The sequence below is a fragment of the Pongo abelii genome, chromosome 3, assembly GCF_028885655.2.
Source record: "Pongo abelii isolate AG06213 chromosome 3, NHGRI_mPonAbe1-v2.0_pri, whole genome shotgun sequence".
Taxonomy (NCBI): Eukaryota; Metazoa; Chordata; class Mammalia; order Primates; family Hominidae; genus Pongo; species Pongo abelii.
The window spans coordinates 185,367,302-185,439,390 of NC_071988.2; the positions used below are offsets into that span (position 1 = coordinate 185,367,302).

General features: G+C 36.5%; 1 long non-coding RNA gene and 1 pseudogene across 1 annotated transcript; both read left to right on the forward strand.

Moving 5' to 3' along the window:
* The first annotated feature begins 5,630 nt into the window (after positions 1 to 5,630).
* On the forward strand, positions 5,631 to 5,956 carry LOC112133011 (large ribosomal subunit protein eL33-like; annotated as a pseudogene).
* A 1,597-nt stretch (positions 5,957 to 7,553) lies between these two features.
* Positions 7,554 to 59,036, forward strand: LOC129058877 (uncharacterized). Its single transcript, XR_008524293.2, has 5 exons — positions 7,554 to 7,624; positions 13,514 to 13,638; positions 29,707 to 29,877; positions 34,177 to 34,351; positions 58,275 to 59,036. It is a non-coding gene; the product is annotated as an uncharacterized LOC129058877 (long non-coding RNA).
* The last annotated feature ends 13,053 nt before the right edge of the window (positions 59,037 to 72,089 follow it).

Below are 72,089 nucleotides of genomic sequence, written 5' to 3' on the forward strand. Positions count from 1 at the left end.
TGAGGTATTCTATTATAACAGTTTATATGGGGCACACAAAATTCTGTCTCTTAAAATGTGTTATGCTATTAAAACAGTAAAGTAAAAATATTATTATCAATTAGACTGCCATGTTGTAACTGTATAACAGTAAAACTATAGAGTACATGAATGACCTTACATTGAACTGAGAAAGTCCCATTCCAAAAAAATAACAAAGCAGTTGCTTCCAAACAACCCCTCATACATTAGTTTCCTCCCATTTGGGCATGGATGCTTGATAAATGATGCAAGCCTACTGACATTCACATAATATCCAAACTCAGCAAATCCAAAATATCCAAAATACAGCAAAGCGTGATATTAAAGTGTTTGACTGTGTTTATTTTGCTAAAATAATAATTTTGTTCAAATGGTGGAGGAGTAATGATGTGTATTAATTTCACTGAGAGACCACCTCCTCCACCCCATACCTCTAGCTCAGGTCTTTATTAACTCACATGTGTACCCCAATCCCTACCTCAAGTAGTATTATTCATTTACCTACTTTTTGTATGAAGCAGAACCCATAGAATGAAGAGAGCTAAGAGGCTGAGTTTATCTACACAATAAAGGGTTGACATGGAGGGAGAACAAAGACAGAAAACCATATAGGTGGGTTTAAATGAATATTTGGAGAGTTTAGCATCTGAAAGACTATATATATTATATATATGAGATATATATTTACATATGTAATAATATATATAAATATTAAAAAGTACCTGTAAAACATATCTAAACTCAGAGTGGAAACGAATGAGTTTGGGAAGTATTGTTAACTATCAATTTGTTGCCTATTTTTTTTATATCAAGCTTTTATCAAATAAGTGTTAATATTTGTTTCTAATTATTGTTGGCTTTCTGGCCTGTGCCTTTTCGAATACTATTCTATGTAAAGACTGAGTCATATGGACTCCAAACATATCTAGTTTCTAATTCAATATAAACGAAATACTTTTCTGGTATCAGTAATAGATCTGTTTAAAAAGAGAAAGGGGGCTGGGCAAGGTGGCTCGCACCTGTAATCCCAGCACTTTGGGAGGCCGAGGCGGGCAAATCACCTGAGGTCAGGAGTTCGAGACCAGCCCGGCCAACATGGTGAAACCCTGTCTTTACTAAAAATACAAAAATTAGCCGGGCATGGTGGTGCGTGCTTATAATCCCAGCTACTTGGGAGGCTGAGACAGGAGAATGGCTTGAACCCGGGAGGTGGAGGTTGCAGTGAGCAGAGATTGTGCCACTGCACTCTACCCTGGATGACAGAGCAAGACTCCATCTCAAAAAAAAAAAAAAAAGAGAAACGGTAACATGATTAGTAGTGCACAGCGAGGGAATACCTTTATTCTGGTTTCCTTTGGTCCCTCTTCTTCATTCATCTACTTTGCTCATATTCTATGATGACTGCAATACTCCATCAGAACAGTCACCTTGATTTTTGGCTAATTTCAGAGGCTCTAAAATTTCTCTGTTTATCTCTTATCGTAGAAAATATTCACAAGCTGTTCTTCTGTAGTTCAAAATATTGTTCATAATTTTCTGCTACCATGCTCAGTTTAAGACGAAGAAGGCCAAAAACCTTGTGATTGACAATGATAGTCACTACTAGCCTGGACGAAGAAAGCACTGCATTATCAAAGCATGAGGACTAGCCCTTATATCAGGACAGAGGTGCCAGGGCAGGGCTTCCCTAACAGTTTACATTGAAAAGAGAAATAAATTATTTATTTCTTGTTCTTTTTTTAAAAAGTGCTCTTAATGCTGTTTATAGTCATGAACGTTTTTCTCCAGTTAATTTCTGCATGGTACCATGTGGAAATCTGTTGATAGTATTGATAGCTAACAATACTTCCAAAACTCATTCTTTCCACTCTGAGTTTAGATATGTTTTACAGGAACTCTATAGCTGAAAATCTGTGTTTGGGTTTGGACTTTATCAATTTTTGAAAAGAAAAGAGTATACATAGCCATTTTAATAGCTTTTTCTTTCCATAAGAAATATATAATATAAAGATGTATTGAATTCTACTGTTTTCATAAAAGCTTGACTTGGAGAATATGTACTTTTCACACACAAAAAATAAAAATACATTTCTCCCTTCCTTTACTATTGTTTTCAGGTGATTTTCCCCAGCAACAAACTTTAAGCTTTCATAAAATAAATATTAAATCATACTAATTGCATTATAGTCATTATTTTTCTTTTGAGGCAAATGAATTACCAATAGGGTTTTGAAAGTGCATACCACAGATGAGTAATATGTCTAACATTTCAATTAAACATATTATGGCTGAAAATTAACTATCCAGTTCAAAAGTTCAACAGAACATAGATAAATCAGTTGCTTACCATGAGACCTGTTGCTAAGTGAGGATGTTTTTGTCAATTTGGAAAAAGAGAGCATCCACTATTACCCTATTAGAGTTTTCTTGCTTTCCTTGCACCTTTCATCTCAAATTATTCTTGTGCTTTCACTCTTTTAAAAACAGTCCTGCTGGCTTTAGTTCACTTCTTTGGCTTCACAGCTTCAAGGGAGCTTTTAAAGACAGAGGTCACATATCACCCTAGCAACTTGGTTGGAGAGAAGTGATGTTTCCTAAAATATTATAAAGCAAATCAAGCATCTGGCTGATTTATTAGATAGGGCTAGCCACTTGTTCTTAACTGGTCATGTTGTCCTGGTGAAAAGTGAACAGTGCCAGGTCTTAAAGGTGTTAAATGTGTTTCCTGAAAGCATTATGTGCAATGGCAAGATCAGCTCTTTATTCTCAAAAGAGTAAATTAGCAAATAACTACTAATTAATGTGAACTATTATTTTTTGTGTGTGTGTAAGTGGTATTTGGCAAAAATCAAGTAACTGGCAAAATACTCAGGCTGAATATGAATAGGCACTGTTTGAGAATATGTAAAACATGTTATCTGGTAAAAAGTTGCAAATTGAATAATTATGTTGCAGTCTCAATATGGACACATACTTTCTTTTTTATTATTAAAGAAAACAAACAGTCACCTAAGGTGGCTACACACAGGCATACTCACTACTAATAAAGAGATACCATGTTTTCCTCTCTCCTGCCATGTGTGAGGTTTCCTACCAGTGAGGGCTTCCAACTGTGGATTAATACTTTTCTCTTCATCTTTCTTCTGCAATTTCTAGATCAACACTGGAACCAAAAATTTTGCACACTTCTACACCAACATACCAGAAAATTAGAAACTCTAAGCACAGCTATTAAAAAGTAAACACATTTCCCAATATTGTATATTATTCTTACTCCTATCTTTTTTTCTCTTTATTATAAAATTTCAGCTTGGTCCAAGAGAAAGAAGTAAATAAAATTCCAGGGCCTGGCTCGGTGGTTCATGCCTGTAATTCCAGCACTTTGGGAGGCCTAGGTGGGTGGATCACGAGGTCAGGAGTTCGAGACCAGCCTGACCATTATGGTGAAACCCCGTCTCTACTAAAAACACAAAAATTAGCTGGGCGTGGTGGTGCACACCTGTAGTCCCAGCTGCTCGGGAGGCTGAGGCAGGAGAATTGCTTGAACCTGGGAGATGGAGGTTGCAGTGAGCCGAGATCGCACTACTGCACTCCAACCGGGATGACAGAGCAAGAGTCTGTCTCAAAAAAAAAAAAAAAGAAAGAAAAGAAAATTCCAGATAGATGACAGAGGGCTTTGGGACTTGTGACAGCCATATTATTGCAAAGCTATCAGACACCAGCTCTCTGGTAGCTCTCTGTGCAAATCATTCCAAAGTGATAATTGTCAAAATTTTCCCCCACTCTAAGGGAAGCATTATGTTAGAGCATAATCTCCACTGAATTCCAACAGCAACTCACTTTTTCCCAGAAGCTAAAGGGACTCTTACCTACAAATCTTATCTAAATAGCATCATTACTGATAGAATATGTTAGAAAAGAGGACACTGAGAGACCCTCAGAATTTGACTTATTAAGAGTAAAATTTAAGAGCGAGTGCCCATGTCCTTGCTTTGTACCTGAATGCAGGTTCAGCCGCTCACTGCTTGACAAGTCAAATAACAAGGATGAGATTCCATAGAAAGGAAGTGACTTTATTTGCCAAAGCTAGCAATGGGGAAGTGGTTCAGGCTCCTGCCCTAATGGAATTGCTTCAAATTTTGGGCAGAAAGGAAAAGCTTAAAAAGGGAAGTTTGGCATGAGGGAGATGCAGAAGGGAGCGAGGCAATACAGGTCTATGTGACTTGTTCTGATGACGTATCTTGAGTTATTGCCCCATCCGCTGAATGGGCTGGTGCCATGGCGGGCACAGCCAGGTTGTAAATTAACCACAGCCTTTAAGTGATCTCCTGATGGGGGAGAATTTCACAGGCACCTGGGTTGTTTTAAGATCTCCTCTCTGAAACTTTGAAGCAAACATATAGTTACATAAGCTAGCGGTGTAAGGAGTGCCTGGTGCATAAAGAGCAAAGGTTATAATCACATTCCTGAGAGCTAAGGCGTGAGTAGGCATGAAAAACAAGAAAAGGAGAAAAAGGAAAAGACTATTTTTAAGAAAAAAGGGTACTTGGTTACACTTCTAGGTAATTACATTCTGATTGTTATGATGTCACAGGTGAGAATGTTAGAAGAAAGATTTTAACACGAATTCAAGCACATAATAAAATTGTAAACAGCATATAGAGCTTATTTTCTCTATAATCTGAAGACCAATTGCATGGCCTGTTGGAGTAAGGCTCAGTACTCATTTTCTGTCCCTACCCACCTCCCACAACTCAATTATTTTTTCTCCCATATGTTGGTGTCTTTTTCTGTGACTGATTCTACAAACCCATAAAAATATTAAGTGATGGTTTAAATATTGTCTGATAACTCTCATGCACTTCTCAAAGGACTACAATACCATAGCCTTGTAGTAGTATAATTTGGCACTATGTTTCAAAAGACTTTAAAAAGTTCATTCTCTTTGACATAGAAATTTTACTTCAAGGAGTTTTCTAGTAGGGAAATAATCAGGAATGTGCACAAAATCAGCTATAGGATATTAATTGTACATAATTTAAAAAGTGTAAGGGCCAGGCGTGGTGGCTCACGCCTGTGATCCCAGCACTTTGGGAGGCCGAGGCAGGCGGATCACGAGGTCAGGAGATCGAGACCATCCTGGCTAACACGGTGAAATCCCATCTCCACTAAACATACAAAAAATTAGCCGGGCATGGTGGCGGGCGCCTATAGTCCCAGCTACTCGGGAGGCTGACGCAGAAGAATGGCGTCAACCCGGGAGGCGGAGCTTGCAGTGAGCCGAGATCACGGCACTGCACTCCAGCCTGGGCAACAGTGCAAGACTCCGTCTCAAAAAAAAAAAAAAAAAAAAAATGTAAATGATCAAAATGTCCATCAATAAGAGATTGCTAAATTAATTCTGATATATTAATAAAGTGAAATAATATGCAGGCAATAAAAATATATTGTAATAATAATATGAGATTATCTTATGTTATTGCATGAACAAAACAAATCATAGAAAAAATACAAAGTATCATTTTTTTAGAAATAATTTTTAAAAATCTGCTCTTCCTGCCATCTTGGAACCTGTGGCACTCTATTGGAAATAGGACTTTTAAAACATTTCTGGAAAGCTGTAGTCCAATGCTATAGCCAGTTTTCTTGACTATAAGTAGGGTTTCCAAAACCAAACGGAGCACACAGCTCTTCTTAAAACTGAAGGTGTCTATGCCTGAGATGAAACTGAATTCTACTCAGGCAAGAGATGTGCTTATGTATACAGAGCAAATCACAACACAGTGACGTCAGTGGTAAACCAAACAAAACAAAAGTAATCTGGGGAAAGGTAACCTGTGTCCATGGAAACAGTGGCATGATTTGTGCCAAATTCTGGAGCAATCTGCCTATTAAGGGCACTGGACACAGAATCCGTGTGAAGCTGTACCCCTAAGGGTTTTAAACTGATGAAAAGTAAATCAATAAAGGGGGGATTTGTGCTCTGTTATTTTTGTTAGGTGGCTTTTAAAAGTATTGCCGTGAGTTGAGTTGTATGCTTAAAATGGCGAAGGTTATTCAGCATTTTCAGAGTATAAGGAAGTCAGAGCTATATGAACTGTATGAATGATGATTGAAAGGTGATTACAGAGACTTAGACAATAACGAGGGTTTTAACGTATCTTAGTACAAGCCCTTATTGCATGGATTGCGGGGGATAAGTAAGCTTTGGGGAAAGTGCAAAGGGGACTGTCTTCCTCATTATGATGAAAGTTAGTGAAAGAAGCTTAAAATTATCCCTTAAATTACCTTGTAAGAGTATGTACGTGTTCAATATAGTTTGATTGGGAAACTGAAAAGCAAAAATGGAAATTAAAAATAATTTAAATGGAGATTATGTTGATGGTTTTTGGCAGCTCATTCAGATAGGCTAGGGCAAGATATCCTTGGAATTTGTGGCTGGACAAAGCATTCCAGTATATAACACTTGACTTGGAATAAGTAACGTATAAACTGAAAATATCAAAATAAAACCATACAATTTCATCTCAAAAATGCATGCACATATATACAAATCAAAGCAGCAATAGCTAGAAGAATACACATTCAAAGGCCAATAGCAAGCAAAGATTTGGTGAGATTATGGTTGAGATAGATAGCTAGATATGTCATATGCTATTCTTTAATTTTCCTGACTGAATAAGCATTACTTAAGTAATCAAATAGGATACTCAGTTGCTGGGGGTTTTTTGAGATGGGGTCTCACTTTGTCACCCAGGCTGGAGTGCAGTAGTACAATCTTGGCTCACTGCAACCTCCACTTCCTAGGCTCCAGTGATCCTCCAACCTCAGCCTCCAGAGTAGCTGGGACCACAGGCACATGCCACCATGCCTGGCTAATTTTTTGTAGAGATAGAGTTTTGCCATGTTGGCCAGGCTGGTCTCGAACTCCTGAGCTCAAGTGATCCGCCTGCCTCAGCTTCCCAAAGTGCTGAGATTACAGGTGTGAGCCACTGCACCTGACCACTAATGTGCTGTTTTTAAATTAGCTAATAAACATAAGTTATACCTCTCATAGGTATTTACATTTGAAAAGTTTTATCACCAACACATTACTAGTCCTTGGCTAAAAAAGAAAGCAATTATCAAGAGAGATCAAATTTCATCCTATTCACCCTTTGCCTCAGGAAATAAAAAATGAGAAATTTGACCTACCAGACTAGTTCAAAAAAGTTACCAAATCTTGTTATGGGACAGGTAGATGAAATATACTGCATGCTTAGCTAAGGATAAGATTTGTTCCATTCTTATCAATGTACTAGTGTCAGAGAATGTAGGTAGGTACATATCTTTTTATTTATTTATGTTCAGGCTAAGATAGTTCTACTTGAAGAGAGAGAGAAGAAGAAATGCTCAAATAGAGAGAGAAAAAAAAGAAAGCTCAAACCTGGGTAATCAAACTTTTTCTATTTCTAAGAGGCAAATGAAGAATGCCAGGGAAACAAATTATAGAAATATAGGGAGTGATATCACTACACAGTATTAGAATGACCAAATTCTAGAACACCGACAACAGCAAATGTTGGCAAGGATATGGAGCAACAGGAACACTCATTCACTGCTGGTGAGAATGCGAAATGACACAACCACTTTGAAAGACAGCTTGACATTTTCCTCCAAAACTAAACATATTAATATTATATGATTCAGCAATTGTACTCCTTAGAATTTACCGAAATTGGATGAAAACTTATGGCACATAAAAACCTGCATACTGATGTACCTAGATATCCTTCAATAGGTGAATGCACAAATAAATTGTGGTATATTCAGATAATAAATCATTATTTAGCACTAAAGAGGTATGAGTTATCATCATGAAAAACCTGGAGGAACCTTAAATGCATATGACTAAGTAAAAGAAAGCAATCTGAAAGGGCTACAGACTGTATGAATCCAACTATATGACACTGGAAAAGGCGTGGAGACAGTGAAAATATGGTGACAGAAAAAAGATAAGTGGTTGCCAAGGGTTAGAGGGGAGGGAGGGAACAGGTGGAGCACAGAAGATTTTTAGGGAAGTGAAACTATTCTATATGATGTTATAGCAATGAACACATATCATTATACATTTGTCAACACCCATTGAATGTACAACACCAAGAATAAACCTCGATATGAACCACGGACTTTGGGTGATAATGATGTCTTAAATGTAGGCTCGTGATTGTAACAAACGTACCACTGTGGTTTCGGATTTTGATAGTGGAGAAACTGTGCATATGTGAGTAAAAGGAGTATATAAGAAATTTCTGTACCTTCCATTCAATTTCGCTGCGAGTCTAAAAGTGTTGTGATAAAAATTAATTGTATTTTAAAAATATGTATCTATAAGGAATAGTTTACAATGCTGAGAGCACAATTTTAATTCTTCAAGTATAAAATAAACAACATCATAAAAAAGAGAAAAGAGATGAGAAAAAACTGAGTAGGAATGTTTCTCCTAAGGATAGATGGTTTCATAACTGATTGTTATCAAATATTTATTTGTTCTCCGAGTCCATGTGTATGTTTGTCCTCGGTGGATTTTATGTTGCCAGATTGCTTCTTACTCATTGACTCATCTTCTTTCATGTTCTTTTGTAGTTTTCCATGTATTCATGCTGCTTTTAGCTTGGCTTGTCTGATTTCTGTGTACTTTCATTACCCCTATTCTTCAGTATAAAACAAATGGTAAATACAAACTCTGAGACCTGAAGACTTGGGGCATGTGGCTTCCTGGAATAAATGTCTCATTATAAAGCAGTCATAAAAAATCTTCCATCCAAAATCAATTATAGCTTTAGGTTTTCAAGCACACAGAAAAATACAGAAAACCAACATTACACTCAAAGTAAAAATGACAGTAGTAGTAGTTCTGGCATAAAAATATTTGCTGCTGCCTGCTGTATTTGTCTTAATGGAAAGACCAATTCATTTAACAGGCTATTCTTTTTTAGAAAGCACTAACATGTCAGCTAAACAGAGACTATGATAGTGTCAGAGGTGTTTGGCAGAGTGACTCCATCTTGAATATGAGCTGTGTAAAATAAGGCTGAGACCTGCTGGGCTGCATTCCCAGGAGGTTAGGCATTCTTAGTCACAGGGTGAGATAGGAGGTTGGCAAAAGGTACAGGTCACAAAGACCTTGCTGATAAAAGGATGCGCTAAAGAAGCTGGCCAAAACCTACCCAAACCAAGATGTTGGTGGAAGTGACCTCTGGTCATCCTCACTGCTCATTATTTGCTAATTATAATGCATTAGCATGCTAAAAGACATTCCCCCCTCCCCCCCCCCCCGCCCCGTGCCATGACAGTTTATAAATGTCATGGCAACATCAGCAAGTTACCCTATATGGTCAAAAATAGGAGGAACCCTCGGTTCCAGGAATTGCCCACCCCTTTCCCAGAAAACTCATGAATAATTCACCCCTTGTTTGACATATAATCAAGAAGTAACTTTAAGTATACTTTGTTGAGCAGCATGCCACTGCTCTGCCTCTGGAGTTGCCATTCTCATGTTCCTTTACTTTCTTAATAAACTTGCTTTCATTTTATTCTGTGGACTCGCCCCAAATTCTTTCTTGCCCATGATCCAAAAACCCCCTCTTGGGGTCTGGATCAGGACCCCTTTCAGGTAAAAATATGATGCTATTTATTACACATATAGGAATAACTGACTTATTTCCTCCTTGTCTAAAAAAATTTTTAAAAACCCCAAAGATTCGACATTCTAGACTATTTCAAAAAAATTGTCAAATCCTATTATAAGATACATAGATGGGATATAATATCAACTTGGCTAGGGATGATATTTGTTATATCCTTGCCAGTGTGCTCTCATGTGGTTGGTATTTGTAGAATATTCAGTATAATGGTGCACCCTCCATCTTTCTGGCTGCCTCTGCCTGTCTTGGGATAGCATCTGCAGAAAGTAAGTAGGCATGTTAAAACAAAGGAATGATCATCAGCGCTGAGTGGAGTGAGAGTTGCTATGGACCTTCCTAATACTTTAGAGGCTGGCAGAATAATTCAACAAATCCCATGCCAGCCAGTTATCTGTAGACTAAGGGAAAAATTGGAAACAGCCAAAACAGTCAGTATAAATTACTTTATTGAGAAGCTTTAATCTAAAGGATAGTGGAGAGATGAGGCATGCCGAAGGATTATATGGGACCAGAAGATATTTTTTTCAAAGATGAGAAAAGTTATAGCAAATTGGCATGATGATGGGTATAATTCAGTCAGGGGGGGAAATCACATAGAAGAAAGTTGAAAGAATTGTTGAAGCAATGTCTTTGAGCAGATTAGAGTAAATGGAATATAGTGCATAAGTGGTGAGGTTAGCCTTAGATAAAGACTCGTCTGTAGAAACAACAGATAAATGTCAGAGCATATACAGGACAGATTGAGGCTGGCTACCTACTTTGTGACCCAAATGCAAAATGAAAATGTAGGGCCCTGGTTAAGGGAAGTCAATCTATTTTCCTCAGGAGCTGGCTGCCCCAACCACAGTGGATGGGCATATTAAGTTAGGTTCTCCAGAGAAGCAGAACGAGTAGGGGGTGTGTGTGTGTGTGTGTGTATGTGTGTGTGCAATTATGGAGGCTAGAAAGTCCAAAATCTTCCTTCCCAGGCTGGAAACCTGGAAAGAATTGACGCTGCAGTTCAAGTCCAAAGGTAATCTGCTGGCAGAATCCCCTCTCACTTGTGGTGGGTCAGTCTTTTGTTGTATTGAAGTCTTCAACTGATTGGAAGAGGTCCACGCACTCACATTATGGAGGGAAATCTGCTTTAAAAATCTACCAGTTTAAATGCTAATTGCATAAAAAACACTCTTATAGAAACATTCAGAATAATGTTTGACAACATATCTGGGCATTTTGGTCCCACCAAGTTGACACATAAAATTAACCCTCACAGTGGGTAACCCCTGAAGAGACTACGTCTTTTCCCCAAGATGTACTCAGGACTTGGATCAGAAGTGGGCGAGAGGCCCCTGCCTAGATGCCTGTTGCATGAACTGTCCAGCTGCCACACCAGCTTTCTTTGCCTTGCTCCGAGATGCCCACAGGGGTGTGCCTGATCCTGACCCACCCTGCACTAGGGCCCAGGTCTTCTTCCTGGCATGGAGGGTGACAGCAGAATTCAGACCACCAGTCCAACCCAACCTGCAACCCTATGTGGAGGGTGTCAGGGGAGGGGAAGGCTGGGGCAGAGATTGAATGAACAAGAACCCATTGGGCAAGGCAGAGAAGCAGTATGAGGCAGGACCTGTGAGCTGCTTCCAAGTACCTCAAGGGTGCTCTGTTGTTATATTGGACTTCACACAAAACACAAATTCAAAGACAAAAGTGTTAAGAATTGTTATTTTAAGATAGGATCCACAGATGATTAAACCCTAAGTGCAGTGCCTTATGAGTATGGGTCCCTATGTGATTGCACTGCTCCCACAGCCATGAAGTGAGTGCAGTCCCTTTTAAGTATGGGTCCGTAGGTGATTGCGCTGGTCCCACAGCCATAAAGTGTAACCCAGCCCAGATGGAGATACGTAATGTCTTAGTGAAGCTTGTGGAATTTTTGATTACTTTTATTTTCTCAATAAAAAGAGATTATCAACTAAGGAAAGAATTGGTGGTGGTGCTCTTAGGAGACAAAAAGAAATTAAATCATTTAGGAAGAGTAGAAGAGAGAGGAAATGAACTAGAGAAAGAAGCTGAAGGGCCCTATTTGCATTTAAGTAATGAATTTTAAAAAAGACCAAGCCACAAGATGGTGTGATTTTCTCCAGCCACATTCAGATATGTAGGTGCAGCACAGAAGGGTATGTGAAGAGTTGGATTTAACTGGAATTGGAATTTTTTTTTCCAGGAAAACATGATGAAGGAAGAGGACTAAAGAGTTGAGCTTGTATATAAAGAAGTGATTACAATGTCAGAACATGGCCAAAAATAACCCAAAACCAAAACAAAAAACAAAACAAAAATCATGGATTTCTTACTAAATTTCAGACACTTTGTTCCAGATAGATTACCTTCATTATATCATTAATCTTCAAAACATTATTTGATATTGTATTCATTCATTTCACTGATATTTAAACATTTGTTGAGTACCTATTAGGTGGCAAGGACTTTACTTCAGCTGTTGCTCATTCACAGAGGTTTGGACTTTAACGGGGCAGGAAAATCACAATAACCACAAATAAATGAATAGGAAAATTTTAGGTAAGGGGAAGTCTTTCGAGGACAGTGTAATTGAGTAAGAAAGTACAGACTGAATGAGGTTGGATAGGATACTAAATCAAGTGTTTTGAAAAAGTCTTTCTGAGATGACAACTGAACTGAAACAAGGATGAGAAAATACACACTCTCCAACACACACAAAGTTAATTTGAGCAGAGGATGATGAGATAAGGCGGACATTCGTAAGAGCAGCTGAAACACGGTTAAGCAGATGGGGGCCATTCACTATACAGTCTATGCCTAGCACAGTCTATGTGAATGGCGCCCCTCAGAGATTTGCAGTGCACAACTTGCACATAGGATCCTAAATTAAGGGAACTTAATGTTCAAGTGGGTGTTATATAGAAAATCCTCTGCTGAATTATCTCATCTAATTGCAAACACATAATTAATGTACACGTATAAATCACTACTCTCTGTTTATACATTATATATGATATGTTAAATATAAATATATATTGAATATCATATATATTTAAATTACCAACATATGTGGATTTCCATTCTCTAGGAATTGGAGAAACTTCTTAACCATGTGAGGTTAAGCTCTTTGTTTGTTTCTATCTGGTACCTGTTTTTCTCTTCTTTTGTTGCTGCTGCTGCTGATTTGTGTGTGGGTTCTCCACTGTTCTTCTGTCACACATGTCTGTGCTTGAATGTCATTTACTTTTAGCAGAAAGCTTATTTAACACTCTGTAGAAAATACCTGGTTTCCACTTCTACAATTACACAAGGTTCATTTAAAATACAGAGCCATTACCTATTGCATTGTCTGTGGGGCTCTGATTTTCTTCCCTATGCCCTGCAAAATACCTGTCAACAGTTTTATTTACGAACACTCTGATTGGTTGTCTCTGCTCTGAGTGATGTCTGTTCTTTCATCAGATGTCCCAGTGTTCTCTGGTCTTTCAGCACTGCTTCCCTGGGAAGAAATTTTATCCTCTGTTTCATTATGACAAAGTATTTGATTGGGTATCAAAAATTTGCCCAAAGGAATCTCCATTGGGCAAAAGCATGAATATCATAACAGTTATAATGCAATGTAATTATTCATATTCTAAATTATATATTCTCACGGATTTGCCTGTTTAACTCCTTAATGACCATTGTATCACAAAATGAAAAGAACCATAGACTAGGAATCAGAAGATCTGCGTTCTAGAATTGTTGCTGATACTTATTACCAAGCTACTAAACATTGTTGATTGTCATTTTTTCTCTTTAAACAGGTGTGATGAACCAGGTGTAGCCTACCATGTTCTTCTGAAGACCAAAGAGATAATGTGGATATAGATGGTTTGTACTCACACACACACACAAAAACACTTTGTAGACCTAAGGCATCATTATACAGGTAATTTTTCTGATGATGTCTCTGTAATACATTTATTTTAAGATCATAATTAAGAAAGGACACAAAAGGATACAAATGAAATGACATCTGTGGCCAAAGATAACTGTATGGAATATTCAAACATAACACTATCACACAAAAGCAAAAAGATTTTGCCACGGAAAACCTTGCCCTTACTGTCCAGGAGATGGGGTTATAGATATTAACAGTAATTGATCTTTTTGTGAATATGAGTCATGAGAAATTGAACTGTCCTAATGTACTAATGACTTAAAAGCTTATGAACTGACCAAAATACGTTCTTACACATGAAACAGAACATTGTGGCCTTATAAAGTACTGAGGTTATGTAGCTGCCTTAAAAACACCAAAGCAGAAGAAGTCTTACTGTCTTGTTTAACCCCTGTTTATTGAAGAAATGAAGTTTCATTAACAAATTGTTACTAAAATAAAAAGACTTTAATAAAAAGTTGATATGGAGAAAGGGATTTGGGAGGATCATGGAGATGACAGGAATTCAACAGATAAATAAATGAATAAGAATAGTTCATTTTAGAAGTGAAGTGACCCCTTTAAATAAAATGAATCTAAGAACTTCCATCAGTTGGCATTGACTGGAGAATCAGCAGATAGAAAGGGGTTGCTGTATTCATTGTTACTAATTTTGTCTCCTTGGTTTTTACTTCTATCTGGAGTTCTCTATTTTTCCTAGTGCCATTAATATGCTGGTCCCCAGGGCTTCCCCTTAGTATACCAACAACCCTGCCTTGATCTTTTAGCCTAAATCTGAATCTATGAAGCCTTAGTCTAAACTGAAACCAGTGTTAAATTTGGACTCTCAGAAATGTCACTCCCACCAGATTTCATGTTCTTGACATCGCAGGTCACAATCCAAGCACAAGTTCCTAATTTCTTCTCTGACCCATCGGTCATTTCCACTCTGCCTAACAGATCATTCATTTACACGCTAAACCTCTTCACATGATACTACCTTTACTATCTAGATTTAGTAGAAAACATCCCTCTCCAAAAACACCACATTCCCTATAGCCATCTAAGCAGAAAATGTCCATCCTCTCAATCTACCAAATCTACCAAAATATCAAAATGTGGAGAATTTTTAGTCTGAATAAATTAGAAGCCAGAGGGTTTTTAACAGAGAAGTGATATAATCTATTAAACTTTTTGAAAGAGCCACTCTGAGTGACATAAGTGAGTGAACACAAAAAGGAATATATTTCAATAATCCAAGTGATTGATAATGGTCTCTTGGACTAGCATGTTAGTGATTAGAGGTGGTTAAAACATGGTGAGGCCCTGAATATTTTTAAAGGTGGAACTATCAACATTTGATGTTGAATTGGAAGGGGATGTGAGAAAAGAAGAGGCAAATATGTCTTGTGTGTATGCACACGCGAATGTGTGTTTATTTCCTAATCAGGAGGGTGAAAGAGGGTGTCATATTGAGCTGGAGAAGACTAGGGAGGGAAGAGGATTATTTAGTAGGGGTGGTGGTAAAGAAGTTCAAAAATTCTGCTTTGGGCATGTGAGTTTAAAATGCCAATTAGATATTTATGAAGAGATTGTTTAAAAAAGAGAGAGAGAGAGAGACTGAATTGTCAAATCTGGGATTAAGGGAAGAGTTTGGAGCTGGATACATAAATTTAGAAGTTTTCTGAACAGAGGTGGTATTTAAAGGCTTGAGACTGGAGATTATTCAGAGAATAAATACACCTATTGAAGATTAGCAATGCAAATACTGTACACACAAATGTAGAGCATGTGGTAGAATGACAAGGGATACCAAGAAAAAGCAACAAGGGAAGCAGAGAATCAAGAGAGAAAGACCTTTCTGAGAACAAGTGAAAAAAAGCTTCTCAAGCAGGAGGAAACCATCAACTGATGCTGACAAGTCCAAATGATGATAAAAGGACAGATATTTCCAGGAAATAGTTCTTTGGATTTAGGAGTTCTCGGTGTGGACAGCTCATTTCCTGCATTTAATTGAGGATCTTTAGAAAGCCCTGTCACTGGAAAAATCAGTTTTCCAAGTTTCCAAAGAACCCATATTAGATGAAAATCTAAGTATGAACAATAGTCAGCAATAACAACAACAGCAAAGCTAGATAACATAATTAGGAATAAACAAAATAAGAGAAGTACAGGATCTGAATGAAAATAAAAGCTTTACTGAGGGATACTGCAGTGGGAAGAATAAGGGCCCTCCAAAGATGTCTATGTTATAATTCCTGAAACCTGTGAACAAATTACCTTGCTTGGCAAAGGGAACTTTGCAGATCATATTAAGGATCTTGAGATAAAGTGATTATTCTACATTATCTGGGTAGTCCCAAAGTAATCACTATGGTCTTTAAAAGAGGAAGGCAGGAGATCAGAGTCAGAGGACATGTGACGCCTCTGAAAGAGGTCAGAGGGATATAGGGCTACTCACAAAGAATGCAGTCAGCCTCTAGAAGCTGAAAAAGATAAAGAAATTGTTTCTCCCATAAAGCTCTGCCAACTCATTTTAGACCTCTGACTTCAAGAACTTTATAGTAATACATTTGTTTATTCTCTAAGCCACTATATTTGTGGTAATTTCTTACAACCAAAAACAGGAAATTGATACAGATTTTAAAAGACTTGAACCAATAGTAAGAAATCCCTTATCATTCATAGAGAGGTATCTGTATATGCCTGGAAAGGTTTTTGGGAAGACTCCCAATTGGATAGTAAGACTTGGAACAGCCTTAGGGAAGAACATTTTACTTCATCTTTTATCCTCCTGTGCTGTTAGAATCTTTTTTTTAAAAAATTAACCATCTGTATGTATCACTTTTTATACATTTTTTGAACATGCCTCCAATGGGATGAAACTTAAACCAATTCATTTCTAGTCACTGCACTAGGGTAGTTTCATCCACCATTAGTGAGTCAGAATGCTTCTGCCACTGTGAAGGACAAGAAGGTTTTGAGAAAGAAATGTGTGAACAGTTGGTTTGTCCTGCTGCCCTTAAATTTAAGCAGTCATGTTTTATACCTTAGCATAGAAACGTACAAAACCTAGAATCAGAGAGAAAATGTAGCTAAGGTTTTCAAGCTTTGCCAGATACTCTGCAGACCAAATAATAACAAATCATCAAATGATAGTATTTTCTTATATTTATAAATGATAATAGCTTTGAGGCAAATTTTGTATATCTACCCGTTATTGTTCATTTCCTCCTAGAAAAATGATTTAAATCAGGGGGGAAAAAGGAATGATAGAACAGTTCATGAATAATAGCTCAAGGGTTAGATAAATTAGGATTTTGGTAGAGAACTGCGGTTATTCAGTATATGGTATTTTACTTGAATAATAACTGGGTAATGTGTGAAAAGGCATAAATGTGGCTGTTTAAGCAAGCAGCATGTTTTACTTAATGCAAATCGCTAAGATGCAAATCCCTTTTGCAAACCCTCAGCATGTCTGTTTCATTATAAAATGATGCCACTGACGATGATCAAAGCAATAACTGTGTGTATGACTGAGAAGAACAAGATGCAATCAACAGGGCTTTCCTATTTGGGGACATTTACAAAACTAATATTTGCTTATTGTGGTAGACAGTTGTTTCTTGCTTTTTCAACCACAAACTATTCAGATTGCTGCACATTCACTGTTAGGCTACATGTTGCTCTTCTTTCTCAGAAGGCCCTACATGATACCATTTGCTGTAGTATTTTCATGTTTCCTCAGGTTACCACACTTTGGTTCTATATAACAAACTACATAGGTTGGTACAGGACTTCAGTCTTATTCAAGGATATCATAAATTTAACCAATTCACCTACTACTGCCTATATTCCCTAATAACTATTTTTAAAATTCCAAAGCCCAACAATATTTCTAGTAAACACAATTTTGGCATTCTATCCTTACACACTAAAATAAACCTTTTCTTTCTACATAAAGAAGCTTCATAATATTTTATAAAATTGGCCTAAAATAAGACATGCTTATTTTTTAAATATGAGAATTTTACTTGAATAGAAAGTACCATGTGCTTCACTACTCTTTCATAGAATTTAAATACAGATTGTATGCTCCTTGGAAACTTAGCATGTATATTGCAACCAAAGAATCTCTTAATTTTTTCCTGTTAATATTAATCTTTTTCATGTTTCCTAAAATATTCATTTCTAGCTAAGAAATTCAAATGCTGTAAAGTAGGATTTAAATGTTATTAGATAATAATGGAACCTGAATGTGAATTCAGAAGATAACTACTACATAAAGGCAGTGATTTGATCCTTAAGTGATTGTAGTTTCTTCCATTTTTCTTTTTACTGTTTAATTCTGAGAGAAAACAAATAAAGAAACTGGTGCGATGCTCACTCAACAGGGGTTTTCAATGATGTTCATTTGACTTTATGAATTTGGGTTTGCAAAAACCAACTAAAGGCACTTAGTACATTACCTGTAATTAACAGGTGTTGTCATCAGGAAAATCAAGGCTGTGCCACTGATAGCATTTACTATAAAAATTTTGCAACTTTAGGACCATAGTTAATAGTAGTGTACAGCAGCCCTCTCTTATTTGTGGGGAATACATTCTAAGACCCCCAATGGGTGTCTGAAATTGCAAGTACCAAACCCTATATATGCTACGTATTTTTTTCTTATGTATCCACATCTATGATAAGGTTTAATTTATAAATTAGGCACAGTAAGATATTAACAATTATTAATATTAACAAAACAATGATAATACATATGCTGTAATAAAAGTTATATGAATGTAGTCTCTCTCTTTTTCTAAAAATATCTTACTGTGCTGAACGCATGCCTTTTCTTGTAATGATGTGAGATGATACAATGCTCTACCTGATGTCATGAAGTGAGGTGAATGACATAGGCATTGTGACCTAGCATTAGGCTACTATTGACTCTCTGATCATTCGTCAGGAACAAAATCATTTGCTTTGGGTGATCCTGGATCATGAAGCCATGATGATGTTGATGGTTGGATGTCAGATGCAGATGATGTTGGTGGCTAACTAGAGGGTAGTGTATATAGGAAGGATTCACTTCCTGGGCAGGATGGAATGGGATGGCACAAAATTTCATCACACTGCTCAGAACAAGACAGAATTTAAACCTCATGAATTGTTTATTTCTGGAATTTTCCACTTAATACTTTCAGACTGCAGCTGACCCTGGGAAACTGCAATCATGGGAAAGTGAAACCACAGATAAGGGATGACTACTGAATTGTACTTGGGATTTTTGCTAAATGAGTGGGTTAAAGCTGCTCCTGCCATAAAAAAAAACTATGTAACTATGTAAGATGAAGATAAGGAATCATCGTGATGTTATGAAATACTAAGAGATAAGAAAAAGATGCAAACTACTATGCATCACTATTGTAACCTTTTTCCTATCTATTTGTATTCCATAACATCATGTTTTGTATATTAAATATATACAATAAAATTTATTTTAAAAAAGAATTTATATGTTCTCCATTCACCAGTATTAATGAAAACAGGACATTTAACAATTGCCAAATATATCATTTGTCATAAAATAATACTGAAATGTGGAAGGTTTTAAACAAACATGGTTTCAAATGTAATCTTTTTGTTAACATTATCAAGTATTGCTAACGTGATTATTAATTATTGTTAATGCAACACTGTATAAAAGGCGCTATGTTCTTTCTCTGCTCACTTGAAACAACAAAATATTGATGACAACAGCCATTTAGGCTTCTCGTCATCTATGTATTTATGAAATGTGAGCCGTATGCTATGCACAGTATAATTCACTAAGCATAATTGAATAGCGAACAATACAGAGTGGGGCTGACAGTTTAGAGTCCTCCACGTTAAGGAAATGGTGAAAACTCTCTGCTGGATGTAATGGCTTCCATTCTCTCCTTTCATTTTCTGTTTGTCTTCAATTTTGCCGGCCTCCAGTGTTGGAGGATGAGATGAGGTATTATCTGCTCTTTTTGCTTAAAAGTCATTTGGCAATTCCCAGTCTAAAGAGAGAGCAGGTGTTACTGTGTCTGAGGCCCACTCAGTCAGCTTTCTGGGATGGTGAGCTGTCTCTCAAAATGAAAAAGAGAGAAAAATAAGTCTTGTGATAAAGCTCCAAATATGTAATCTTGAATGAAGCATGTTGTATTTCTAATCAGTGGGAAACTTTGAAGCTACTTGGCCATTCATTTAAACTTTAGATCTTTGTCTTTGAAGCTTAAAAGGAATGTAGTTTCTAATCTATGATGTATTATCCATTTTATTAAACACAAAATTTTATTATATTTCAGTCTTTTAATCAAAATTTTAATCATATTGATATTTATCAATGTATTCATTCATGCATCCTATCAACAGACATTTATTTAATGTCTACCACATGGAAAATATTGTAATAGGCAATAGGGATACAGAGTATAACACAGACCTGGGTCCTACTCTTATTAAGCTTTTTATTTTACACAATTATAGATATTAAACAATTCTGTTTTGCTAGACATAATATTTCTCTTTGCTAGAATCTGCCTTGAACACTTGAGATGCTGAATCTTTATGACTAGAGGGTAGAAAACTTGTTTTCTTTTTTTACTTTTGCTTTTTGTAGATGTAGAATCTTGCTCTGTCACTCAGGATGAAGTGCTGCTGTGTGATCTTAGCTAGCTGCAGCCTCAGACTCCTGGGCTCAAACTATCCTCCTGCCTCAGCCTCTGAAGTAGCTGGGATTATAGGTGCACACCACCATGCCTGGCTTTTTTCTTTTCTTTCCTTTTTTTTTTTTTTTTTTTTTTTGAGACAAGGTCTCACTATGTTGGCCAGGCTGGTCTCAAATTCCTGGGCTCAAGTGATCCTTCTGCCTCAGCCTTCCAAAGTGTTAGGATTATGTCAGCCACTGTGCCTGGCCACAGCTTTCTTTATTAAAAGGGTCCCAAAGTAGGGTTGCTTGGGCCATGATGTGTTATATAATTTAGCTAAGCAGATATTTCAGTACAGGCAATCTCTTTGCATGGTTCTGATATGTATACATTTCAGTTATTATGGTTTAGTTAAACATTACTAGTTTCCATCAATACAGTTCATATTTCAGTTACCATGGTATATTAACTGTAATTGCATAAAGCACCAACTTCACCGCTAGCTCTTTTTTTTTAAGACAGAGTCTCGTTCTGTCGCCCAGGCTGGAGTGCAGCGGCGTGATCTCCGCTCCCTGCAAGCTCCGCCTCCCAGGTTCATGCCATTCTCCTGCCTCAGCCTCCTGAGTAGCTGGAACTACTGGCGCCCGCCACCACGCCCGGCTAAATTTTGTATTTTTTTTTTTAGTAGAGACGGGGTTTCACCGTGTTAGCCAGGATGGTCTCGGTCTCCTGACCTCGTGATCCGCCCGCCTCGGCCTCCCAAAGTGCTGGGATTACAGGCGTGAGACACCGCGCCCGGCCACCGCTAGCTCTCTAGTCTACATATCACTACCGAAATAACAGATGTGTATCATGATCAGTGACAAAACACACCACTTTCAAAGTCTGTTGGTGATCGGTTGTGGCACATCCCTTATTTGGATCGTGTTCAGATAGGAAGACAAGTAGTTTCACTCCTTCCTTGTTTTTCAGCGATAAACACACGATATTTTACAAAAAAAAAAGGATGATTGAAAAAGGGAATTGGCCAATAAAGACACAGGTGCAGCGAAGAAACAGAAAGTGATAATGCCATGAATGAAATTCAAATCAAACTTAAGTGCAGTCATAGAAGAATTAGCTAATTATAGAAATATTGACACAGATGCAGTTTGAGAGACTCTAGATATGTAGCCAGAGGAACTTAGTAAGGTAAATGTATCAACATAAATGAGGAAGGTGGTATGGTGACATGTTCCAGTGGATGGGATGCTAGCAACAAACTTTTCATTAAAGAATCTTCCAGAGATAGAAAGCATAAAGAATAGAACGTTGGAAGTTGATTCAAATTTAGAAGGAAGTATGACAATTCGCAAAGGCATAGAAAAGATGTCGGCTTTTTGTCATTATACAAAAAGAAGGCAAGCACATTTCCAACCATTCTTGCTAAGTTTTTACAAAGAAAACCCATTACTTCTTAACATTTCTAATGTTTTAAATTATAGTGTATTAAAAAATAAATACTAGTTTTACTATTTTTTCCTTACATATCTATAACTGACAGTGAAACAACATCTTTTAAATGTTTTGATAAAAAGGTTTCAACATCAAGTCTTCAGCTTGAAGTTATTTTCATGCTCCTGCATGACTGTATAAAGTGGAGATTGCCTGTATGGTATATATTATATCCCACTATCTTCACAAAATCTATAATGCATGCAGGAGTTAGTCCAAGAATGGTTTAATTACTGGCAACCAAACTCAGAACTCATTTTCCTCTTCAATGACTAAGCACCAATTATGCTTCTCAGTCCTTCTGCAAAGACAGGCAACTTCACCATTTTGGTAGGCATGACAAAATATGCCTGAACCGTAGAAATAAATATAGTTTAATTGATTTTCCAGGCAATTCCTCAGCTCCTGTGTACATATAATTCTTAAAGAAACAATCTCAGCAGCTCTCTCAACATTTCCAGTCATAGATAATAGGAAAAAGCACACTGCCCCAGCTGAGATCCTTGTTTTTTATGAAAAGCTAGCAGAAAGAAGAAAGTTTTCAAATAGCATAAAAATGTGATAGAATGCCAGCTATCATTGCAGAAAAATTCTAGTAATATTTAGAGAACAGCAGAAAAATACATTTATTTCTAGGTCTTAAGTCAAAACCATCTTGATTTTTTAATGTAGTATAATTAAGTAAAAAGAAAACCTAGGCAATACCATTCAAGACTTAGGCATTAGCAAAGACTTCATGATTAAAACACCAAAAGCAATGGCAACAAAAGCCAAAATTGACAAATGGGATCTAATTAAACTAAAGAGCTTCTGCACAGCAAAAGAAACTATCATCAGAGTGAACAGGCAACCTACAGAATGGGAGAAAAATTTTGCAATCCATCCATCTGACAAAGGGCTAATATTCAGAATCTACAAGGAACTTAAACAAATTTACAAGAAAAAACAACTTCATCAAAAAGTGGGCAAAGGATATGAACAGACACTTCTCAAAAGAAGACATTTATGCAGCCAAAAATCATATTTTAAAGAAGTTCAATATCACTGGTCATTAGAGAAATGCAAATCAAAACCATAATGAGATACCATCTCACACCAGTCAGAATGGCAATTATTAAAAAGTCAGAAAACAATAGATGCTGGTGAGGCTGTGGAGAAATATGAACACTTTTACACTGTTGGTGGGACTGTAAATTAGTTCAACCATTGTGGAAGACAGTGTGGCGATTCCTCAAGGATCTAGAACTACATATGCTATTTGACCCGGCAATCCCATTATTGGGTATATACCCAAAGGATTATAAATCATTCTACTATAAAGGCACATGAACACGTATGTTTATTGCAGCACTATTCACAATAGTTAGGACTGGGAACAACCCAAATGCCCATCAGTGATAGACTGGATAAAGAAAATGTGGCACATACACACCATGAAATACTATGCAGCCATAAAAAAGAATGAAATCATGTTCTCTGCAGGGACATGGATGAGGCTGGAAGCCATCGTTCTCAGCAATCAATCACAGGAACAGAAAACCAAACACCACATGTTCTCATTCATAAGTGGGAGTTGAACAATGAGAACACACACGGAGAGGAACAATGCAAGGGTTGGGGGGCAATGGGAGGGAGAGCATTAGGACAAATACCTAATGCATGAGGGACTTAAAACCTAGATAATGGGTTGATAGGTGCAGCAAACCACCATGGCACATGTACACCTATGTAACACACCTGTACTTTCTGCACATGTATCCCGGAACTTAAAATAAAATTTTTTAAAAAAAGAAAGCCAGCTAAAAAAAAATGTCTCTTAGAAGACATACTCTGTTCATAATTTATCATGACTTGAATGCACATTTTGGGGCTCAGAAAACGATACCCCAAAGTATGGTGGTTTGACATGCTGAGTACTTGAACAAAAGGATATTGGAAGTCATCAGAAGCAGCTTTAGAGCCAAGGTTTCTCTGAATATCTCCCGTCTCTCACCCTTCATTCTCCCATAAAGTGAGTCAAAGAAATAAGACTTTCTCTTCCTCAAGGCAGGTCATAGAAACTAGAACCCTTTTCCCCCAAAACAAGCCATAAAACCTAGAAACATTACTCTAAGCTTTCCCTGCCTTTCTGTTTAGGAGCTAGCCATAAAGAAATTCTCTGACTTACCCTTGTCTGATAGTTGGTAATAAGATCCTCATTCCAGGGGTCCTGCCCCATACCCAGGAGGAAGGAATGCTACAATAGAGAGGCTAAGAAGAATCTGAACAGACAGGCCTTGTTGAGTTTCCCTCCTTAGTCTGTTAGCATTTAGGTCATACCCATTTGTCCAAACACATTTCTACATGGTTGTCCATGTTTCATGGAACCAAATATTTCAGCACATAAAATCATAAATCATAAAAATAGACAGTTTTCCCTGAGTCTTTGTGCCTTCATTTCCAAAGCCTCCATGTTATGTAAAACTTTGATTAAATAAATCTGTTATGCTTTTCGCTTGTTATCTAGTCTTTTGTTCTGGAAATGTCAGTTGTGACCCTTATGATAAATAAACCCATAAAAGTAGAAAATAAATAAACCCATGAAAGTAGAAAACACTAATATCTTTTAACTTACATTTCTTTTGGTTAATTCTTCATAAAATAGAGTAAAAGCAATATATTTCTATTCTCTATCTAAAAGACATTCACACAATTCAACTTCTGACATTTCCAAAGATATACCCCCTAGTCACTATTTTATTGAAACAGTTGCATTTATCTGCCTGATTTTGAATGTGCATTTGGATGTGCAGCCTTGAAAAAGATTACTTACAAAACAATTTCCAATAGTGATTTGATGGTGGAGGTCACATATTTTAACTTATGAGTCATGTGGCTCATTGCTATACTTTGAGAGGCCTGGAAATGAGTTGTGCCAGATAATGGTTGCATACGTAAATAAACAAGGCCAGAGCAGTTCGGCACAGCACCAAATCACCAGTGAACAGATACTAAAAACGTTCAATCACACAGCTCCAATTTTTCAAAAGCAGCAGCTGGAAAGAGCACAAGGCCTCAGGTTTGCTCTTATTTAATATGGAGTAAAGAAGTCTTTTTTTTAATAGTAAGTATTGTTACACTGCATCATAGGTAATAAAATACAAATCCAAGTGAACTGTACTTTTGAAATTCCTTTTAATGCTAATATTCTTTCAGAATTGAAGAGTAAAGAAGCATTTGGGATTAAATTATTAAACATCAGCAGAAGCACAAAAGTGTTTTTTAGAATATAACATTTATAGGCAATATATATTAAATAAAATAAATTCTTGTTTTTATAAATAAAAATTAAGTTAAAATACTTGAAAGTCTTTGTTTACACTAGCCAAATTCATCACAATTTGGAACTCCCTTTGTTAACAACAGTATGTACCTTAAATTAGAAGGACTGTAGGACACAGAAGCAACAAGAAGACCCAAACTACTTTTGCCACTAATTCAATTTCTTGAAAAAATAAACAAAAAGGAATATTTTTCACGAAGGACTTACTTTATGTCAAGCACTGTTGGGCCCTTTGTCCACACATTCATTTGGTCATCACAATAATCTTGTGAGACAGCATCTTTATCTGTATATTACAACTAGCAAGCAGCATCTCAGGGCTTCCCAAAGCATGCAGACAGGGAGTAAGCAGGTACTCAATATTAAAATCAAGATGTGTTGTACCAAAGCAAAACCAGAGCTGATCAGCAGATAAGTAGTAAAAACAGATTTTATTTCAGACTATTACAATAGGGGGAAAGAGACTTCAGTATCAAACTGGCTCAACTCAGACTACAGCACGGGCATGTGGGAATATATAGTCAAGGAGCAGGGTGGAGCACTGGATGAAAAATTACTAGAAGGTAACATCAGGATTAAGGAGAATTCTGTCTAAAACAATCTAACAGGATTCTTGGTAAAGATTAGCTTGGGTATTCAGGATATTACCCAGGGAATGATGAAGGATGAAGACCCTCATTAGATATTGAGGGTGATCAGCTATCAAGGGCGGGAGGTTCTTGCTAAACTGACAAAGAAAGTTTCCTGCTAAAACTGGATTTTGTAAGGAAGTATACAGATGGGCCTAGGGGAAGGCTCAGAAGCCTAACTAAAGTTTGGTCAAACTTTAGTTTTTGTCAATGGCACTCTAAATTCTGTGTCCTTCCCCATATGCTAAACTTTGTTCGTACTCCAATCATCCAAAACACAATGGTTCCTTTTTCCCTACCAAATCAATTGTAAATACAAAGCCACAATTTCCCTTTTGTCATTGAAGAAGTTCTCATTTCTCACCCATGTTCTTTCTAATACTTAATGGTACTACCACTATTTTATCATATTAGTTAAACATTTATGTCATTGCCTTTTGTATTTCTATTTTACCCTAAGGGTATATTATTATCCTTTTCTGGGTATTAATAAGGCCAATTGAGATAATCAGGATAAAAGTGTTTTGAAAATGTATAGGTAGTAGATGAGCTGGGGTCATAATTATGCTTCCAGTATAGAAAAACAATTTGCTTAACAAATTTAGAAACTACTTTAGAAGAGTGTGTAGCCATGTCCTTCATTCTATACCAAGAAAATCTATTTTAAAGAAACTATCTGTACAGTAAGCAGCAGGAGATCATCTGCTAAGAGTGTAAGGGCGAATGCAAATTAAAAATAAGAGGCTTAATTCTTCCAGGTTGAAAATAAGAAAAGACATGATTTTTCTCCCTTTTCTTAAAGCATTCACTTTAGAAAACTTATCATTGAAACTGTATGTAAATTGTTTTAAAGCTAATTAAGCCTCTTGTCAGGTTTCTTACTCAGAAGTATCTGTCTCCAGGACCTGGAAATCACCTCTTTAACATACAATCAAGAAAGATTGTGGCCCTATCTCCCTATTTCTGGGATGGATGGGAGCTTTATACTTCTACAGGCACTACAGCCTGAGTTGCAAAACTCCCTTGCCATAAAGATATGACACTTTTATTTTTTTCTTTGCATAAAGCCAATTAGCTAACACAGATGACCACCCCAATTACCAAGTAAATATAGGATTAACTATGTGTAACAAATGGTGCTGTCAAGTCCTCTTGCTTGAGGAATAGTTATGTTTATTTTGAGAACATGTATGTAATGGGTTGTATCTGCTTGGCTATATACGAGTGAGATTTCTTTCTATCTTGGCAATCTCTTTGATGATTGCCTAGGATATGCATCGCATTCTGGTTTAATGTTTATTCAATATTACAATTGTATTCTTTCTCTTCCACCATTATGTAGAGGTTTCCAGAATTAGAAAGAGATTTTGTTTTCAATTATATTTTTCCAACAAGAGAAAATATATCCTTCTAAAACTTGAGTTTTGAGCACAGAGAATGAAGACCGTACAGACAATGAACATTTCACCAATGGAAATTTTAAAAGATGTGTGTAACTTACTTGTTACAGGAATTCATAGTGAATTATTCTTTTTGGTATTAAAGAGGTGTGCTTTATGCCTTTTCAGAAGAATATCAGCTCATTTTTTTCATAAAACATCTGAATTGCATGAATGGATATATTGATGTGGTGTTATGAAGAGTTACATGTTTAAATGCAAAATAGTGTAAAAAACTGGTGATTGACAGGATATAGTAAACTAGGGCAGTGTTCATCAAAGTTCGTTCTCTAGACTCCTAACCCATAGGATGTTCTGTTAAAACACGTGGAGGAGAGGAGGCAAAGAAGTTTTGGAGACTGCATATCATACCCTATTTTAAAGGTTCACATTTATTAACATATTTCTTGCAGTGGAGGTATTTGTCTCATTTTGTTTGATCTAACTTTCTCTAAATTTATTTTACCTTTGAGAACATTTTTATAAACTATTTCTTAATACCCCCTAATGCTAATGTTATTCCATAGAACATAGCTCTAGGCCGTGAGGAGTCACTGAAGGTTTTTTTAAATATTAAAACCCACTATATCACTGGAACATATTTTGGGAATGTATGTAAGACCAGAACTGAAAGTTCAGATTTTCCCAATCCCATTTAAGAGTCTGGAGGAAAAAGGCACATTCGATCAGTTTGCCTCAGAGTTTAGTGTACGGCAACAGAGCAATTCAAGGTTTTTGGTTAATAGGGATTAACAAACACAGCTGGAAAGCCTCTGTTAATCGTTAAGAAAAAGAGTAATCTGTAAAAGCAGTTTTAAAAGTGCTTTTCTTTCCCTGAATTTTTGAATTGTGACCATTCTAAGGGAAACGAATTTAACATTAATCCTTGGTGAGTAAAATTGCCATAATCCTTTTCTATAATTAAGTGAATTAATTTTAATCACATCTACAGCTTATGCAAGCATTTTCCCAACCTAAATAGTAAAACATAAATTCCTTTTATGCCAAGGTAAGTTGTTTCCCTGAAAGTTTATAGTCTTCAGAATGAGAGCCGAAACCCTCTACCCCTATATTCAACCTGAACACTGAGAACTGGATCTACAACCCTATGAACACCTACAATAACATGAGTTTGCTATTTCCTTGTTTTTGTTGGCATTATTTTATTTTTCCTGGAGTCCCTTACTTAAGCAAAGGATTTTGTTCATGACAGGAAGTTCCGGTGCAACAATCAATTTCTGTTTAAGCTTCCCAGTTTGTGGTATTTTGCTACAGCAGCAGCCCTATCGGAAAGAATACGCCTTCCCCACTCCACAATACTGCCAGCATTCTGTGGCATTGGTGCTCTTTCCTGCAATAAGCAATAAACTCAGCCTTTTCTTAATGATAGCTCATGCTAGTTATATTGGAGATGCCAGCATTCAGCAAGAGCCCGCTGGATTTGCCACTCTTTTAAAGCTGTCAAGAAGAACTTTTGAATAAGATATTATGCCGTGATTTTTTAGTAATGAGAGAAATGTGCATGATTCTTGGAAATGCACACCAGTTACAAGAAACAGCTAGAAATAAGACCCAAGAAATGGTTGGCAGCCAAATATCTGATAGGCTCGAGCCGTACTGTGGAGTTTGAAATTTATCCTAAAAGCAATGAGAAATAATTAAAGGATTTAAACCAGAAAAGCAAACAAACAAACTAAAAAAATCCTTCAATTCTATTATAGCTGCAATTAATTTCATTTTGAAACTTTTTATAGTATACCATATGCCTGCATATATGAAAAAAAAGTTTGCCTAAACTCTGTTCTCAGAAAAAGTAAATTATCATATCTATCTATGTCTCTATCTATCATCTTACAACTCAGGCAAAGTAAAAACGAGCCCCAGGTATATTAGAGATTCAAAATACGGCTCTAGTGAAAATGAGGACACCAAAGTCAGAGCAATATGTGAAGCAATATGAAAAAATTGCTTTGTAAAATGTGAGGCTGAAAAAAATAATTATTTAGAAATTTATATTACTTTATATAAAAATATGTTCAAACATACATTAATAAATTATATCAAATACTAATATATTTGAGTATTTTATCTATATCTGGACAATAGATACAGATAAAATTTACTTATCAGTTTTCAATGTTTCTGGTCAATATTTAAGGCTGGCCAAAAATTTACTTGGACGGATCTTATCTTTGGGAACACAGGGGATCAAAGTATCACCTTAAATACAGGCTTATGTTACTGGTGGGTAGATACATAGAGAGATAGACAGATATTAATCACAAATTCTAGCAGATTCAAAAATGTATTTACTCTGTAGGTCGGGTCCTTTATTTCTTTATATCACATGTGATTCTCCTCTTGCAAATACAGAGTACCAGGAAAATAAATGAAATTTAATCCAATCTACCTGAAGATTAGTCTGTTTAGATTTAACTTTCTTTCTTCAGAGTAACTGCCAAGGCTTCCTCATTTTCTACCCCCATCATTTTGCTCCTCCCCAAAATGGAGTCTCATGTTTGTTTCAGGCAGGAATGTACATGACACCATGCCACTGAGAGAGAGGAAGACCTCTGCTTTCTGCTAATCTTCCAGGGCACGCTGGCTGGTATCTCTAAAAGTACGAGTGGCTCGATCCTGTCCCTGAGTGTTCTGCTAGAATCTACTAATCGTACAATTAATGGTCTACACTTCCTCAGGTTGGTTACTTCTCTCTGACCCTTCTTTAATATTTGGCCTCACTTTCAATGTTTCTAACATTGAAGATCCATGGTGAACATAAGTGCCCTGGGATATCATTGAACCAAAAGTTAAGAATTTTTGTTTATCTAAGAAACAATGAAATAGCCAAAAGATGGGCGCAAAGAGAAAGAGCCTGGGTTTAAAAATAAAACATATGTAATTATACTTTAAATTTCATAATAATAAAACATTTCCTCTCAATATGTTTTTAAAGCATACTTTTAGTAAGTGGAATAATAGTATGGAATAACAAAAGTGGATCTTTTCATAAAGGGAAATTCACATTACCAAAAGCCCAATGAGAATCATACTATGGAAAGAGGGCAGCATTAGAAAACCAGTAGGTAATGTCTCATGAACTCTGATGAATATATTTCAAATAAAATCAGCTTTTAAAATTCTGCTGAAGTGCTACTTCCCAGAATATTGATGGACTGTAATCTTGTTTATTTACTATGTGGTTTACTTAGGAATATACGTAAGACTGCATCATCTTGACCACTGATAACTACATGGTTGTTTACGTGGTTGCTTGAGACTCTTTTGCAGAGTTGTGCCTTTTAAAACTAAGGAGTTGTTAGTTTCATTTAAAAGAAAAAAAAGAAATTACATGCAACTCAAAAAGATTTGGAGCAAATATTATGTGAAATATAATGAGGGTCTTTCCTCCATTCCAGGAAATTTAAGAACTCTTATATTCTATGGTGAGTTCTTCTGAAACTGGAGCCCATAAAGTGCTATTTCTAAAGTAGTATATTTCAATAGATAACTTTCTTAGATAATCTGTTTTTATTTCCTTAATTTTCTGAGTGTTTCAGTACATAAAATACTATTAAATTTATATTCCAGGAAGCTTTCAAAAGTATTTCAAAAACATGTTTAACAATTTTTAATGTGACCGATGTTATTTCCTAATGATATAGAAAGTCCTGTTGACCTTGTTATGTGAAAGCACATAATTAGGTTCCAAATTAGTGATCTGTTTAAACTTGATACTCTTGAAGTAGATGAGAGTCTGGTTTTAGGAGAGGCCGAAATTGAGGGATAAAACTTTGCAAATGAGGTTCAACATTAGTCTATCCTGGTCTACATAATCCAGTTTAAGCTTCCTTAAATTATGGCTTTTCTACATTTCCCCCAAAATCCCTAGGCATATTTCTTCACTTTAACGTAATGTAAGCATAAAGTAAGGAGAAAATGATATCTTGGGTTAATGTAATTAGGAGGTGAAAAGTCCACCAATGTGTTAAGATTTGAAACAACCTACATATTCAATACATATTTTCCACATTTTGATATTTTAGAACCTAAAATTCACAAGTAGACCCTTGGCAAAAAAAAAAAAAGTGACAACATACACTTCCTACCCTAATACTTGGGTATATAATAAATCTTTTGTGCCTGGTACATAATAGGTGCACAATAGATGTTTGTTGAATGAATGAATGAATAAATGAATGAAAACATTGTCTATGTAGGTTTATCCTAACTTGTGGAAAGCATACACTAATGAATTCTAACCTTTCTAGGCATATTTATATCTCTGACTATGATTTTAGGATCATATCCTTTAAGAGAAATTGCTTTTCTGAATCTAACACAGTTATGATATCATGTAATCAACAATGAGATCTTCTGTTTGTTTTTAATTCCATCACAAAATAATAATTATTTGATGAGGAAATAATTACTGATCCTTAATCAAAAAGAAAGAGAATTCTGATTTGGTGAGTTTTCAATAAAGCTTATTAAGTCTACAGGGAAATATGGAGTTGGTGAAAGCTAGAAATTGGAATCTACAGTCAGTTGCCGAATAGCTTATTTCATCTCTTCATTTCAGTAAAAGAAATGAAGCTGGCAAAGCCAATATTAAACTTGTTATCGAGTCCAAAAATTACTATACAGTGTTCATGAGGAGACTACAGCAATGCTTCCAGACTCAAACTGCTCTTACATCAAATTTCACTGAAGACAGATTCAGCCTAATTCATGAGTATATTGAATTAGCATGACTACATGCTTTATTCAGGTCACTGAGGAGACTGAATTTATCTGCTTAGTTGGAAGGTCAACTGGAAGGGAATTAATTAAGGAGTGTTGGAAATGGATTACATTGTAAGCTTCCATAGAGAATATAAAAGAAAATTAAGACCCAGAAGGTAAACACCAATAAGTAAGAGAAAAGGTGCACCAGGTTCGCATGGATTAAAGGTAAATTTAGTGAAAGAGAACAAATACATTTTCTGAGGACAAAAGGATATGGAAGTAAATTAAAGTACTTACGAACCTTAGCTACTCATAAGAAAGATAGGCTCTTGTCTAACATTTAACTCCATCAGTCTTAGCAACTGCCTGAACACATGAAACTTTACAAAAACACTTCCATTTCCTAATTTTGGGAACTTGGTTATTATAAGTTTTGGCAAATGTGGTTTAGACTAGTATTTTAAAATTACTCTTTTTCTAATCTTTATGCCTCTAAGACCAACTATTAATAAACAAATATTACAAACTTAAACAGCTAGTCAAGCCTCTAAAAGCACAGATAATATTATTCAAAATAAAACTATTAAAGAATGAAGCCTGAGCAACAAAGCATAAGGAGCTAATTTAAAATTAAGATTTGGCATCTATGTATAACTTTTGACAGTTTTGTTGTTCTTATTTTTTCCATTAAATACAGTACTCGTCTTTCTTTTTTTTTTTTTTTTTTTTTTTGAGACGGAATCTTGCTCTGTCCCCTAGGCTGGAGTGCAGTGGCGCGATGTCGGCTCACTGCAAGCTCTGCCTCCTAGGTTCTCGCCATTTTCCTGCCTCAGCCTCCCGAGTAGCTGGGACTACAGGCGCCCGTCACCATGCCCGGCTAATTTTTGTATTTTTTTTTTAATAGTGATGGGGTTTCACCCTTTTGGCCAGGACGGTAACGATCTCCTGACCTCGTGATCCACCCCCCTCGGCCTCCCAAAGTGCTGGGATCTCTTCCTTCTTTTTAATAAAAAATGGAAATTAGTAAAACGGGATAGATTTAGAAATAATTCAAATTTATGAAGAACCTGAATGTTTGAAATATTTTGGAGTTAATTTCACATTTAGAAAGGAAATTCAAAGGATCGTTTATAAAATTCAAACCACGTTATAGCATAGACTTTAGAATCAAACAGAAATAGCTTTGCATTCTCGCTTCATTGCTTAATGATTGGGAAAATCTGTACAATTTACATATTCTCAGTGAGCCCCAGTTTTTAAATGGGATATCTTATTGTGTTGTTGGGTAAATTAATATGGGGAAAATGTATTTAATAGCATCTTGTAAAAGTAGCGCCTAGTAAGTACTATATCATATGGGGCATCTTGTTTCTGTATTTAATAGAAAGAAAGCTTTAGTTGTTTTTAAAACAACTGAACTCCAACAAACTTACAAAAATAACCAAAGGAGGAAGGAATATTGTATACCTTACATCAGAAAATTATTTTACAGCCCTGTTTTACAATTTTTTAAGTGTGTTAATAGTTTTTTGTGAAATATTAAAATCTCCAAAAAGAATTTCCCATTTTTAAAACAACACTTACTAACATCTTATGGAACTTACCCAAAAAAGTAGTTTAAGAAAAGCAAATTTTGAACATTTGGAATTCTGTTTGCCAAATGTTACAAAAATACTTAATTTTTAAAATACATATTTAAATTATATAACTATTCCATTGTTGCTTCAGTCAGACCCCTGGGAGGAAAATGATTATGGATAAGAACAAGGTACTTGAGGATGTTTGAGACTATTAGAGTACATCCAAATGAGTCCAATGAGTGGACTTTTTTACAAAGACATGAGCAAGATTTAGAGAAATCAGTTAGAGATGAGTCAGCACCCCATGGCTAGCAATAGCAAAGAGCCATTACCACACCCAGGCTTGAAAGTGCAAGGAGAGGAAGTAGACCCTTATGAACAGAGCTAACCTAAGATTACAGAAGGGGAGCCTTTGGTGGAGGAACAAAACCAACCTATAGCAGTCTTAATGGGAAAGAACCACAGAAATAAGTACCTAAACTTTAATAGCTTTGAACCTGCCAGTACCATTCATTGTGTGTCATTGGTTTAACCCAACTAGAAGCCAGACAGTGAGACTCCACTGATGCAATCCGTAAGAGTCAATGTCCTAGATACTAAGCAAGGTACAAAAAAAAAAAAAAAAATGTAGAATGGATCTATAAAGGCGTGAACAACATCACCTCTAATTGTAACATTTCTGTTTTATAGGATATAAAGTTTTGTTTGATGGCGGGGCACAACCCAAATGATCTTGAATAGATGAAAGCCAGAATTTTTTGTTATAGCCCTAAATAAGAGAAGATTGCCTGGCAAGGCCACATGGGAGTTTGCACCTGGAGAAAGATAACAGCAAGCTGGAGTTGTAGGGTGCAATTTATGTAGGGTAAGTGGGGTGGCATTAGCTAAGCTCCTTGTGGATTGCTTAATTTGAATTATTCCATGGGCTTCAGGGTAGAGGGGTTGATCCTAGTCATGTGGTAATTTTCAAAAATATTTTGAATAATTTGTTATTTATATACTCATCTACTGTGTAAAAATAGATTGAGATGACTAAAATGCAATATAGTGGATCATGAATAAGAATCCATATTTTTCTAGCACTTATAAATTTATATTTGGAATTTTTAAAGAACTTCAGTCATACTATAGAATTGATTTGTAGACTTTTAACTTGTAAATTATAAACATTTCTCTGTAGCATTAAAATGCTCCCCAAAATATTTAATAGTTGTATATATTATTTTATATGACTTCCCTCTAATTTATTTAATTAATCACCTTACTAAAAACATTTAATTTATCTTATTCCTACTACCTTTGTTTTAAAAAAATATATAATGCCATGGTGATGCTCTTTATATGTGAATCTATTTGAATATCTTTGATTTTTTACAATAAATTTCTATAAGTTACCATTTTGGGTGCTCTTTATTCATTTCAGTATATCTATATTTCCACCTTCCATCATTTTCTTTTTGCCTTAAGAATTTCCCTTGACATTTTTTACAGTGTAGGTCTGCTAGTGATGAAGTCTTTTAACTTTTGTATGCCTGAAAAGGACTTTATTTCACCTTTATTGTGACTTGGTATAGCATTCTAGGTTGACAGGATTTTTTTTCTTTGAGTTCTTAGGAAATGTCTTCTCACTGGTAGTGTTTCTGACAAGAAATCTGCTGTAACCTTTCTATTTGTTTCTTCGTACGTAGCATGTTGTTTTTTGTCTGGCTGTTTTTATTATTTTCTCTTTGTCATTATTTTCTAACAATTTAAAATGAGTCCTGATGAGATTTTCTTTGTATTTCTCGTAAACAGGTTTCATTGTTCTTGAATTTGTAGATTCACAGTTTTTATTAGATTTAGAAAAATTTTGGTCATTACTTTTTCCATTTTTTTTTCTGTCTCTTGCTCATACTCTTTCTTTTCTCCTCCAGGCACTTTGATTACATGTGTGTATTCAGTTGCTTATTTTCTATAGCAATGTAGTTTTTCTTTAGATCATATTATGTAGGGGGAAAATGATTCATTTTTAACTTAACTCTATTATCTGGAATCATTCTGCTTCAGTTATAAATTCTGCTTTGGAATGCTTGCATCTTGAATACACTCTCTGAGTGAATAGCAATACTGCAAGCTAGGAACACAGGAGAGTTTGTAGAATCAAAGCACATTTTCTCCTAGTCACTCAAATTTGATTTTGCTGATGGAGCCCTTCCTGTTAGTTTTCCAGTCATCTTATTGTTAATCAAGCCAATAAAGTAGAGTCAAGAGTATGTCAGTCTTACCATTTTCAGGAAGCTGCAGAACCAGTATCAAAGAGGAAAAAATAAAATCACTTCTTTAATGCTCTGAAAACAGCATTCTCACTGTGAAACGCTCCTAAGTTGGAGCATTCCTCCAACTTAGGGCACAGTCTGAAGGTGAGGCTGAGGAGTAATGTACCTAGTTATTTTTGTGGGGAAAGGGGGTGGGCAGTGATTACCAATAAATATGTGTGAATTATGTTTTCAAAGAAAGAATTTCCTATTCAGAAAATGTTAATTCTATTTTGTAGCAACCAGAAAACTGGATTTGTAAAGTGTTAGTGGTTGATATTTAAGTTAATTCTAAAGCATACCTTTAAGATTCAAGATAGGTATTTTACCTAAACTTCAAGCTTTCTTGATTTCAACTCTAAGCAGCTGATGGTTATTTATAGTTAATGATTAGTTTGCAAAACTGAGAACAACATTCTTTTGACAGTATTCCTTTATTTACAATTGCCTTCTTCAGGATCATTAAGAAATAATGATTTTAAAGTGATATGTTCCTGGGTCTCAATCCATATCGTGGCAGTGGGGAGGGGAGGTGGAGGAGGACTAAGACCTTTATATTTTTAAAAAGAACCACAAGTTATTTTATTCACCTTAAGTTTTGAGAATCTATTCCTGAGTTTTTGGGATTGCACATATATTAATTTTCTTAGAGAAACATACATTTTAAATCATTTTAAAAACCAGAAAATAAGAACTATTTCTTATAGTAAATTAAATAACAGTAAATTCAACACTGTTTACTCAGTTCAGATAAAGACATAACTGTTTCCAATTTTGAAATCTTTCCTCAGAAATTAAATTACTGAGTTTCTAAAGCTCAACAATCAACATTGAATATATTCACTAATAAGAATTTGTTTCTCCAGTCTATCCCTAATTAACTAGATTAACTTAGCCATTCTCTAAATTTATCTATCTCTCTTCTTTCTTTCTTTTAGAAAACATCACTGTCAGCCTGAGGCTCTCTCAGTAATCTTCTTCATACTCATCCACTTTGGCTAATAAAATAGGTTTAAATAAAGATCCTCTCAAAAGCCTATGAATACATATTTTTCCAATTACACAACTTAATAATTATCAGTAGCACAGCTTTTCATTTGAAAAATAAAATAAATTTATTCTGCCAAGCATGAATCATTTTCTTAGGAGTGAAAAAAGTGATTTTAAAGTTAACTTGATGGATTTTCATTATACTAATTTGTAAGCTTCTCATAACTTAAAATAAGTTTTTTCTTACCAAACTTTTTAAAGATGAGCTCTGCTCCCATCTCTATAACAAGTAAAATTTGTGTTTCTAGGCAACCTGCTCAAGCTGTCTGGCTCACTTTGTTCCCTTTCATTTGGGGACAAAAGAATTTGACATTTTAGCGGACTCTGTGTTATACATTCCCACTTTCCTTCAAGATGCCCCCTCTTCAGGTCCAAGGCATTCATTCCTGAGCTACGGGGGCATTGACTGCTGAGGGCTCATAGTTCAGTCTTTCTTCAGAAATCATTCTTAGCCATCCTACGTTACACTCCTTCCCAAGGTCAGTGCTCATTCAATGACTAGGTCATGTGGAGTACAAAGTCCCCACTCCCTTTTCTTGACTGAGGACAAAGCTGAAGGACAACCAGTGTCTCTGGAATTGATGAGACCTTCATGGGGACTGCACTGCAGCTTAATTTTTCTCTTATCTGCCCCACCGTCTGTCATCACTCACACTCAGGTATTGTTTCTGAGAGCACATCCCAATAAACCTACAGCACACAATTTTTTTTTCCTCAGTTTTCTGGCAAATCTAACCTAAAACAGATATCTTGTGATATGTATAAATATTTTCAAAATAATTGTGCCATTTGATAGTTGATAATTTTAAACATTAAAATGTCATATTTATAACTGAAAATGGATCATAGACTTAAATTTAAAATCTAAAATTTTTAAAGTGTTAGAAGAAAATCTTTGTAATCATGAGTTTCACAAATATTTCTTAGATACAACACCAAAAATATAAAGAATAAAAGAACAAATTAATAAATTAGGGTTCATCACATTTTAAAACTTCTGCTCTTCAAAAGACACTGTTAAGAAAATGAAAATATAAGCTCCAGACAGGAAAATAATCTTTTGCAAGGCAAACATCTGATAAAACTCTTGTATCCAGAATACATGAAGAACTCTGAAAAGTCAATAAAAAGAAAATAAAGAATTTCATTAAAAAGTGGACAGAAGATTTGGACAGACATTTCACCAAAGAAGGTATACCGCAAATGACAAATAAGCACTCAAGAGGATATTTAACATCATTACCACTAAGGAAATAAAAATTAAATACTTAATGAGATATCACTGCACATTTATTAAAATGGCTAAAATTAAAATGACTGGCCATAACAAGTGTTGGTGAGAATTTAGAGGAACTGGAACTCTCATACCCTACTGGTAGGAATATAAAATGGTACAAACACTTTGAAAAACAGCTAGGCAGTTTCTTGAAAAGTTAAACGTACTCATACCATATAATTTAGCAATTCTACTCTAGGTACCTACTTAAAAGACAAAGAAAATATGTCTGTATAAATACTTGTGCATGTGTATTTATAGCATTTTTATTTGTAATAGCCAAAAGCTGGAAACAACTCAAATGTTCATCAACAGATAACTGGTTAAACAAATTGTGATATATCCATAAAATAGAATATTATTCAGCAATAAAAGGAATCAGTTATTGATACATACAACATGGATGAATATCAAATTAAATAAGCTGAGTGAAAGAAGGCAGTCAAAAATATGTATATTTTAGGATTCTATTTATATAAAATTCTATACAATGCAAACAAATTTATAGTGATAGAAAACAAATCAGTTTTTTACTGGCAGTTGGGGGGCAGCTGCAGGAGAGGAATTGCAAAGGGACACAAATACTTTTTTTGTCTAAGGAATATATTTATTCTTTTGGTTATGCTGATAGTTTCATGGGTATATACATATGTCAAAGCTTATCAAATTATACAATTTAAATGTGTACAGCTTATTCTATGTAAATTTTACCTCAGTAAAGTTGTTTTCTTTTTTAATTTGTTCTTCAAAGCTTTTTTAAAAATTGTTATTATACTTTAATTCTAGGGTACATGTGCAAAACTTGCAGGTTTGTCACATATGTACACATGTGCCATTTGGGTGTGCTGCACCCATTAACTCATCATTTACATTAGGTATATCTCCTAATGCTATCCTTCCCCCTGCCCCCACCCCACCACAGGCCTTGGTGTGTGATGTTCCCCTTCTTCTGTCCATGTGTTCTCATTGTTCAATTCCCACCTATGAGTGAGAACATGCGGTGTTTGGTTTTTTGTCCTTGGGATAGTTTGCTGAGAATGATGGTTTCCAGCTTTATCCATGTCCCTACAAAGGACATGAACTCATCGTTTTTTATGGCTGCATAGTATTCCATGGTATATATGTGCCACATTTTCTTAATCCAGTCTATCATTGTTGGACATTTGGATTGGTTCCAAGTCTTTGCTATTGTGAATAGTGCTGCAATAAACATACGTGTGCATGTGTCTTCATAGCAGCATGATTTATAATCCTTTGGGTATATACCCAGTAATGGGATGGCTGGGTCAAATGGTATTTCTAGTTCTAGATTCTTGAGGAATCGCCACACTGTCTTCCACAATGATTGAACTAGTTTACAGTCCCACCAACAGTGTAAAAGTGTTCCTATTTCTCCACATCCTCTCCAGCACCTGTTGTTTCCTGACTTTTTAATGATTGCCATTCTAACTGGTGTGAGATGGTATCTCATTGTGGTTTTGATTTGCATTTCTCTGATGGCCAGTGATGATGAGCATTTTTTCATGTGTCTTTTGGCTGCATAAATGTCTTCTTTTAAGAAGTGTCTGTTCATATCCTTCACCCATTTTTGATGAGGTTGTTTGTTTTTTTCTTGTAAATTTGTTTAAGTTCTTTGTAGATTCTGGATATTAGCCGTTTGTCAGATGAGTAGATTGCAAAAATTTTCTCCCATTCTGTAGGTTTCCTGTTCACTCTGATGGTAGTTTCTTTTGCTGTGCAGAAGCTCTTCAGTTTAATTAGATCACATTTGTCAATTTTGGCTTTTGTTGTCCTTGCTTTTGGTGTTTTAGACATGAAGTCCTTACCCATGCCTATGTCCTGAATGGTATTGCCTAGGTTTTCTTCTAGAGTTTTAATGGTTTTAGGTCTAACATTTAAGTCTTTAATCCATCTTGAATTAATTTTTGTATAAGGTGTAAGGAAGGGATCCAGTTTCAGCTTTCTACATATGGCTAGCCACTTTTCCCAGCACCATTTATTAAATAGGGGATCCTTTCCCTATTTCTTGTTTTTGTCAGGTTTGTCAAAGATCAGATGGTTGTAGATGTGTGGCATTATTTTTGAGGGCTCTGATCTGTTCCATTGGTCTATATCTCTGTTTTGGTACCAGTACCATGCTGTTTTGGTTACTGTAGCCTTGTAGTAGAGTTTGAAGTCAGGTAGTGTGATGCCTCCAGCTTTGTTCTTTTTGGCTTAGGATTGTCTTGGCAATGCAGTCTCTTTTTTGGTTCCATATGAACTTTAAAGGAGTTTTTTCCAATTCTGCGAAGAAAGTCATTGGTAGCTTGATGGGGATGGCATTGAATCTATAAATTACCTTGGGCAGTATGGCCATTTTCACAATATTGATTCTTCCTATGCATGAGCATGGAATGTTCTTCCATTTGTTTGTGTCCTCTTTTATTTCATTGAACAGTGGTTTGTAGTTCTCCTTGAAGAGGTCCTTCTCATCCCTCGTAAGTTGGATTCCTAGGTATTTTATTCTCTTTGAAGCAATTGTGAATGGGAGTTCACTCATGATTTGGCTCTCTGTTTGTCTGTTATTGGTGTATAAGAATGCTTGTGATTTTTGCACGTTGATTTTGTATCTTGAGACTTTGCTGAAGTTGCTTTCAGCTTAAGGAGATTTTGGGCTGAGACGATGGGGTTTTCTAAATGTACCATCATGTCATCTGCAAACAGGGACAATTTGACTTCCTCTTTTCCTAATTGAATACCCTTTATTTCTTTCTCTTGCCTGATTGCCCTGGCCAGAACTTCCAACACTATGTTGAATAGGAGTGGTGAGAGAGGGCATCGCTGTCTTGTGCCAGTTTTTGCCCATTCAGTATGATATTGGCTGTGGGTTTGTCATAGATAGCGCTTATTATTTTGAGATACGTCTCATCAATATCTAATTTATTGAGAGTTTTTAACATGAAGGGCTGTTGAATTTTGTCAAAGGCCTTTTCTGCATCTTTTGAGATAATCATGTAGTTTTTGTCTTTGGTTCTGTTTATATGCTGGATTACATTTATTGATTTGTGTATGTTGAACCAGCCTTGCATCCCAGGGATGAAGCCCACTTGATCATGGTGGATAAGCTTTTTGATGTGCTGCTGGATTCAGTTTGCCAGTATTTTATTGAGGATTTTTGCTTTGATGTTCATCAGGGATATTGGTCTAAAATTCTCTTTTTTTGTTGTGTCTCTGCCAGGCTTGGTATCACGATGATGCTGGCCTCATAAAATGAGTTAGGGAGGATTCCCTCTTTTTCTATTGATTGGAATAGTTTCAGAAGGAGTGGTACCAGCTCTTCCTTGTACCTCTGGTATAATATGGCTGTGACTCCATCTGGTCCCGGACTTCTTTTAGTTGGTAGGCTATTAATTATTGCCTCGATTTCAGAGCCTGTTATTGGTCTATTCAGTGATTCAACTTCTTCCTGGTTTAGTCTTGGGAGGGTGTATGTGTCCAGGAATTTATCCATTTCATCTAGATATTCTGGTTTATTTGCGTAGAGGTGTTTATAGTATTCTCTGATGGTAGTTTGTATTTCTGTGGGATCAGTGGTAATATCCCCTTTATCATTTTTTATTGCATCTATTTGATTCTTCTCTCTTTTCTTCATTATTAGTCTTGCTGGCGGTCTATCAATTTTGTTGATCTTTTCAAAAAACCAGCTCCTGGATTCATTGATTTTTTTAAAGGTTTTTTTGTGTCTCTATTTCCTTCAGTTCTGCTCTGATCTTAGTTATTTCTTGCCTTCTGCTAGCTTTTGAATGTGTTTGCTCTTGCTTCTCTAGTTCTTTTAATTGTGATATTAGGGTGTCAATGTTAGATCTTTCCTGCTTTCTCTTGTGGGCATTTAGTGCTATAAATTTCCCTCTACACACTACTTTAAATGTGTCCCAGAGATTCTGGTATGTTGTGTTTTTGTTCTCATTGGTTTCAAAGAACATCTTTATTTCTGCCTTCATTTCGTTATGTACCCTGTAGTCATTCAGGAGGAGGTTGTTCAGTTTCCATGTAGTTGAGCAGTTTTGAATGAGTTTCTTAATCCTGAGTTCTAATTTAATTGCACTGTGGTCTGAGAGACAGTTTGTTATAATTTCTGTTCTTTTACATTTGCTGAGGAGTGAAGTAAAGCTGTTTGTTTAAAGACTGTATTTAGCCCTGTGGTCTGCTCCATGAAGTGTATAATGAATGCTGAAAAAACTTGAAGGAAAAATTCTGCAGTTCTGTGTATTGTTATACCGGAAGAAGTTGAGAGATGCAATTTGCAGTGACAGAGTCACCAAATAGAACAGCATGAAATGAGAAATTGTGTGGTGAGCAAAAAATGTGTTTAATAATGTAGTGCATTAAGAATGGTGAAAATTTTTTAGCCTAGAAAAATATTGACAGATAAAATAAACTATGGAATCAAAATGTTCCTTCAAAATGTGATCTCAACCCTTTAATAAAGGATTACTGAAACTTGTAACACATTAATTTAGAGTTTTTTATGCAAAAGAAATAAAATACTCACATACTCTATGAAAAACCTTAGAAGTAATAAATGATACATATAATCTATGATTCCTTTTCCAGAACAGGATGGCTAGAAGTGAATATAGTGGACTTGGCCTCAAAACTTGATTCTGGCCATTGGTAGATGCATAAATATGAGCCAGTCAGACTCACTATAAGCCACAGTTTTCTCATCTATATAAAATATGAGATTAATAATACCTAACTCAAGGTTGTTGTAAATATATGTCTTTCTGTATATAGATGTTTTGTTTCATAGTAGGCATAAACAAATGAAATAATCCCAGTGCACCCTTTTACCTTGGAAAGTCAATATGTGGTACGATTTTTACAGAGTGTTAATTTTTTCCTGAATATATGTGTTCACCAACATAATTAATGTTTAGCTTTGCTACAGTCAACCAATAAGTCTTGTATCTTGGTAACTTAAAGGAAGCAATATTTATTTTACAAAGTCTTATGCAAACACTTTGAGGGACCCAGGCTGCATCCATCTTGTGATGACTAATATATTAAAAAAAATTTTTTTTTTTAATTTTTAAAATTGGTCTCATGGAGGTAGTGAATAAAATGATATCTTAACACCTGTCCTCTAAGGCTTCTCTAGCTGGGAAGAAGGAAGATAAAGGTGGAGAGTACATTAAAATGTTCAACTTGAAAGGAATTTGCATTAGTTTCTCTCACATTTTACTGGCCAGAATTAGTCACATGTCCTGACTAACTGCAGGAGGCTGGCAAATGGTTTCCTTGCATGTGTTCAAGAAGGAGAGAACTGGGTTAGCTGAGTACTAATTGTCTTGATCATAGTATAACTCTGGGTTTATTTTTAAATGCCTGGAATGATGTTTCTAAAAACCATGCTTATTGGTGTAATGGTAATACGTATGTGTCCTGATGCATACAGCAATACGCCAAGACACCAAGTTGCAGCAGAGAAAGAGTTACAATTACAGGACCACCTAACAATGGTGACATGGTTTTGTTCTGTGTCCCCACCCAATCTCATCTTGAATTCCACTCCCATAATTCCCACATGTTGTGAGAGGGAACTGGTGGAAGATAACTTGAATCATGGGAGTGGTTTACCCCACACTGTTCTCCTGGTAGTGAGTAAGTCTCACAAGATCTGATGGTTTTATCAGGAGTTTCCACTTTTGCATCTTCCTCATTTTCTCTTGCCACCACCATGTAAGAAATGCCTTTCATCTCCTGCCATGATTTTGAGGCGTCCCCAGCCATAGGGAACTGTAAGTTCAATTAAACCTCTTTTTCTTCCCCATATGATGTATGTCTTTATCAGCAGCGTGAAAACAGACTAATACAGTAAATTGGTACCAGTGGAGTGGGGCGTTGCTGAAAAGATACCCGAAAATGTGAAAGCAACTTTGGAACTGGGTAACAGGCAGAGGTTGGAACAGTTTGGAGGGCTCAGAAGAAGACAGGAAAATGTGGGAAAGTTTGGAATCTCCTAGAGATGTGTTGAATGGCTTTGACAAAAATGCTAATAGTGATATGAACAATAAAGTCCAGGCTGAGATGGTCTCAGATGGAGATGAGGAACTTGTTGGGAACAAGAGTCAAACAAAGGTGACTCTTGTTATGTTTTAGCAAAAAGACTGGTGGCATTTTGCCACAGGGGCAAAATGCCTAGAGATCTGTGGAACTTTGAACTTGAGAGAGATGATTTAGGATATCTTGGTGGAAGAAACTTCTAAGCAGCAAAGCATTCAAAAGATGACTTGGGTGCTGTTAAAACATCAAAAGGTGACTTGGGTGCTGTTAAAACACTCTGTTTTAAAAGGGAAACAGAGCATAAAAGTTCAGAAAGTTTGCAGCCTGACAATGCGATAGAAAAGAAAATCCCATTTTCTGAGGAGGAATTCAAGCTGGCTGCAGAAATTTGCATAAGTAAGGAGGAGCTGAATGTTAATTCCCAAGACAATGGGGAAAATGTCTCCAGGGCATGTCAGAGTAATAAATGAGGTCTTCAAGGCAGCCCTTCCCAGCACAGGCCCAGAGGCCTAGGAGAAAATGGTTTCACTGGCCAGGCCCTGGGTCCCCATTCTGTGTGCAGTTAGGGACTTGGTGCACTACATCCCAGCCACTACAGCCATGGCTGAAATGGGCCACCACAGAGCTCAGGCCATGCCTTCAGAGGGTCCAAGCCCCAAGCCTTGGCAGCTTCCACGTGGTGTTGAGCCTGTGAGTGCACAGAAGTCAAGAATTGGGGTTCAAGAACCTCTGCCTAGATTTCAGAAGGTGTATGCAAACTAATGAATGCCCAGTCAGAAGTTCCCTGCAGGGGCAGGGCACTTACGGAGAACATTTGCTAGGGCAGTGCAGAAGGGAAATGTAGGGTTGGAGGCCCCACACAGAGTCCCTACTGAGGCGCCACCTATTGGAGCTGTGAGAAGAGGGCCACTGTCCTCCAGACCCCAGAATGGTAGATCCACTAACAGCTTGCACCGTTTGCCTGGAAAAGCCACAGACACTCAAAGCCAGCCCGTGAAAGCAGCCAGTGGGGAGCCTGTACCCTGCAAAGCCACAGGGGCAGAGCTGCCCAAGACCATAGGAACCCACCTCTTGTATCAGCATGATCTGGACATGAGACCTCGAGTCAAAGGAGATCATTTTGGAGCTTTAAAATTTGACTACCCTCCTGGATTTTGAACTCGCATGGGAACTGTAACCACTTTGCTTTGTCCAATTTCTCCCATTTGGAATGGCTGTATTTACCCAATGCCTGTACTCCCATTGTATTTAGGAAGTAACTAGTTTGCTTTCAATTTTACAGGCTCATAGGTGGAAGGGATTTGCCTTGTCTCAGATGAGACTTTGGGCTGTGGACTTTTGGGTTAATGCAGAAATGAGTTAAGATTATGGGGGACTGTTGGGAAGGCAATGACTGGTTTTGAAATGTGAGGACATGAGATTTGGAGGGGCCAGGGGTAGAATGATATAGTTTCGCTCTGTGTCCCCACCCAAATTTCATCTTGACTTGTACACCCATAATTCCCACGTGTTGTGAGAGGGACCCCCAGTGGGAGATAATTTGAATCATGGGAGCGGTTTCCCCCATACTGTTCTCATGATAATGAAAAAGTCTCATGAGGTCTAATAGTTTCATCAGGGGTTTCCGCTTTGGCATCTTCCTCATTTTCTCTTGTGGCTGCCATGTAAGAAGTGCCTTTTGCCTCCTACCATGGTTCTGAGACTTCCCCAGCCATATGAAACTGTAAGTCCAATTAAACCGCTTTTTCTTCCCAGTGTTGGGTATGTCTTTATCAGCTGCTTGAAAACGGACTAATACAGGAGGAAACCTCAAATTTATCTCCCCAGGGAGTTTGGGGATAGAGATTTAAAGGGATTTGGAGGGGATTGAAATGTGGAGATTGTTAATTGGTCAAAGAATGTAGAGTGAAGTCATGGGACAGGGAGATGAAGAAGTTACATTCTCGTGCTGATTCCTTTCCTCTGTAAGAGTCTTTTAACTGGTTGGCATCAGCTATTTTGCCGAAATTTAGGATCCACAAAAACACCTTTAGCAATCCATAAACAAAATCTTATGATTCTAATGTCAAAGATCCTGTCTATAAGAACAATGTGAATGCAAATCAATTCTTAAATGGTCTTATGATCCTATTGTCAGCAATCCTACCTATGGGAACAATCAGTATCTAGTGCTACGTGACTTCAGCAAGAAGGAAGTGGGCAAAAGTGCAGTCTGATTAATGTTTCATTATACCTATATTTCTGTGCAGAACCCGGTGTGCAATTCCTGTCAACCCTGTGAGGATTAATTGGCATGAACCAAAGTGTACGTGGCTTACGTTCTCTAACTCCTAATAAATCATTGCATATTTTTTTAAAAATTGTTGCTTGCTTAAAATATGAATTTAATCTACGTCTGGCAGAAAGAGATGCTGATTTACTTTGCTATTACTGTATTTGCTTGAGTCTATCCGGCTCTCTTTCAGGGAACACGTGGATATATCTATTTCTTACAGTCTCCATGGCTATACTCAAGTCCGTGGACTCTCCATGATGTCTCATTAGGAAGCCTGTAAATGTAACTGAACTGATTATCCCACTTCCACTTTTGTCCCCCAAAGTGCATATGCACAGCAGCCATGGTGACCTTTTATAAACCTAAATCGGGTCATGTCACTCCTCTGCTCAAAACTGTCCAGTTCCATCTTACTCAGATTAAAATTCAAACTATTTACTTTAGCCTATAGAATCCTGCATATATTTCAACCACATCATTGTGTAAACCTGCCCAGTCCTCTTGCAACTTTCTACCTGATATATGTGTGCATGTATATGCATACATGAATGCATACATACACACACACATACATATACTCCTCAAAATCAGTTATTAGTGACAGTTCAAGACACAGAAATTAGAAAATTAAATAAATGATTAGATATCTAAAATGGTTTCGTGGTCTTGGAAACTTTACCATCAGAGAAAAGGTTTATGTAGATGTAATTAATTCATTTAGCTAAAATGTGTTGGTAAAGTACCAGTAATATAGATTTCCTATTGTTACTTATTAAAAAAAAAAAAAACAAATGTGACATCACTACAGAGTTATATTGGGGCAGTGATGGCCATATGCCTCCTTGATTCTCTTTAGATACCTTATCACTAGAATGTCAATAGCTAGAATGTTATTTTATGGTTAATTTCTAAAGTGTTTCTTAGTGGTTGCCACTCATGTAAAACTTCTGGGTAAAATACATCTATTTTGTTTGGTTTGTTTGGTTTGTTTGGTTTTATCTATTGTAACCTGAAGCATATTTCCTTGCTGGCAAAATACACTGGGCATGGTTAGAAGAAATTCTGAAAAGGACTGTTTGATGCATTTGGAAGTCTTTCCCAAAATTTTACAAACACTGCAAATTGTTTGCCTTAGTGTAATCAAGTATCTTTTAAATAAATAATATATAAAGTGGAGTTTATGCTAGTTAGATTTACTTCAATAGTAATGGGACATAAATACATTTTAGATCTCAGTAAAGTTACTTCCTCCATTAACCTTTTCCTCAGTCCTCCAAATTGCATGCTGCAATTTTCGAATAGTAACATTTTATTGTAACTGTGTATTGAGTTTTTCTCTCCCAATGGACCGAAAGCTTCCAGAGGTCAACAACTATGTCTTGGTCGGGCGTGGTGGCTCACACCTGTAATCCGAGCACTTTGGGAGGCGAAGTGGGTGGATCATGAGGTCAGGAGATTGAGGCCATCCTGTTTAACACGGTGAAGCCCCATCTCTACTAAAAATACAAAAAATTAGCCGGCGTGGTGGCACATGCCTGTAGTCCCAGCTACTTGAGAGACTAAGGCAGGAGAATCGCTTGAACCTGGGAGGTGGAGGTTGCAATGAGCCAAGATCGTGCCACTGCACTCCAGCCTGGGTGACAGAGGAAGACTCCGTCTCAAAAAAAAAAAAAAAAAAAGAGAGATGTCTTATTAGTGGTTGTATAATGCTTAGCTAAATATTTAAATATGATGGGTGATTAAGGTGAATGATTTAATAAGTAACAGGATATACATTAAAAAACTGGCGTTCTACATGCCGTTGGCAATGGTAACATAAAGACTATAAGGTCTCTCTTTTCTATCACAGATCTCAGCGACCTTTCCTTCCCTCAACATCTGATGAGCAACTTCTGTCTATTCACTTAGTGATTTATTTTTAATTAACTCTTTGTGGTCTAGAGTCCTTAATAGACTGTAAATCTGGGAGAAGAGGAATCTTATTTTGTCTTGTATTTGTTTGTATCTTGTAAAGCAACCTCCTCTAATGAACATTATATATAATTGCTTTTCAATGTCAATAAATATCAGGGTGATTGCTAGGTCGAATGGTCACTAACCATGCAAACCTGATTCAGGACAAAGTATAGTCTCAGATAGAGTTTACAGAGTAGCAAGAAAGCAAACGGGCAGCTATTAGAGCTTTTATTTGAAACATCTCCTGAAAATAGAGAACTAAGGCCATTTTCAAAGGCATTCAAGGTTCAAACCCCATGGCCAGTGAATTAGCTAGAAAATTCCAGCCTAAATTCAGATTTCCCCTTCATGTATTGATTTATTTTGTTTGCAGGCTTAGATTTATTCAGGAAAAAAATGTGGGTGTTTTATGTAGGAATTTTCATTAAATAGGAGTGTAAACAGTGAAATGACTTGATCTGTTATTTATTGCATATAATTGCATACCATTCACTGAAAACACAATACCAACAGTGCAGCAAAGGGGTTAAAATCAGGAAAACATTTGTTTTTTAAAAATGAACATGAAAACCTAAGAAAATTATTCCTGGTATGAAGCACGTTTTTGAAGTACAGATTTTTGTCCCATGAAAAGCTGATTCATTTCCATTACCATGATGAGCTAAGGGGAGCATGAAATTGCCATGGGTTGATGGTTTCATTTAGGGATCAATTTTCAAACTAATAGACATAATGTTCCTTTGCCCTTACTCTGGTTAACATTTACCAATGAACTTACATCAAGTTTTGGGATGTATTGTCTCATTTTTTATCAGGAAATGACATGTCCATGAAACTGAAACAGAACAAATTGTATGCCTTTGACATATCTCCCAAAAGTAACTAGTGAATACAGAGACCATTTCAACTAAACTAAATGCTTATCTTCCTATTGAAAAATGTGACAGAAGCTGCTGGAGGTTTATTAAAATCCATTGTCTTCTTTCTTGGCACCAAACAAGATTATTTCACTGCACTCGGATTTGGCTGTGTGAGTTGGGTTCTACCCAATGCAATGTGATCAGAGGTTAATTAATCACATCCATTGAAGGCTCATAAAGTCTCCTACATATGTCCCTGCATGTTCTCTTCCCCTTCCAGCTGATAGGATGGCAATACCCTGGGTGACCTTGGATGCAACATGTCAAAGATGGCAGAGAAGCTGTCAGCCTTGTCAGTGAATAATTTTATGAAGGAAAGGCTCTGACTTCGATACCTGCCTTGTACTGTTACAGGAGAAAGAAAGAATCTTCTTGTTCTCTAAATTACTAAATTTTGGAGGTCTATTTTTATTGCAACTTAGCCTACCCTAACTAATATTAACCTTGGACTTGGTATACAGATAAATGTATGCATGTGTGTGTGCACACACATGGGCCTATCTTATATCAGTTAAAATTATGAATTGAGAAGAAATGTAATTATTAAGAACTTGCATTGTGAGATCCAAAGAAGAAAATGATGCATCTTCACAAATGACTTGAACTTCTCAAGGAATAACATCAAGAATAATTTTTTTTAAAATGTGTTTTATGCTTTTATCTTTTGGTTGGCATAAACTAATATAACTTACTTCTAAATGTAAGGACTTTAGGAATTTAATGATAAATGCTTTAGTAAACTGTATCTCTATACATTTTCTTGAAATTTAGGGTTCCTTTCTCATTATTTTAAGTTCTCTATTTTCTTATTAATGTGGATCCATTAAATTTTGGCAACCAATCAACATTTGATTACCATAACTGTCAAGGCTCAAATAACACCATTTTGATATACTAACAATCCCAAAAGAATAACTTTGCCATTCCACAATAATAACAATAATAGCAGTATGTTAAAAGTAGGTGTCATAGCACTTGCTACTTACACACGATATAAATTTACTTTAATCTTCATACCAAGTTGAAGCTTGATGTTTTCATTCACATTTTCAGATGAAAAACAAAGGCTCAGACAGAGTTAAGTAACTTGTCCAAAGCCCTACAAAAAGTAAGTGGTGGAAATAGGATTTGGACCCAGGCTTTGACCCCAAAGTTTATTCTTTTAGTTCCCCACTATACCATCTGAGAAAGTGAAATACTCAGAACAATCAATTTGTCGATTTTCCCTGGGTGTTATGTTTTATAGATGATTCCATGTTCTATCACGGCACTAAAACAACTTTGTATTGCTATGCCATAACTGGACCCTTAAATTCCTAGCTTTATATAAAATCTCTTTTAAATCAAGAAGAGAATAGAATAACATAGTTGCTTAATGATGGAAAAAATTGCCTTTAAAATTAAGATAATTACACCTTTCAAAATGTTAGAACTGTAAGCTAAAATTCTTGGTTCTTCTATATCTACCATGGAAACCCCATCTGATATCATATCCATTTATGTTTCTACAACAATAATCTGAATCTTTATCTTCAACTCCTACTTTTAACCTTGGTTTCATAACATAATTCTCAGTATTTTCATGAGTTCCCTCTTGAATTTATATTAAAATATTTAACTCAACAGCTCTTTTATTATTTAACTTTTATTTTAAATTCAAAAGTACATGTGCAGGTTTGTTATACAAGTAAACTTGTGTTATAGGGGTTTGTTGTACAGATTATTTCATGACCCAGGTATTAAGCCTAGTACCCATTAGTTATTTTTCCTGATCCTCTCCTTCCTCCCACCCTCCGATAGGCCCCAGTATGTGTTGTTTCCCTCTATGTGTCCATGTGTTCTCATCATTTAGCTCCCACTTATAAATGAGAACATGTGGTATTTGGCTTTCTGATCCTGCATTAGTTTGCTAAGGATAATGGCCTCCAGCTTCATCCATGTTCCTGAAAAGGACATAATCTCGTTCTTTTAAGGTTGCAAAGTATTCCGTGGTGTATATGTACCACATTTTCTTTATCTAGTCCACCACTGAGAGGCATTTAGGTTGATCCCATGTCTTTGCTATTGTGAATAGTGTTGCAATGAACATGCATGAACTCAACAGCTCTTAAAACGCACAATTCCTCACAGGATGATTACCCATCCTGACATTTATGTCTCCAATGAAGGAATTGATTTGTTTGTCCCTTCATGTTACTTAGTTTGTATCTTACATATACTACATATCAAAATTTGTAAATTCTAACTTATTTTTATGCATGATCCACCTTTCCTAGACGCTTATAAACTATTTTATGCATGTATTCTTTGTTTAGGAGAAATTAATTTTAAAAATTCAAAATTCAGTGATTTATTTATTTAACCACAAATATTCTTTAGGCGATAACATTCTTTGAGCTAGGTAGGAAGCATAGCTCCATATTCATTTTTTACGCTTTCAAAAAGATCTGGTGCAATGACCCAAATTTAACTAGGTCATGACAAATATCTGTCAAGTAATAAATCACACATAAATCCATTAATAAAGAACTCTAGTACTAATAGAAAAGATAAATTCTGAAACAAGAAAGGGCAATTATGTGAAACTAAAGTGTGCATGAATCAAGCCCAGTGACAAGAAGTAGGTAAAATCCATCTTAAATTATGATTTGGAGAAAATTTTACTTATAATGTTAAGGTGATGAATAATCATCTACCAAAAATATAGCTAATGCACGAAAAGATGCACTCTTGGGAACTCTAACATTTTGCAAACATGAGACTGTATGATAACAGGAGTTTTGAAGACAAATAAAGAATAGCAAAAATGAAAAAGCATTGAATAAGTATTTGTCAGTGTTTATCCAGAAGGATGCAGATGACAGACACTCTTTACTTATTTGACAGACAAGAGTATTAAAGTCATTTTTAGAAAAATGTTCTCAGAGAGGAGCAAAGGCGGTTCTCTAGGCTTAATCAGGTAAGATTATTCATCCTCTCTTGCTCAACTTTCTGATATCTTTCATTTATCAGGTACCTTAATGCTGACAATTAGGTATTGTAACTATTGAATTTGAATATTAGGATCACTAGAAGAATTACAGGTATCACCTTCTGTTGTAATGAATTTATTAGTATACAAACAGGTAGTTTAGTGTGGCATGTGCTGTGGAGTCAATTTATATGAAATTCCGATTTTATTATTAAGAAACTATGAAATCTTAAGCAACTTACTTAATCTCTCTGGTTTCCACTTTCTTCATGTACAAAATGAAGAAATGCGATTAATGTCTTTTACAGACTTCATAGAATTGTTTTTTAGAAACGACTGCATTATTAAGTAGGGCTGTCACCCTGACCAGTCAAGATCTTTTCTGACAGGCCACATCTTTATTGTGATGAGGCTATTCAAAGGGAAAACTAAACATTTCTTAAGGGGAATATGTTTTTAAATGGTTTGAACTCATTTATTTCTTGTTTACAACTATTTAATTTGATGCTTATAGTTAAGGAACACACTTCTTAAAATTATGTTTTTATTTGAAATAGTAACCTGGATGGGCATGGCGGCTTAAGCCTGTAATACCAGCATTTTGGGAGGCCGAGGCAGGTGGATCACCTGAGGTCAGGAGTTTGAGACCAGCCTGACCAACACAGAGAAATCCCGTCTCTACTAAAAATACAAAATTAGCCTGGCGTGGTAGCGCATGCCTGTAATCCCAGCTACTCCGGAGGCTGAGGCAGGAGAATCGCTTGAACCCGGCAGGCGGAGATTGTGGTGAGCCAAGATCGCGCCATTGTATTCCAGCCTGGGCCACAAGAGCCAAACTCCATCTCAAAAAAAAAAAAAAAAAAAAAATGGAAATAGTAACCTATCCTGCGGTTACTAGATTGATACGGCTTCTAATAACAGCAAATGTCCACCTGATTTTCAAGCACAAATGATCATTTTAAGAAGCTGTGACAGCTACCACAATTGTGCTGTTGTCTTCCTTTCGTAACTTCTTTTGAAAACAAGTAAGACAGATCTCATTCGTTTTGAACAGAGAAAAGAAATTTGATTCTGGATTTGACTTAGTGGAAACCCAGCTCTATTCTAGTATTTTCCTTGAGTTTAGGTGAATTCTAGGGTCAATATTACAAGTTTTGACTCTATCATGCTCTAGAATAAAGCTAAATTTTTAGGGATTTTCAAACTAAGAACCAAATGAAATTGAGTACATTGTGTAAATTTTCTCCTTCCCAACAAAATGTGGATGAAATAGATGTTATATCTGAATAGTTCGTTTCACTAGGCTATAAAATCTATTATCAGAATAAAATAAGAAACAGAAGAAGATAGGAAACTGAAATATAAACAAAGGGTAAGCTCAAGACATTTATTAGCAACCTCCCAAAAGTTCTTTAAAGAGGAGACTTCCTAATCAAATGGTTTATTTTTGTTAATTAATTTATTTATTTATTTTGAGACAGAGTCTTGCTCTGTTGCCCAGGCTGGAGTGCAGTGGCGCCATCTCAGTTCACTGCAATCTCCGCCTCCCCGGCTCAAGCAATTCTCCTGCCTCAGTCTCCTGAGTAACTGGGATTACAGGCTCCCACCACCAAACCCAGCTAATTTTTGTATTTTTAGTAGAGACAGCGTTTCACTACGTGGGCCAGGCTTGTCTCAAACTCCTGACCTCAAGTGATTTGCCCGCCTCAGCCTAAGGGGCTGGCATTACAGGCGTGAGCCACCGTGCCCGGCCCAGATGGTTTATTTTTGATGGGCAAAGTCAATTTGACTACATTCATAATGATTGTAACTAACAAGCAGACTCCTGCTTCATCTATTTTTGGCTGAGATCCACATTATTTTTCATGCTAATTTACCCCAGAATATAATACATTATAAATTTCACCATTGTAGGCCAGGCGTGGTGGCTCACACCCATAATCCCAGCAGTTTGAGAGACTGAGAATCACTTGAGCTCAGAAGTTTGAGACCAGCCTGGGCAACATAGTAAAACCCCACCTCTATTTTTTTTTTAAAAGAAAAAATTATTATTAAAGAAAAATAAATTTAAATAAATTTAAAAATTAAAAAACACACCATCGTGTAATTTTAAACAATGCTATTGCTTAAATAGTTTTAAACTTCCACTCTAGTGGCAGTAAACACTGTTCTATTCTATAGCATCTCAATAATTATCTAGAGGGTTGCTTTTGTGACTTCTACACATTTTGTTTAAATTTTCTTTTATTTATTTATTTATTTTTATTATTATTATTATTATTATACTTTAGGTTTTATGGTACATGTGCGCAATGTGCAGGTTAGTTACATATGTATACATGTGCCATGCTGGTGCGCTGCACCCACTAACTCATCATCTGGCATTAGGTATATCTCCCAATGCTATCCCTCCCCCCTCCCCCCACCCCACAACATTTTGTTTAAATTTTCTAAAAGTCTTTGCCCATCCCTATGATTGCATCCCTTATTTCTTTAAATATTTCACACAAAGCTATTCTGTATTCCTGTATTCTATACCAGACTATCTCAAATCTGTATTTTTTTGTCTGAAAATTTCCACATCATTAGTTTATATCCATTGTTTCTGGCTTTGTTGACTTTAACTCTTATAAGCTTGTCTTATCCTCTGTCTAGTAATGATTTATTTCGACCTGAAGCAGTCCAACTGGCCATTTTTCCTTCAAAAGTGAACTTAATCCCTCTTTTGCCATTGGGGAGACTGTAATATGACTTTTCTCAGTGACCATAATTTTGTCTCCTTTTGTAGAACTTTTTCAAAAAAATGCGTATGTCTCAAATCCATCTAATTTATGCTGCCTTTCTCTCATTATTGTCCTCCTTGCTTGTCTCAGAAAATATCACCTTACGAGTCCCATCTATGTACACTTTCTGTATTCATCTCTCATCACAGCAACTCAAAAGCAGAGAATGAGAATCTGGTCCCTGAAGGACTGGAGCCCCTCTGAACATGTTTGGTCCCTAATGAGATTGTTGCTTATATAGTACTTTTCTTTTCCAGTTTCACCTAAGATCTTCAGTTTCCCAAAACATTCAATTTCTGCAATCTAAACATTTAACAAGTAATACAGATTATATAAATAAAACCTATAAAGAACTAATCCTATTAAGATTAACCTAGATGATTCTAGGGTAAGGAGGGTAGAGAGCGGACTGTCTTATTCAGTGCCTCATTAAGATTGGCCTCCCAATCAAGAGAAAATGTAGGCCTGAAAGGTGTTTTGCAAATGTGCAAAATTTCTGTGTATCAAACAAGATTTGCAAACTTTATTTGTTCCATTCCCATCTCTAGCACAGTGGAATTTCATTTAAAATTGCTTACATATGGGCAGGGCATGGTGGCTCACGCCTGTAATCCCAACACTTTGGGAGGCTGAGGCGGGTGGATCACGAGGTCAAGAGATCGAGACCATCCTGGCCAATCAATATAGTGAAACCCCGTCTTTAGTAAAAATACAAAAATTAGCTGGGCATAGTGGTGCACACCTGTAGTTCCAGCTACTTGGGAGGCAGAGGCAGGAGAATTGCTTGAACCTGGGAGGTGGATGGAGGTTGCAGTGAGCTGAGATTCTGCCACTGCACTCCAGCCCAGGTGACAGAGTGAGACTTCATCTCAAAAGAAAATAAAACTGCTTACATATGTCAAACTTGTGTTTAATGTCAGAAACATTATGAACATATAATTCCAACCAATATAGAAATTAAGGTTATAATGGTCTTTATTTTATCCCCTACTATTATACATGTTGAAGTGTACATTTATACTTCATTATTAACATATTTTTATTAATGTGTTTTTGAACTGCATAAAGCCTACACTTAAAAAGAAATTTGGAAATTATAATGGCAGAGATGCCTTGGGATAAAGGGTCTTGACTATGCTGCTCATCCAGGAGAATATAACTTTCTTTTGAGAAACAAGCTGCCCCCTCACCCATGTCCACTATGCTGAGGCAATCACTGGAAGGTGCACTGCCCCAGAGGACAAAGCTTCTCTGGGCCAGAAGCCCCCAACCAGATGATCCAACAATAGGACTGAGGGTGCCCGGGGCAAGTGCCAGCTCACGTCATCACCCTCACTCAGCCCCGGGTACAATTAACCATTGAGGGCCAGGAAATTGACTTCCTTATTGACACTGGCGTGGCTTTCTCAGTGTTAATCTCCTGTCCTGGACAGCTGTCCTCAAGGTCCGCTACCACCTGAGGAATCCTGGGACAGCCTGTAATCAGGTATTTCTCCCACCTCCTCAGTTGTAATTGGGAGACTTTGCTCTTTTCACATGCCTTTCTTGTTATGCCTGAAAGTCCCATACCCTTATTAGGGAGGGACATATTAGCCAAAGCTGGAGCTATTATCCACATGAATATGGGGAACAAGTTACCCATTTGTTGTCCCCTACTTGAGGAGGGAATCACCCTGAAGTCTGGGCATTGGAAGGAACAAACTCAAGCTCCAGCCTTAAGGGTTCCCACAGGATGAAACTTCTCTTTATACATCACAGAGAGAGCAGGAATAGCTCTTGGGGTCCTTATTCAGACTCGTGGGACAAGCCCACAACCAGTGGCATACCTAAGTAAGGAAATTGATATAGGAGCAAAAGGCTGGCCTCACTGTTTACGGGTAGTTGCAGCGGTGCCTGTCTTAGTGTCAGAGGCTATCAAAATAACACAAGGAAAGGAACTCACTCTCTGGACTACTCATGATGTAAATGGCATACTAGGTGTCAAAGGAAGTTTATGGCTATCAAACAACTGCCTGCTTAGATACCAGGCACTACTCCTTGAGGGACCTGTGCTTCAAATACGCACATGTGCGGCCCTCAACTCTGCCACTTTTCTCCCAGAGGATGGGGAACCAATTGAGCATGACTGCCAACAAATTATAGTCCAGACTTCTGCGCCCGAGAGGATCTCTTAGAAGTCCCCTTAGTTAATCCTGACCTTAACCTATATACTGATGAAAGTTCATTTGTGGAGAATGGGATACGAAGGGCAGGTTATGCCATAGTTAGTAACAGTACTTGAAACTAAGCCTCTTCCCCCAGGAATCAGTGCCCAGTTAGCAGAACTAGTGACACTTACCCGAGTCTTGGAACTGGGAAAGGGAAGAAAAATAAATGTGTATACAGATAGTAAGTATGCTTATCTAATCCTACATGCCCATGCTGCAATATGGAAAGAAAGGGAGTTCCTAACCTCTGGGGGAACCCCCATTGAATACCACAAGGAAATCACAGAGTTACTGCATGCAGCGCAAAAACCCAAGGAGATGGCAGTCTTACAATGCTGAAGCCATCAGAAAGGGGAAGGAGAGAGGAGAACAGCAACATAAGTGGCTGACAGAGGCAGGGAAAGACCAGCAGAAAGGAAAGAGAGAAAGAGGCAGAAAGAGAGAGACAGAGAGAGAAAGAGACAGAGACAGAAAGTCAGAAAGAAGGAGAGGAAGAGACAAAGAAGGAGTCAAAGAGAGAGAAAGAGATAGAAGCAGTAAAGAAAAAACAGTGTACTCTATTCCTTTAAAAGCCAGGGTAAATTTCTGTCTACCCAGCCAATGCATATTCTTCTTATGTGGAACTTCAACCTACGTCTGCCTCTCAGATAGTTTGCAAGAAATAACAAAATCTATCCTTACTCTACAATCCCAAACAGACTCTTTGGCAGCAGTGATTCTCCAAAACTGCTGAGGCCTAGACCTCCTAACTGCTGAGAAAGGAGGACTCTGCACCTTCTTAGGGGAAGAGTGTTGTTTTTACACTAACCTGTCAGGGATAGTACGAGATGCCACCCGGTGTTTACAGGAAAAGACTTCTGAAATCAGACAACACCTTTCAAATTCTTATACCAACCTCTGGAGTTGGGCAACATGGCTTCTCCCCTTTCTAGGTCCTGTGACAGCCATCTTACTATTACTCGCCTTTGGGCCCTGTATTTTTAACCTCCCTGTCAAATTTGTTTCCTCTAGGATTGAGGCCATCAAGCTACAGATAGTCTTACAAATGGAACCCCAAATGATCCCAACTAACAACTTCTACCAAGGACCCCTGGACTGATCCACTGGACCTTTCACTGGCCTAAAGAGCTCCCTTCTGGAGGACACTACAACTACAGGGCCCCTTCTTCACCCCTATCCAGCAGGAAGTAGCTAGAGCAGTCATCACCCAATTCCCAACTACAGTTAGGGTGTCCTGTTTAGAGAGGGGATTGAGAGGTGAAGCCAGCTGGACTTCTGGGTCAGGTGGGGACTTGGAGAACTTTTCTGTCGAGCTAAAGGATTGTAAATGCACTAATCAGCACTCTGTAAAAATGTACCAATCAGCGCTCTGTGTCTAGCTAGAGGATTGTAAATGCACCAATGAACACTCTGTGTAAATGCACCAATCAGCACTCTGTAAAAATGCACCAATCAGCGCTCTGTGTCTAGCTAAAGGATTGTAAATGCACCAATCAGCACTCTATAAAAACTCACCAATCAGCACTCTGTGTCTAGCTAAAGGATTGTAAATGCACCAATCAGCACTCTGTAAAATGGACCAATCAGCAGGACATGGGTGGGGCCAAATAAGGGAATAAAAGCTGGCCAGCTGAGCCAGCAATGGCAACCCACTGGGGTCCCCTTCCATGCTGTGGAAGCTTTGTTCTTTCGCTCTTCACAATAAATCTTGCTGCTGCTCACTCCTTGGGTCCACACTAGCTTTATGAGCTGTAACATTCACTGCGAGGGTCTGCAGCTTCATTCCTGAAGTCAGAAAGACCATGAACCCACCAGGAGGAACAAACAACTCCGGACACACCACCTTTAAGAGCTGTAACACTCGCTGCAAAGGTCTGCGGCTTCCCTCTTGAAGTCAGCGAGACCACTGGAAGGAAGAAACTCCGGACACATCTGAACATCTGAAGGAATAAACTCTGGATGCATCATATTTAAGAGCTGTAACACTCACCGCGAGGGTCTGCGGCTTCATTCTTGAAGTCAGTGAGACCAAGAGCTCACTGGAAGGAATAAATTCCAGACACACTTTGACTCACAGTCCTTTAAAGAATCTGAAAAGATGGACTCTATTGTTCTCTTTAATGAGCATCACTTGCAAACAACCCATACATATTTTCAAATGAGCTTTAACTAACATAAAGGCTTTAAAAATTAGAGTGTACATGAAGTGCCAGGTAATCTCACACTGCCCCATGGTCTTCAGAGGCTGCAGCAAGACTTCCTCCCACTCAGTCATGATTACTAGCAAGAGATCCGTGTGGCTCAAGAAGCACCCTTCAAAAATCTGGCCTGGTCTCCAGCCCCAATTCCCGTCTGGCTCTGGATACTTCCTGACTCTTCACTGTTTACAAAGAGACTTTGAAGTGTTTTCTTTTAGTAGTGCTTTCTCTTCCAGAGTACACTTAAATCAGTGGCTCTCAGCCTTTATTGTGCATAGAGATCACTCTAGGAAGGTTCTCCCTAGTACATTTTTTTTTAAAAAGGAGGCAAGCAAACAAACACTTCAAAAAGGAAAGGTAAAATATTACTACACTTGGGCTCTCCACTCTTACATCTGTTTTCTTTCAAAAACAAAGCCACACACTCTCTTTCCTTACTCTGCTACCTGATTCCCAGACATTCCTGATGACATTGATGGTTGCTTTAAGGCTTACAAATTGCACACTTTTAGGACTCTTGCATTAGTCTGCTTTTGCATTGCTACAAAGAAATACACAAGACTGGGTAATTTACAAAGAAAAGAGGTTTAATTGGCTCACGGTTCTGCAGGCTATACAGGAAGCACGCTGCCAGCATCTGCTCAGCTTCTGGGAAGGCCTCATGGAGCTTTCACTCATGGCAGAAGGCAAAGTGGGAGCAGGCACATCACATGGTGAGAGCAGAAGCAAGAGACAGAGAAGCAAGAGAGAGATGCCACAGACATTTGAAAACCAGATCTCAGGAGAACTCACACACTATCAAGGATGGCACTAAGCCATTCATGAGTGATTCACCTCCATAAGTCAAACACCTCAGGTGCTCTCACCAGGCCCCACCTCCAACACTGGGGATTATATTTTAACATGAGATTTGGTGGGGATACATATCCAAATTACATCAACTCTGCTTCACAGTCTGCTCATAAATGGAAGGAATATAAAAATGCACATGAATTTTCCTTTAGAGTCACACCATTTTCCAGGTCACACATGATAAACACACTCAAAATCCACTCTTTGTTACTCAGTTCTTTAATGTGGACCTAAGCTCTGGTATAAAGATGAAAGTAGGGCCTACTTCAGGTAGGACCACCGTGGGTCAGGTCTGGTTCTCATGCTATCATTTTCCAAAAAATTAGTTTATCTGCTACTATTTTCTAAAAACTGATACCAGGAGGACCAGACCTGACCCACAGTGGTCTTACTCACTCACTCCAAGTTTCAATAATATTACTGAACAGATACTCTGACCACAGCACGATTTACCTGCATTCCAATTTGTTTATTTTGAGTGGAGGAGAAGTTAACATTATCTTAGCCTAATAATTGGAGCCAATTTTCTGAGGAGGCTAACCCTTTCCTGATGATTCTGGAAAACTATAGAAAAATGTTGTTTATTGAGCTAAGTATGATAACTCACAAGGTGAGATATTCCAAAGGAGCATCTGTCAAGCTCTAATACTCTCATAAATTGATTTTCTTCATATTAGAGATAGTTATATCTAAGCAAATGGGACCAACAGTTTAGAATCAGAACACCTCTCCATCACCACAGACCAATTTCCATTCTTCACACTGCCTTTTTGATATTTCCTATCAGTTGATAAGTCAGTACAATATTATCTCATGAACAGATTAGAGTTCCCAAGATTAAATTTTATATACCTTAGTTTTCAGGATCTGTGTTTTCCTGATTTGTAATTTAATCAGTCAATTAACTCACAAGCTTGATCCAAGATGAGTTATTTCTGAAAAGTTTCCTAAAAATAATTCAACCTATCTGTAGTTTGTTGGCTCTGGTACATTTTACTGAGAGTACAACTTATTTTTTAAACTTTTATTCATTTAATGCTGTCTCCATCTACGTGTTTAGCCAATCCTTTGGGCTTTTTCAACAAAATACAAAAATAGATAAGTTCATAAGTATGATTGTATACAATGAAATAACAATGTGATTATCCACCATTTTAGGGATTTTTGACATTAGAATCTGATATAAGAAAATACAAAGCTTTTTCTACATTACTAGCAAAATAATTATTTTTAGAAATAAAACAATATTTGCAGGTCAGTATTATTTGAATGAAAGACAAATATGGTTTTCTTTGAAAGTTTCTATATTACATTCTTTCTTACATAGCTCAGTTTTTCCCAGTTGAAAACATTATCAAAAAGTCTAATAAATAGTATAGAAAATACAGAGGCTTTGAAATCAGAAAATACTGGCTTCCAATAATTATTTATTGGATAGACGAGCAATTTATTGTATCTCTTTGATTCACAACTTCTGTATCTATTAGAAGTAGCTGTTTTGGTTGTGATAAGTTGTTTAGAGATTGTAGAACATGTTTGTAAAATGATGAAATAATTCTCATGTCTGGCATTTCATGAGATTTTTATGACATTTTGTAATAATGTCTAGTGTATTATGGGTATTTAATCAGTAGTGTGGGTCATTATTACTGAGATAATGTTGAGACTTACACTGTCCAGGGGAAAAAATATCTTTCAGGAGTTAAAGCCTTTTCATGCCTGCATTATTCTCAAATTTAAAAAATCAAAATATAGACAGATTTAGCAGCAGTCACAGAATGATTCTTTTATTTAAAGAACTGTGAAGAAAGTCATTGGTAGCTTGATGGGGATGGCATTGAATCTACAAATTACCTGGGGCAGTATGGCCATTTTCACGATATTGATTCTTCCTACCCATGAGCATGGAATGTTCTTCCATTTGTTTGTATCCTCTTTTATTTCATTGAGCAGTGGTTTGTAGTTCTCCTTGAAGAGGTCCTTCACATCCCTTGTCAGTTGGACTCCTAGGTATTTTATTCTCTTTGAAGCAGTTGTGAATGGGAGTTCACTCCAATGATAGACTGGATTAAGAAAATGTGGCACATATACACCACGGAATACTATGCAGCCATAAAAAATGATGAGTTCATGTCCTTTGTAGGGACATGGATGAAGCTGGAAACCATCATTCTCAGCAAATTATCGCAAGGACAAAAAACCAAACACCATATGTTCTCACTCATAGGTGGGAATTGACCAATGAGAACACATGGAAACAGGAAGGGGAACATCACATACCGGGGACTGTTGTGGGGTGGGGGGACGGGGGAGGGATAGCATTAGGAGATACACCTAATGCTAAATGATGAGTTAATGGGTGCAGCACACCAACGTGGCACATGTATACATATGTTAACAAACCTGCACGTTGTGCACATGTACCCTAAAACTTAAAGTATAATAATAAAATAAAAAAAAGGACTGTACTAGGAGATATGCAGAATAAATAAATACAAAACTGGCATGATTTCCACATTAAGAAACTTGAAGCATAGAAGACAGAAGTCATCAACAGAAATAACTGTTATGAGGTAGAACATTAAATATCATAAAAGAATATATAAAGGGCTACTTAAGATGAAAAAATGTTTTGGGGCCAAGATCAGTGGATCAAGACAGTTGCTTATGAGTAGATCTTCAAGTCTGGATAGAATTGCAACAGGTACATATTATTGGAAGAAGCATAGCAAGAAGTTAATACGACATTAACCACAAAGTCATCATTAGAAAGATGAAGTAAATACAGGTATCATGCATTGTCCAGATTGATGATCAACTCAACCAATGCCTGGTAAGTTAGGAGAGCTACGAGTCATGAAACAAGTCAGGAAAGGTAAATTAGAGCTAGATTTTGCCAGACATTGTTAGTGAGCTGAGTTAGAAATATTTCCCAAACACAATTGGTCTTTATTCCCACTGAATAGACAAAAACCTAAACGATATTATGGTAAGTACTCTCCTTCTGCCTGATCTGAATCACACCTACTCTGCAGTGAAGAAATAGATTCTAAGTAGGGGTTCTCTATCCTGCCCATAGCTGAGCCATACTCACAAGTGTTAATGCCTTCAGTCATTCACTGTCAGTAGGCTCTCTGGAAACTTCCTCATTTCTATAGCACATTGCTCTGGACAGTATTAGAGATTTATGTCAAATCTTGAAATCATCTTTTAATTTGGTCCTAACTATTTTCTATGGTGCAGACATTATTTAGGATATTCATATGAAATTATAGTTGTTCCCTAACTTCAAGGTAGAAGTTTCTCTTCCAGTTTTTTATTTTTGGAATTTTGTTTGTTTTATTTGATTAGTCTTAGTTTTATTTTATTTATTTGCGTATGGACTTTTTTCTTCCACTTAAAGTTCTGGTAGTGGAGTTGAACAAATGCAGTAGTTTGCCATTTTAAATGGAAGTCAAATTTCTTCCTCTTTAATTAAATTCTATAGGAGATTTGGAAACATGCTTAGTAAGCTAATGGCTGAGGTTTTATTTTATCAACTCCAAAGCATAAAAGAGAATTTTTCTTTCAGTGTGTTACTTTTTATGAAATGAAGCATTCACAGAATTTCTAAGTTAAATTAAGTCAAATTTTCTTTTCTCCCTCTACATCAGGTCAAAGGTTTTTAATAGATTGCCTAATTAGCCTGGGAAGGAATTATTCCAACAGTTACAAAGATCAGTCCAATAATCTGAAGTGACCTAGTTCTTACCATATCACAGTTTACCTGTGGAACACCCTAATTTCCATAGGAAGTACAGGTCTCAACACATCTCACTTCAGGATAGCACTCTGTCCTCTAAAGAAAAAGAAGTTCTGTTTTATTAAACCTGATAGCATTTTCCATGGCTTTTAGGATTTTCCCAGTGTGCAAACCTCTTGGTGGCAACTTTGGTAACTGGATAAAGAGAAAATATTATGACTAATCTGAGACTCTTCAAGTAAACCTCTCCTTGGAGCAGACTCCTGGCACATTACTAAAACTGTATGGAGCTATATGGGAAATCCTAAGGTGCTACAGCTTAGAGGTACCTTACATATAACCATCCAGTCACAGTATTTTGTGTGTGTGTGTAACTTAAATCAGAGAAATTAAATAACCCGGCCAAGATGGACAATGGCTAATTATTGAAGAGACAAGACTAAAACCCAGGCTTCTGTGCCTGTTTTAATTCCATCACTCACCACTCATAAGAGTAAAATATTGCACCCACCATTTGAACCACCTCTTCCCTGGTGAATTCCCCCAAAGAGATTAAACATCCATTTTTTTTTTAAGCCAGACATTTTTAAATGTTTGAAATATCTCTAAAAACCATGTGAGCAATTTGGAGCTGGTAACAGTGGTTGCTTCTAAAGAAGGGAACTGGTTGACTGGAGCAGGAAGAGATACGAGGAAAATTTATTTTTGCTGTATACCATCAGCCTTCCATATCCATGGGTTCGGCATCCTTGAATTCAACCAACCACAGGTCAAAAATATTTGAAAATAAAACAATAAAATAATAACAATATCAGTCCAGATGTGGTGGCTCATACCTTTAATCTCAGTGCTTTGGGAGGCTAAGGTGGGAGGATCACTTGAGACCATGAGTTCAAGACCAGCCTGGACAACATAGTGAGATTCAGTCTCTACAAAAATAGAAAACAGAAAATACAACAATAAAAAAAAAATAGTATAACAATGACTTACACAGCATTTAGATTGTATTAGGTATTATAAGTAATCTAGAGATGATTTAAAGTATATGGGAGGATGCATGAAGGTTATATGTCAATACTACACCATTTTATATAAGAGACTTAAGCATCTTGGAATTTTGGTATAGGGGGGTGGGTGTTTGGGTACCAATCCCCCAACGATCCTAAAGAACAACTGTACTCATTTTATATTTTTTGAATTTTGTGAACTAGTTCTTCACTAACATAGACACGTTAAAACTCATAAAGAACGTGTGTGTGTGTGTGTATGTATATATGTATATACAGACACATATATATGGAGAGAAAGGGAGAGTAAAATCTGATCTTGTTTACCAATGTGCCAGGCACATTGTGTGCATTACCTCCTTTGATCCTCGCAGTGACACTGCAAAATTTGTATGTGTTGTGATGTGGAAGAGGTTAGGGCACTGGTCTGTGATCCTTGCTTCTTTTTCCCTAATTGACTGGCGGACACCCCTAGGGAAATGAAAAAGGGCAGATGACTCTGTATAATCTCCTTGTCAACATGTTAACTGAACCTCTGAGTAAACAAATTCTGAGTTAATTATATATTGGCCAGGAGGAGGAAGTTTATCTATGGAATGTTTTTAACAGGATGTTTCTGGTTAAGTAAAACGTGGTAAATAAACCCCAAATCTATAGGCCTGGTCTATGGAAAATGTCATATAAACTGGAATATGAAAATGGAGATGTGCTGTTTGTGGTAAACCCACAATACACTACTTTGAAATCTCATATATTATTAGGGATCAGAGAATATGTGTCTGATGCAGGAAGCAAAAACTTGGGGAGCCAACGTGAATATTGCAGAACTCTCCCTGTGTTGACTTGAATCTTTCTGCCTCCAAGCCCCTTCTTGCTTCAGGGTCTCTCAAGGAAACTTACTAAATGCTAGACTGCTCTCGTATGAGGATTTGCAAGGAGATATTAGAGAGAACCATCTGGAAATGGGCACTCCTCTAAATATTTGTGAAAAAGAACAACAACAAAAAGGGTAGTATAAACGGGTGAGAAATGACAGGAAGAAACTATATAAATAAGCACCTGGTGAAAGCTGACCATCCACATCATATGACAAAGGATACTAGTTTGTCTTTGAAAATATAAAAAGAGCAATATTTATTTGTTCATGGCTTGTGAAATCCAAATGTTGAATTAAGACGGATATATCATCATCATTATTGCTGCAGCTATTAAATTCTTGCTTGAGAAGTTGTAGAATATAACAAATATGAGATTAGCCCCTGGAGCCAGACTGACTGGATTGTAATACCTACTCTGCTACTGATTAGCTGTAAACTTGGTCAGGCTACTTAGCTTCTCTGTGCCTCATTTTTCTCATTAGAAAAGTGGAAACAGTATCAGTAGCACTTAGTTCAAAGGGTTGCTGTGAGGATTAAATTAGATAATATATGTGAAGGACTTTGAAACAATGCCTGGTACATAGTTCTTTATAGGCATTAGCTATTATTATTCTGAGTGTTACATCTGAGGTTCAAGAAGATAGACATCTGTAAGAGCTTGGTCAGTGAGAGTCGGAATTCCAATCCTGCTTTTTCCAAAACAATATGTTGCTATAAAATATAATTCTATATTGGAAGATTTAGGAATATTTTAAAATTAGAACTATGCTTTACTCTCTGATCTCAGACAGTATTTTACATGTATCTTTATTCCACTTTTGGAATATACTGTGTTTGGTTTTTTTTTTATTTTTCAATTTTCTCTACACAAACTGTGATTTCAGAGAAGAATTGTAGTACATTCATCTTTGTGTTACCAACGCCTAGCATAGTGAATATTAAGAAGTGGCTCTTAATAAACTTCTGCTAAATAAACACTAAGGGTGGCAAATAATAATGAAAATGTACTGTTAACTCTATAATTTTTCTAATGCTTCAAATCATATTACTCGAATTTTTATATTTTATTATGTGCGTCACACTTCAGCATGTCTTTGATAGAACATTGCCAAACATTTTAATGATATTTAGTGGCAAATACAAAAGACATTTCTTGAGTTGTACTTCCTTCAGTCTAGCCATAACATTCCACTTAGCAAATGTCACTTACGACTCCCAAGACACTTACTCAGATTTATCTCTTTGGCTGATCAAAGAAATATGTTATCTAATGTCTAATAAGCATATCTTCCCAGCAATTGAGATTTTGAACTCCTCAGCTCTCTTACGGTAATTTAACCAAGGCTGCAACTCTCCTCAAAAATAAAGAAATGAAAATAAGCATGGAGATTCCTTTCTTTACAGAAAATGTTCTCATGAAAATAAAAAAATAGAAAATATAGCAGGTCTTATTAGTGTTATTCAAATCTCAAACTAGTCATGGCAGCTTTCTGTTTTATGTAAATTATATAGGCACATACACACGACAGATCTCTCCAAAACTGTATAGAATTTCAATTAAAAAAAATGGAAGTGTACTGACTCCCTGGTGAAAACAGGAAAACATGGAGGAATGAGATGGCAACTATGTCGGTAAGGACAAGCTAATATGAAATGCTTCGGCACCACAGTTCAGCATTCCTATTACTATTGCAGAGCACTTTAATTCCACAAATCACTTACCTTTTCCACAAATCCAGCAAAGCTCTAATAGTGTTTAGGGGCCTTGATATACAAAATCCACTCTTATTTGACTCTTATGCTTATAAATCGACTTTCCTGGTTAAACAATTTCACATAATTTCACATAACCTACAATTTCCCAATTTCCAGAAAGATGTGCTTATTGGATAATCAAAATATAAGCAAAATCCCTGATTAGAAAGTGTAAGAAGATTCCATGACTAAGTGGAACACACTGATTATTTTAAAGTGAGACAAAAAAGAACTTTTAAAAGCTCTACAAATCCAATACTCAAATGTCTCCATATTAAGCCGTAACTTGAGCATCAAAGTATTATATTTTGGCCTTAATTTCTGAGTTTTCAGTTATTGGAAATATTAAAACATAGTTCAATCTTTCTCTAGTTAATCACATATATTTAGTGTATGTACCTAGATATATAAAATTAATCATGTTATACCTGCTTATCAGGGCTTATTGAAGATGGGCTATTCAGGAATAAAGTCAAGTAAAAAATAAAGAACTTCTACTTTATTTGGTCAACACTTTGGGTACAAAAATATTTTTGAAAGGTAAACTTTCAGCCACCTATAAGCCTTTATAGCATATAACCTGTTTATTTTGTTTTGGATTGCAAAGACATAAGCTTGCTTACTGTACATAAATGTAAAGAAAATTTCAGCTAATAAAAGCAACAAATGATTAAGCCACTATTTCTCCAAAATGCTTTAGATAGTTTTTGTGCAATAGAACATGTACATCTTATTACTTTAAATCAAATGGAAGCTCCTAGACAAATGTTATATTATGAATCTATGGCAAGCCTTATGTTTAATAAGTACCAAAATTAATCAGACAGGACAATACATTTAAATTTAAAAACACACAGAAAGACTTGTCACATGTTTAAGAATATCTTAGCTTCTAATGTTGAGCAGAATGAGTATCTCGTAAAACATGTATACTCTTCTGATAAACAATGTCCACAATCTAGTTTATTTTACTTTTCATTAGATGAATGATAGGAAAAAGTGAATGCAAGAAAGTTATAGAATAATAGCAGGTTCCTTGGCTCATACTGATCAATTGGAATTACAAACAAAACGAAACACCACACCATTAGCAGTAAAATCGAAAGCAGATATTTTCATATCACATAACAGGTGTGGCAAATATTATTTATGCCCTTAACTGCCTTGAAATTATTATGGCTACTATTAGCCATTACAATGATTATTTAATGCAGTAATTTGAAAAGCACATATATTACTAGAGTATAAATTTATTTTAAAATATTTTTATTACTATATTTCAATATTTTAGGCTTTGAAAACATGATTCTGAGAAGAAAACTACAGGCTTCACCAGACTGCAAAGGGTTCCATGTGTGAAAGAAAAATAACCCCTCAAAAATATCTACTTCCTAATTCCTGGAATCTGTGGATCTGTTATTTTATATGGCAAAAGAGACTTTGCACATGTGATTAAGTTAAGGAAATTGAGATGGGAGGAGTGTCCTGGATTAGTTATCCCAGTGAGCCCAATGTAATCACAAGATCCTAAGAGAGGCAAAAGTATAAAAGTCAGAAAAATAGATATAACAATGGAAGCCAAGGTTGGAGTGATGCACTTTGAAGATGAAGTAAAGGGCCATAAGCCAGGGACTTGGGGCAGTGCTAAGAGCTGGAAAAGATAAGGAAACATACATTTTTTTTGGAATAAGCAAAAGGAATGCAGCACCTTGATTTTGGTTCAATGAAACCCATTTTAAACTTCTGACCTCAAGAACTGTAAGATAATATACTTTTGTTGTCTTGACCACTTAGTTTCTGGTAATTTGTAATAGCTGCAGTAGGAAACTAATACATCATGGTGTCAAAGAGTCAAGAACACCCAAGTGATTTTGCTTGATGCTGAAGGGTAATATCAGTTCTCCTATAACTTAGAAGCAATTCAATATTTTCATACAGGAAGATAGCCTTGGTTAAATGGAATATACTAAGAACAAATGCTTTGTTTTCTTGGAGCCATATTAGTACCAAAACATCTTTAAGGTTTTAGTAGTTTATATTGACCTCACACCAAAAACAAGAGTAGATATATGTTCTGATATTCGGGAAAAAAGATCACTGTTCAGATCTCAAACTGAATAGATCCAATACCTAGCATTACACAAATGACATTCTTTACTCAAAGGCAATTGTTTTTCCTAGAAAACAATTTTAAAACCTTGATAATCATTTGAATATAATTGTAGCAATTTTTGGCAGCTGGAAAAATTCTACAGTGATTTGATGCTTTATCTATGCTCATTCAAAATTGAAATAATAACTTATGAAATGCGAAGTCTATGACCTGAACTGCCCTTGTCACTCTTTCAAGTACATTGACTAATACACATATAGCTACTTAATTAATACAAACCTGCAGGCACCACTTTGGAATAACGTATTACTTGTCCTCACCATGGTAATGTACACATCATAAATTTATATTGGTTGATAAAATTGACATATTGCTAAGAATATTATTTGTATTTTAGATTACTTTGCATAAAAGTATACTGCTGTTTTATCCAGTTGGTAATATAAAATGAAATCACCAATCACTTTTACAAAAGCAGCTTGAAGAAATAGTGTAATTTTGATAATAGAAAAGTCCTCGTTTTATAAGCTAGTGTAGCTCTTTATGGAAACAATTCAAAAGCAACTCAATTATTTGTAAACATCTTCATAATGCTAGAGCTACTGTTGCAACTTAAATCACTTCAAATCACACTGTTTTGATAACTGGTTCCTGGCAGCCAAATTTTTTTTAATTCAAAATCTAGAAAGGGAATTACTCTTTAATGACATGGGTTAATTGTATATGTATAGGCTTTGAAATCTTTCCAATAAATCACAGGTTCCAATTGGCCTAGTCATGTAAGCCTTTTTGTATTCAAGGTAATTCAATAGACTCCAAGTGCACTGTATAGATTCTACCTAGATAAAAGCTTGATTAATTACGTCCTTGCTTGTTTTTGTGTCAGTGTGAGAAATCTGGTAGCCTTGGGAAATGTGTATTCATAGCCAGACTTCCTATTTAGCCATTAATGCTTGAGCAAAAGCCTTATTATCAATTTTTATATGATTGTATTTGATCCTCAGTGCCTAGGAATGCATCAGCACCCTTTATGAAAATTATGAAAACTCAGCTAGCAACGTCAAGCATGGGATACATCAGTCTGAATCATGGAGTACTGATATCAAAAGTAATGTCAGCGATCAACTGATATTTTCATTTTTACAGATTAGAAAAAAAATGCACAGAGGTTAAGAGGCTTCTAAAAATGAAACTAGTTAGCACAGGCAAAGTTAGAAAGCAGAGTTTGGCCAGGGGTGGTGGCTCTCACCTATAATCCTAACACTTTGGAAGGGAGGCTGAGGTGGGCAGATCAGTTGAGCCTAAGGGTTTGAGACCATCCCGGGAAAGAGGGTAAACCATGTCTCCACAAAAACTAGCTGGGTGTGGTGGAGTGCACCTGTAGTCCCAGCTACTTTAGAGGCTGAGGTGGGAGGATCACCTAAACCCAGGGAGGTGGAGGCTGCAGCAAGCCATGATCATGCCATTGAACTCCAGCCTGAGAGACAGAGTGAGACCTCATCTCAAAAAGCAAACAAGCAAAAAAGCAGAGTTTTCTGCCTGTGATCACAGATTCATTCCATTAGATAACATTAGCTTATCTATAAATCAACTCCGTACAATTTATTTGGTTCAGTATAATAAGCACTATTAATATTACTATATTAATCATTACTCAAACACTGAGTAATGGAAACAAAAGAATAAAAGATATTACATACTCTAAGGAGAAAGAAATATGTACATAAATAAATTGTATTTATTTGAGATCAGTGCCATCATGAAAGTATTGGGGGTTCAAAGAGGAAGAAATCAGCTCAATTCAGGTAGGTAAGTGATAGCGTCACAGAAAAGTTCATTTCTGAGTGGAGTTTGAGGAGAGATCAGTTATTTGTCAACCCAATGGGAGAGTATTTCTATCAGAAAGAAAAAAGAAAGAGCATCCACATCAAATTGTTTTTCTCCCTTAATGAGAATATTTTAACAATTCATCACTAAGTATAATGTTTGCTGTCATTTTTTCATACATACCTTTAAGAAAATTAAGAAAATTTATTTCTCTCTTATTAATAATTTTTCTTACATAGCCATTATTTGATTCAACCTGTCAATATGCGAAGGTTGAGAACCCCTGACCTAGCATAAGATCTAAAAGCAAAAAAGAACATATCCTTCTCTGGGAACTTCTCCTGGCCCCCATACCTCCAACAGCAGAAATTAAAGAGGAAAGCCAGGAACTTCTTATACACCAAGTAAATCATCCCTTCTCCTGGCTTCTATGACAAAATTAGCAGGAATCAAG